This window comes from Marmota flaviventris, chromosome 13 (genome assembly GCF_047511675.1).
Source record: "Marmota flaviventris isolate mMarFla1 chromosome 13, mMarFla1.hap1, whole genome shotgun sequence".
Lineage (NCBI taxonomy): Eukaryota > Metazoa > Chordata > Mammalia > Rodentia > Sciuridae > Marmota > Marmota flaviventris.
The window spans coordinates 56,397,584-56,458,659 of record NC_092510.1 but is presented as its reverse complement, the minus strand read 5'-3'; the positions used below and the strand labels follow the sequence as shown (position 1 = coordinate 56,458,659).

The following is a 61,076-nucleotide window of genomic DNA, read 5'->3' as shown; positions in this document are numbered from 1 at the left end:
TAATTCTATGAAGAAATAAGAATCACCAACTCATGAAAAATAATGTCAACTCATAAGGAGTAGAAAAATATTAGTTTAAAAATACCAGATACACTAAAGTGTATTTACTTTTTAAAACAAGTTTTTTTAAAAAATATTTTTATTAGTTGTTGATGGACCTTTATTTTATTTATTTATGTGGTGCTGAGCATGGAACCCAGTACCTCACACATGATAGGCAAGTGCTCTACCCCTGATCCACAACCACAGCCCTTATAACAGTTTCAACATTTAGACAATCTCAGAATTAATCATGTGGCTTTTTTCTGGAAGCTGATGAAAGAAAATCCAAGCTGACTGTGTAGCAACCAACTGTCCTTTTTTAATAGAAAAAGAACTAACTTCCTTAAACAATACTCCTCTTAAATTTTGATTCATTACCAGAAAGTGTTTAAATCCACTTTTATTTTTATGACTTTATTATTTTACTAATTGTAGAAAAATGTGAAGATTCAGAAAGATTCAAAAGAAAATTAAAATTATTTAGTATTCCTCTCCCAAATACAATAACAAAAGATTATGTATATTTCCTTCTAGTCTTTTTACAGTTACATAGCATTTTTAAAACAAATCTAGAACAGGAAAATGATTTCTTTTTTCCCATTTTGTAATATACATGGACAATTTATTTGGAACATTAAATATTACATGAAAACATGATCGCCAGCTGATTGCTTTACAATCTAATGATAACTGAAACCGTAAATAACCTTCAGTTGTTGGAAATCCAGATTGTTGTGAAAACTTACTATCTTAACAGTAACTATTAAACATCTCTCTTCATACATAGTTTTTTGTATGATTCTCCAATAATTTTTGAAGGAGAAATTCCTAGGACTTTCCAACAAAGTGCATAAGTATTTCTAAGGTTTCTGATGCATTTTGCCAAACTGCCCTCCAAAACGATTGTACCAATTTATAATAAATAACCAGAGTCCCATTTCTTCCCCATATTCCATGTCAATGTAGGAAAGTGAGTATTACCCTCAAATCTTTATTGTTGCAAACTTAATAAGGGAAGTGAGGTGAGAATGCTCTCTTCTTGGTGTTTTCCCAAAATGTAAGATTTCCTGTCCATTTGCTTTTCCTCATTGCTCTCAAACAGTCTCAATTTTTAAGGCAGAGTCTCCAATACGTGCGATGTCTTTCTACCTGCTCTTCTTTTGCAGGCAAGGACACATAAGCTGCATGTCTTTCCCAAGTTTTTGTTTTGTTTTCCCCTCAAGGTAAGCAAAATATCCAAAATAACTGTAAAGTCTTCTTTTCTTCTGAGCAGTAATAAAAAACGATTTTAGTGTCTTGGTAATAAAACAGAAAACTGGGCCATATTCTGAAAGGAAGAAAGTAGAAAGTGATGAGCATTGTAGGCATAGGTGAGTATGCTAATTACCTGAAGTACTTGCTAGAACTGGACTTCAACAACAGCAATAAATCCTCCAGATTTTGGTTTTGTAGATTATTCAGAACAGTGTGTGTGTGTGTGTGTATGGTATTAGGGACCGAATCCATGGCACAGAGCATGCTAGGCAAGCATTCTACTACTGAGCGAGATCCCCAGCCCTTTTTATTTTGAGACGGGGTCTGTCTCATTAAATTACTAAGTTGGCCTTGTACTTGCAATTCTCCTATTTTAACTTCCTGAGTGTTTGGGATTACAGGTATGTTTTGTCACTTCTTTTTCCCCCTAAATGAGGTTAAGAATATTCTGATAGTCACTCATATCCATCCATGTATTAGGATACATTTTATGTTCCAACCTTAGCCTGGATTGTTGTTTATGCATCTTCTAGCTCTTATTCCTATCTCATTTTTAAAAGAAAAAAAAAAAAAATCACCGAAATTTTAATGTGTCTATATTTTCAACAGGATAGAATCATCACAAGAAGTCTTTGTGAACCTTTCTAAACCAGAGCTTGACATACAGGCACATCAATATTGCTGAAATGAATTAAGTGAGCGAGTGAATGAATGATATACATTTCAGTGCTCAGAAGACTGAAAATACTACTTAGTCAAGGAATTGTTTGTATGGTAGTCCTTAGTGTCCCAGAATGAAGGCCACAATAACTCAATTTTGTTAGCAATTCTTCTTTTTTTCTCTTTTACCTCTCTGAAAATCTGATGACACACTCACCTTCTTTAAAAGTGAATAAATGTAACAAAGTCAGAAGCTTAAAACAAAAAGGCTTCTACCACTGAAGCATTTTTTACCTAAGAAATTACTTTCAAATTCAAGAGTCTATGGTGAAGTTGGGGTCCGTTGGGAGACTTCCCTCTCCCCCACAAAATCGTATCTCTATCATAGCTTGAAGGTAAACAAGTCCCTTCAGCAACAAAAATCTGAGTGATATTTCCAGCAAACCAACACGTGATTATCATACAAGCTGAGGATTTGCTGCCCTGCATTATACTTAGTTGAATGTAACATTTTAAAATGAAATAAAAAAAATCAAAATCAAGCCACTTGGTTTCAGTTTAAACCAACATTTGCTATTTCATAGAATATTTTTTGTTTTTCTATTCTCCATAATTAGAATAATAATAAAGGTTGTATCTCAATTATGATAAAACACTTCATGGAGGAAAGGGACTATCATTTATTCTTAAATAACATTTTCAAAGCCAGGTGTAGTGGCATATGCCTGTAACCCCAGTTACAGCAGAAGGATTCCAAGCTCAAGGTCAGCCCAGCAACATGGCTAGACACGGTCTCAAAAAAAATCTCCTAGGTACACAGTATTGAAGTCAACAGATATGAGTCCTAGTAGGGAGGATAATTAATTTTAACACTCATGGCTTGGCCAGTCCTACAAGCTGAGACATCTTAGTAATAGTGGTGTGTTAGAACGTGCTTGTACCAGCTTGCAGGAGCCATTTCCCAACTTCTCAGTGGCTCCACGTTGGCAGCTTCACAGACTGTCCTGGAGTATTTATACAATATAAGTCAACAAACACCACATAGTAGTCTCATCACAGTAAAACTGTAGCTCTCATTTCTGAACTCCTAAGTGGTAATCAAGGTAGGTAGGGCTTCTATAAACCTTTATAGCTCCTCTCAACATGTTATAAGACCAAAGAATACAAGTGTCTCTAGGAGACTTTAAGATACAGCCCTCTTTAACTGGAACAATTCAAGGCATCATGTACTTCTCAGTTTAGCAGTTAGTATAAATTATATTCTGGGAACTAATACCAAAGTTGGAAAGCTACCAATCTGAAACCATTTTCATGTTCATCATTAATGACTGTTAGTCTGATCCCATGCTGCGTCACATATTCCCTGACGCTTGGTATTGCTATGTCAGTTCTAGTTTTGAATGCTTGCCAACATTTTCTATGAATCTACCAAAGAGAAAATAGCTTTGAAAACAAACAAACAAAAAAAGACTTAGTGATGTACTGCAAGACAATGTGAATAATATGGGACACAAGATAATAAACTCTCCCCACCCCAGTTTCCAATGGTCTTGGTCTTGCATTATTAGTCAGAAAATACGATTGTTCAGTTTCATAAGTGATTGGTATGGTAGTAAATGGCATGAAAACTTACTGAAAAAATATTCACGATTGCATAAAATATGTAGGGAAATAGACCCAGGGTGAAATGGAAGTGAGAAGATGATGTCTAAAGTCTCTGGAAGTGTATGCTTGCAAAGATGGCTCAGGACACTTACCTTCAGGTTATGGAGGGTTTCTGACCATTCCATGGATCCTATCTGAGGTATGGCAGTAAGGAGTAAACTTTTGGCTTTGTTGGCATTTTCTTTCAGGGTCTTTAAAACCCGGTCTACTGAAACCTAGAGAAACAACAGCATAGGATGTTAACTGAATTTACAAGTACATTTCTGTTCACAGAATATTTTTCTTGAGTTTGATCCTTACTATGGTGTGTATGTGTGTGTCCCTTCCAAATTCATCTGTTGAAATCTAATCCCCAATGTGAGAGTGCTAGGAGGTGGGCCTCTAAAGGATATTAAGTCATGAAAATAAAGCCCTCATGAATGAGACTAGAGATCACAGAGTACCCTCACCCCTTGTGAGGTTAAGTGAGAATTGAGATGGGTATGAGGAGGCAGGTGCTCACCAGACATCCAACTGGCCAGTTCCTTGACCTTGGACTTCCTAACCTCTAGAACTGTGAAAGAAAAACTTTTGCTCAGAAGCTACCCAGTTTACGAGATTTTCTGTTATAGCAGCTTAGAGACTAACAAGCCTGACTGGTAAAATCTGTTTTACTCCAAATTCAATCCTTTACACCTAAACACTGCATTTATCAAGATGGTTTTAGTCTTAGAGCAGAGGTCTTGGAGAAAAAAAAAGGCGGGGGTGGGGGGGTGGGGGAAGCATTAACAATTTTCAATATGGTATCTGAGAAAATATCTCAGATGTGTAATGGATCAGTATGGTGTGAAAACAAGGTTCTGTTTTCTCCATGTCGATAGTAAAATGAATTCCATTCTTAAAATTGGGGCTACATTGGATAATCAAATGTAAAATAAGTACTGTCTCTTTAGAAAGTTGTTCTAAAACTACTAAAGAAAAAAAAATTATAGAATCAAAGTATCACCACTGTATGACTTGTAATGAATTAATGGTTTGGCTACTAACATCACAAACTATCCAAACAACCCAAAACCTCCCTACTCATCATGGGCTTCAAGAAACAAACAAAAAACCTACTAAAGACACCTGAATCTGATCAAATTCTAGATCTAGCTGTCAATTTTCAGAAAATACAGAGGACAGAGAAACCTGTTACTCTAAGAGGAAGCTTTCAGAAATTCAGACTGTGAGAAACTCAACAGGACAAGAGTCTTGGTTTCCTTAAGAAAACTTACTATACAAAAAAAAAGAAATACTTTATTATGACATTTAACTAGACACTTGAGTTTTGTTGCAATATATTGAGGAATTACTGTTGGAGTATAATAATGATAGTATGATTATGTCAGATAATTCCTGAAATGTTTTTGGATTAAAATTATGAAGGGAAATACAGATGAAATGTGACTGGACATAAGTTGAGAGGATAATGGTTAAAACTGGCTGTTGGGGCTCATGGATGTCCATACTATTGCCTACTTTTGTATTATGACTAAAATTAGATTTAGGGACATGATGATTATACCCTTCTATCTCATGTCCAGATTGCTCCCACGAGCACTGAGGATTGTTTAGGAAAAAAAAAACAAAAAAAAAACCAAACACAAAACAAAACAAGCATGGGCACCACAGCAGAGGGAAATTTCCAGTACTGTGCAACACAAAGCCGCGGGCAACTGGGTATTTGCCAAGAACATGTAAAGGCATGGTTTCAGCTGAGTCATTAAATGCAAATATATGAAGCATCCAAGAGATTTACCTTGTTTTTAAGCATCCCCATATATTTTTCCTGTAAATGATGTATCTATATAGATAGATCTCTTTTTGTTTCTGTTAGGTTCCCTTCTTACTGACCCTCTCCCTGGAAAAATTCAACCCTCTATTAAAGGTCCAGCTAAAACTTCTAAACAACTCCAACCATTCACTTCCATTCACTCCAACCATTCACTCCCTGGCTTCATTCTGCAGAGGAGTTAACAGCTTCAATAACTTGTCTAGTGCCACAGGTAAACGGAACAACTAGAATTGAAGGCAGGTTGAGGCAACTCCAAAACCTTCCTGCCATGCCAGGGTGCACGTCTGGCTTAAAGCACATGACACACTTGGCGGGCTGAGTTGTTGCCACCTTTGTGTGTCTTCTTTGTGGCACTTAACATTATTTGTCTTTATGCCTATCACAGAGATCTCAGGTTCTCTGCTTTTGAATGAATTGGCTCCGATTGACTGCTTTCCAACTCTCTTCTGGGCTGCTAAAGGAAATCACTGCTACTTGTGCAAAGGAGACATGCTGAGCAGAAAGCCATAAGCAGGAAGCAAAACTCTTTTCAGGGAGCCAGCTGCAAGGGCTGGAGTTTCCTATTAATTGAACACATGTTCTCAACATTCAGAAACCAGGTCTCCCTTAGGTTACAAAGCTCCCAACCAGATATTATGGTATGACCTGAAGTCAGGATTTGCATATATGTGTAAAAGATATTCCAGTAATCAGCAATATTGCATTACACTGAGGAGCCAGGATAAGGCGTTCAAGTAAAATCAAGAACCTGTGTTCACCTATCTATGCACCCAAGCACAGTACACATGGACAGGCATGGCAAAAGTAGCTAACCTTTTTTTTCAAATGTGAAACTGGATGGTAAAATAAGCAACTCTCTTGAGATGTGGTAAGGGCCTCTTTGGAGGTATCATCTCCCTTCCTTCAAGTTTGGTAACCCTAGTTTTGTCTCTTTCTCTATTTTATTTTATATTTGGTATTGAAGATGGATTCTAGGGGCCCTTTACCATTGAGCCACATTCCCAGCCCTTTTTATTTTTCATTTTGGGATAGGGCATTACTAAGTTGCTGAGGCTGGCCTTGAACTAGCGATCCTCCAGCCTCAATATCCTGAGTTGCTGGAATTATACGCATGTACTGCTGTGCCTGGCCCTTTTTCTATTTTAAACTGAGATAAATGACAAGACAAATGCTCTCACAGGAATGAGAACAGAGGGCGGAGACTACTAAAAGATCCTTAAGAGGCATACCATTAACACACAATGTCTGAGCTGCAGGGATCCCAATTTGACTAAACTTTTAAAGATCAGAAGGAAAATACAAGCAGTCTAAATATTTGACTATATCAAGAAACTAATAACAGTAGCTAATTTTTTTAAAAATTAAAAAAAATGCCATATTAGAAAACTATTTACTTCAAAAAGAGGGTAGTGGTTGGAGAAACAGAAAGGGACATGCATGACACAAGACTGGCCAGGGTTGGTACCTGTAGAAGTTGAGAGGTGGGTTCCATAGATCTTTATAGTTTCCCACAATAAAAATGTTTGTTTTGGAAGTTTCAAATTCTAGTAGGACCTGCTATCTTCCTTGCTTCAAGCCCTCTGTGGTCTTGCATCCAGAATGCTCACATTGTCTGTGGTCCTGCCACATCTTGCTGCCATCTCCCTCCTCTCCATCATGCCTCTCCTGCCCCCCATCATACTTAAACCAGGATGGTTCTCAGACTTCAAATAAATGGTTTGGTCAACTGGAGAGGGACTCCTGTATCGTTTCAACATTAACCCCTTTCGTACAAAAAAATTACAACCACAACACATCTTTATCCTTCAAGTAAGGCCCAAGTCTTATTGTGATTTTCAGCAGATCTACATGCCTACAATGAATGTACTGTTCATCTTGATTCCTGGACAAAAGATCTCACTCTCTGAAACTAACACATACACAAAATAATTAAGATGTTTTCTCAAAAGCTCTTGGTACCCAGAAACCCATGTTGCACATGCTCAGAAGAGAATTCCACCTACTGCTTCCTCATGCTCCTTCCAGCAATCATAATCTGTTGCCATGGCGATGCCTGCATAGCAAATTCCAGCCTCCTTGGCAAGAACCACCTCTGGAACTGTGGTCATATTGATAACATCTGCCCCCCAGGTGCGGAACATGAAGCTTTCTGCCCGGGAGCTAAACCGAGGTCCCTCGATTGTGACTATTGTCCCCTTTGAGTGGCACCGGAGTCCTAGCTTCTTAGCAGTCTCTATGAGAACCTAGGGGAAAAAAAAAAAACAAACCAAACACAAACTAAAAACATATGAACATATGTATGATTTATAATTTTATTTATTCCCTGATGTTTAACAAGTTATTTATTTAAAATAGATCACAGAATGGGGTCTCCTACACTAGCCCCTTACTCATTCATACAGTCCCCTTGCATAGATAGATCAACACTATAGGAACAGACAAGGAGATCTCTTTATGCACCAGGAATTTGCTTACCTGCTTTATTTTTCACAACTTTAAGAATCTAAGCTGGGCTGTGAATTTGGACTTGAGTTTTACCTATTGACTTCTCAGAGTAAGCTAAGGAGCCTTCTGACATGCACATCTCTTGAAAGAGTTGTGCTGAATTCTGTTTCCAAAGCTCCTGAGGAGTAACTGCTCATGCCCCCCCTTCCCCCCACCCACCCCACCCCAGAAGGTGCAGGCTTTAGTACAATCTTTGTTTTGAGTTAGAAAGTCATTTCTCTGTTGCCTGTTGCTGCTCTAAGGACATATGGTGAACAGAATGGAGCTGTGCTGATTTTTTCCATCCAGGAATAAATTTATCTTGGCATTCCTTTAGAGAGAAGATCATATATGGGTTTTAGAAACATTAAAAATTTTGATCATTTTGTCCAGTGTTTTAATTAATAATGAATGTCTATCTTCAGGGTATTAATTTAATTTTTTCTTAGTCTGTGTCAACATTCCCTTTTAATATAAAAAAAATTAGTTTTCTTCAACTTAGCTGTTAACCCATTAAAGCACTGTTGAAAAGTCACTTAACCTCATGCCTTAGTATTCTCATCTGTAAAATGGGAATAACAATATTGTATAACTCAGAAATATCATGGATTAAATAAGCTAAGGTATATGGTTGCACAGAATTGTCCCAGAACACTGTAAACACTACATAAAGGCTAAACTGGTCTTTCAATGATCACTAATATCAGCAACTTCTACAAGTTTGCCAAATGAATGGCAGATTCCTGCGATAGTGGATATATAAAATGGAGGGATTCAAAAGTCAAAAGACGGCTCTAATCTAGGCTAAATTTTACCTGCACAAGTCTGAACTCTATAAGCAAATTAATCTATTTCCTTACATATAACTCATTATGCCACGGAAAAGGGAAAGAAAATTTTAATAGGAGCTTTGGCAACTCCCAATTTGGAATAATAAGCAGTCAGCAATGAACACTAGATGCTGTACTGTGCTTTTATTTTATGAATGCTGAATATAAATTATGTTTAATCTACCCTTTCTCCCACACAGTACAAGTTATAAATCCAAGGGCCCAAGTCCCTACTTCCCCTCCCCCCAACCCAGTCTTGCCTTCATTAAGTGTCTTTGAAGAATAATGGAGCTGTGTGTCTTGGCTAAACTTCAGTTTCTAGACGTGTTAAGATCACAGCTACTGTGTCCCACTGGCCAGTGACACCTGACACCTAAGTCCTCCTCAATGCTCTGAGAGTTGGTACCATGTCTGTGAGGAGGAAAAGGAGACTTCTGGATTCAGGTTGGTTACAGTGACAGACCCTGGGGGCCTCATTGCTGAACCAATACTTTGTACTCCCAGGAGAACAAGTAATAACACCCCAAGGAAGCGGGGAAAATAAACTACAGGGCCAAACTCAGTTCTGAGGCTAAGATGATTTCATTTTCTTATCTTGAGTAATCAAAATGGAGCTCCATCATCACATCCTCGTAAAGGGACTAGCAATATTAGATCACCAGAAAAAAATGTATTAGAACATTCAGATAAAGATGTATTAGAACATTTGTATCTTCTGAAATGACTACAAGTGATATCATTTTCAGAACAAGTAACATGTGTACATGGTCCAAACCAAAATAATACGTAAAAGGCTGTTAGGTTGGGATAGAATTTCTCTCACCCTGACTTAGGAACCAGGTCACCTGCCCTCCAACGGAAACCCCGGTTACAAGTTTCTGGTAAATTTTCTAAAAATACTCATCTCTTTATACATACAGAGATTTTAACACAAATGGCAATACTTCTAATCTTTTGGGTTGCACCTGACTTTCAAACCGAGGATTTCAAGAAAAGTGACACAACACAGGATCTTTCTGTAAGAGACATTTTTAATTCACTGGAAGTTAAGGCTGAGATTCTCACTTGATGCCATAAATAGTCCCTGTGTGACTGCCACCATATTTCTGAGATTGTACTCTAATGTTAGAGCAGAGGCTGGACAATAATGGACAAACTCAGCTCAAAAGCAGAAGATGCCAATCCGAACATTTTTAGATTATCGATAAAAATTTAATTCATAAAAGCAGTTATTAATCATTAGATGTCCTATAACTGACAGACATGGTTCAAAACACTTTGTATTAGCTCTTTTGCCCCTCACGGTCCTGGGAAATATGTTATCATTGTCTTCTTTTTACATTTCTGAAGCCCAGAGATGTTAAATAATTTGCCCGATAATACACAGCTATCAAGCTAAAGAGCACAGCCTTGATGCTAAGTAATCTGGCTTCAGGCTATATTTTCTTCTTCTTTTAATTATTATTTTTTGGTTCTGGGGATTGAACCCAGCAGCACTTAACCACTAAACTGCTGAGGCTGCCTTTGATCTCACAATCCTCCTGCCTCAGCCTCCCGAGCTGCTGGGATTAGAGGTGGGTGATACTGTACTCAGCTCAGGCTATATACTCTGAACTATCATGCTGTCCTATATTAAATTATTTAAAAAGTATTCTGACAGCAAAATAGAACCTTTTTTTTTTTTTCTTTTGGCAGTACCTGGGGATTGAACCCTGGGCCTTGCACATCGCACATGACAGGCAAGTGTTCTACCACTGAGCTACAACCCCAGCCCACAAAATAGGAGCTTATTAAAAAGGTAGGTTCCAGACAGGCATGGTGGTGCATGCCTACAATGCCAGTGACTTGGGAGGCTAGCCTCAGAGGCAAGACCCTCAATAAAAAGCTTGAAAGAAGAAGGGACACCACCTGCTCAGCTAACTGATATAACTGCAGAAATCACCCCAGGCCCTTATGAACTGCTCTGGTACATCTTCCTGAAAGTCTACGAACCTCTCTTGTTTTGGGGCAGAACGGCTCAGCCAATGGAATATGGCATACTCCTCTGGTACAGGAATGACATCCATCATAGAAGGTCTGGGGCCTCATGGTGGTCCTATAGAAAAATAAAGTGAAAGGTTAAAAAAAAAAAGCCACCTCTAAACCATCATCATCTAGGACAACATCCTACTCTTTCAATCCCGAATCAACAGCCCCAGATGATGATAGCAGTTGCTCATAAGGCAGCTTTAGGAGGGCATCTGGCTCTTCTGGTTCTAGATAGCTCAACAGGAATGAAAATTTGACCACTTACCATAGGCCCAGGAGGCCAGGTAAACACATAAGAAGTCAAAATGAAAATGTTTCATCATCACGGATTACAGATCACAGAGTGAGCCCTGTAAACCCATCATCTAGATTCACCAGATTGCACATTTTGTCAAACTTGCTTCATTTGTTAGGTTTTTCATGGTTATAAATTCTAGGCTTTTACTTAGACCATGTCCAGATGTCCCTGATGGACTTAAAAAATTTTGTTTTGTTGTTGTTGTTTAACTATTGCATCCTTAGTTTCAGGGTACAAACAAGGTCCTTACCTTACATTTTGATTGCCATACCTCCAAATTAAGGGCAATTCCCAGATCAGTGACCCACTGAATAAAGCAGCTATCTATCTTGCCCTACATATGGGAATCTGTCTCTTTGCCACCTCATTTAGCTTGTTCCTATTACCAACTCTAACCAGTTCTTAAGTCTCTTGGTTCAAATTTTTGGTACAACATTTTTGAATCTACAGAAGGGGTTAAAATTCCCCCAAGGGAATTTCTGCAGAAATTTCTTGCAGAAGTTTTTAGAACAAACTACTTTTATTTATTTATTTTTCCATGTTGGGAAATTGAACCCAAGGACTTGTAGTGCTAGGCAGGTACTGTGCCTTTGAGCTATATCCCCAGCCCTTTGAGAGAGAAATTCACTAAATTGCTCAGGCTGGTCTCAAACTTCAGATCCTCTTGCCTCCTTACCCTAATCCTTGGCATGAGTAGCTAGGATTACGAGCATGAGCCACCATGCCTGATTCAGAACAAACTACTTTTTATTTATGTCTATTAATTTTTTTTTCTAAACTTGAAACAGGAAAGATAATCCCTATCTTTCCCACAGAGGGGAGGGACAGGGAGAGATGAAACAAGGGAGAGTCCACAGGGGAAGGTATATAATTTGATGTCTTCTTCCAGGGGCAGGAGTAGGGGACAGTACTGAGAAATCCTTTTATAAGTTCTATTTACACAGCCACATGTCTGTAGACCAAAATTAACCTGTTACTCCTACTTCACCACACTAGCTGGCAACGAAGCCATCTCACTTGGAGATGAGGCCTCAGTGCCCTGGAACAACCCAAATGCTGCCCTTGATCCTCCCAACCTTAGGGGAGAGGCCTAGTTAACCCTAAGTAATGTCAGAAGGGGTGAAGAAAAGGTTCAATGGCTGTTCTAGCTATATCAATAGAAGCTCCTCTCTGTTGGAAAGACTGCCCAACAAATGGTGCAACATCCTTCGCTCAAGCTCCATCTGGTCTGAGTCTTCAATTAGTCTAGTATTAACAACAGTCCCACTTGCAACTGTGATTATGAAAGCAGGGTTTCAAATCCCCCAGTGGCTATACTCCAAAAGACATTCAAGCACTAATGCCCCATCACCTCTGTCTACCCCTCCTCTCTTTGGCCCTTTGCCTTGTTATTTCTCTCTTTGTACTGAACTGCTTTACTTTAAGGCAAAACATGTATTACATTATGCTTTATATCGTATTACATATACATGATACCTGTTTACAGTTTAATTCCTTCTTTTAAGTGGAATATTATATATTTTCCCATTTCAGCAAAGATCCCTGCAGAATTATTGGCTATACACCTTGTTGTAAATAACATCTTTTTTTGATTCTTCATTTTCTGGCCATGAAATATGATGCCTTGTCCACTTTGTAAAGGCCTCAGGAGGGTAAAATTTAACCAAAAGGTCCAAATAACCCATAGCAGATCAGAAGTGAGGTGTGGGCTTGATATAAGACAAATAGAATTTACAACCAGAGCTGAGGAAAGTAGACGACATACCCAAGAGAAATTCTAGAATGAAATGTGTTAGGAGAACTTGTCCCCCCTCTGAGAGTTTTTCCTCCAAGATCGGAGAAATCAGAACTTTTGCAACTAAGCCAGAAGCCAGGCACATCCTATAAGTGGGGACTGTTACCTAAGTAGGCACGTTCAGTTCTGATTTCCAGTTAAAACACCATTCTGGTTCAACCTTGAGTCATTTTCTGAGTGATGTATAAAAACAGAAAATGTAGTTTTATCCCAGAAGTTTAAATTAATCACTGAATATGTATGTCTCAGGCAAACTAATTAGCCTCCTCAAATGAAATCACCATGTTGCCCACACTGGCCTCAAACTCACAATCCTCTACATCAGCCTCCTGAGTAGCTGGGACTACAGGCATGCGTCACCATACCTAACTTCCCAAATTCTCTTCACAAGGTATATGGAACCTTTTTTCACAAGGTATATGGTCTGAAAGTATGCCCCCAGAATTTCTATACTGAAACCCAAACTCCTAAGATGATATTAGAAGGATATGATTAGGTCATGGGGGTAAAGTGCTCATGATCGGTTATATCAGTGCCCTTATAAAAGAGGTAGTAGATGGAATTAAGTTTGGTAAGCAGCTGATCTTAAGATATAAAGACTATTCTGGATTAACCAAGCAGGAATAATGACATCACAAGATGACATTAGAAGGAGGTAGAAGAGCCAACCTCAGAGTGATAGAGATGGGAGAAGAACTCCATCTACCATGGCTGGCTTTAAAGATGTATAGGGACCATGAACCAAGCAGTGCAGGAAATGGATTCTCCCCAAACCTACAGAGAGAAATATGGCTCTGCCACTTTTTTTTTCCCCCTCTTTAAGCCCAGTGAGACCCCCATTAGATTGCAAACCTGTAGACTTGTAAGACAATAACTTTGTGTTGTCAAAGCCACTTATGTAATTTGTTATGACAGCAATAGGAAGTGGATGCAGATGCTTCAGTGGTTTGAGATATGATTAACCCAGTTATGGTTGCTACAATAATAAAGAACTGCTGCTGGGCTGGGGTTGTGGCTCAGAGGTTGAGCGCTTGCCTAGCATGCATGAGGCACTGGTTCGATCCTCAGCACCAAATAAAAATAAAATAAAGGTATTATGTCCACCTATAACTAAGAAATAAAGATTAAAAAAAAAAAAAAAAGAACTGCTGCTAAAGATCTGCTGCTTATTCTTTCTTCAACCAGTAAAACTTTCTAGCAAGGCAAGGAGACTCATTTTACCTTCCCGTAGTAGCATGGGATCCACTGATTAGCTGATTTTGCCATTTACTGTCTGTAGATACACTGCAAAGTTACTTTGATCTCTTTGCATTTCAGTTATATAAGCTTTCTCGTATTTAAATTGGAAATAAAACCATTTACCTCATATGGCCATGTGAGGATTAAATTACATTAACATGATGCAAGGGATCGGCACTCTACCTATTGCTTATGTAGCTACTACTAGTATGCCTGCTTCTGTACATCTCTTCTACCAACCTTAGATAGTGATTTTGAGGAGCCTCCAGTGAAGGATATCCCCCCAAATTGCTTGAGGTTGCCAAGCAAAGACATATGCTAAGAAAATTTAAGGCACAAACAAATGAAAAATTGTCCTTTGAAGAGCGAAGGAAACAAAATTATGTTGTGCACTCGCAAAATACATGAGTTTAAGACAATCAAGGAAGAGACCACTGGGAACACAGGCATGGTGGGAGAAAGACCCAGAGAATGATTGGTAGGCTGTTTCAAGACTCTTGAACAGGTTATGGTCATTTGTTAATATTTTTCTCTTGGGAAACACTCAGTTACAAACAAGTTGAGGGCAAACACCTGTCTCTGAGCAGAAGCAAACACAAACCACATATCTCTGAAATAGTTTCAGAATACAGCCACCCTACAACAAGCCCCAGCATGCAGGAACATGAGTCAATTAATTTCCTGGCAAAGCAAAATGTCTGTGTTCACAAGGAGGGTGGCTTTGGGGAAGTGATTCTATCGGCTTCATTGAAAAGGTATCCAAATAGTAAAACAATAACAAGAGATGAGATAGAGGAAGTTCTGATATGAAGAACAACAGATTAAGAGACGTGAACCTGTTCTATTAACCAGAAGGAATTGAAGTTTTGAATTTGAAGCATTATCATTATGATCTTCCCCTTGCTGCAATCTCCAGAGTGTCCCTAATGCCTTACGGTGCCATAAAAAAAGAAAAAGAAAAAAAAAAAAAAAAAAAGGATGTTTTTATCCCAATGACAAGAGACTGCTCAATTAACACTTTACCTAGTTTTCCTGTCCCATTTTCGGTAATTTTTCATGAGGTCTTGCTAAACAGTACACTGAACAATACTACAGAATAAAACCCCCAACTGTGACCCAGGTGGGAACAGCAATCTCTTTGTTCTTACGTGTGAAAGGCTAACGGATATTAAGGGGGTGCTTCCTTGTAATAATTAGCAGAGGCAGGAACACAATACGGGTTATAAAAACATTTCCTAAAGTTACTATGCAGCTTCATAAGCATCCTTCAAACTGCTCCAGGTCAATGCATGTGGCTTTATCGAGTCCCACGGCTATGCAATCAGTGACTCTGTCTACTCACACAGGAAACAATACACACACGTCCTGGTATATAAATTAGAAAAACACAGGCTTTGGTGCTATTCTTAGGGTTGTAAACTGCAAAGGGTGAAGAAGGCTGGTTGGAAAGGCTTGTACATTATAAAGTTTACTAATGGGACAGAGTACCTTTTAGAAAGGGGCCTAACCCCCTAATCTCCGTTATGTGAGATTAGGCCCCAACTTCCTTAATAATACTCCTGTGGCACAAGAATTAAAATCAAGAATCAATAAATGGTATGGACTCAAACTAAAAAGTTTCTTCTCAGCAAAAGAAACAATCTGTGAGGTGAATAGAAAGCCTACATCTTGGGAGCAAATCTTTACCCCTCACACATCAGATAGAGCACAAATCACTAGGGTATATAAAGAACTCAAACAACTAGACACCAAAAAAAAAAAAAAAAAACAAATAACCCAATCAATAAATGGGCCAAGGACCTAAAGAGACACTTCTCAGAAGATGATGTACAATCAATCAACAAACACATGAAAAAATGTTCATCATCACTAGCAATTAGAGAAATGCAAATCAAAACCACTCTAAGATTTCATCTCACTCTAGTCAGAATGGCAGCTACTATGGATACAAACAACAATAAATGTTGACAAAAATGTGGGAAAAAAGTACACTCATACATTGCTGGTGGAACTGCAAACTGGTGCAGCCAATATGGAAAGCAGTATGGAAATTTCTTAGAAAATTGGGAGTGGAACCACCATTTGACCCAGCAATCCCTCTCTTCAGTCTATACCCAAAGGACTTAAAAACAGCATACTACAGGGACACAGCCACATCAATGTTTATAGCAGCACAATTCACAATAGCTAAACTGTGGAACCAACCTAGATGCCCTTCAATAGATGAATGGATTAAAAAAATGTGGCATATATATGTGTGTGTGTGTGTGTATACACACACATACATACATACAATGGAATATTACTCAGCAATAAAAGAGAATAAAATTATGGCATTTGCAGGTAAATGGATGGAGTTAGAGAAGATAATGCTAAGTGAAGTTAGCCAATTCCAAAAATCCAAATGCCAAATGTTTTCTTTGATATAAGGAAGCCAATTCATTGAGGGATAGGGAGGGGGAGTATGGAAGGAATAGATGAACTCTAAATAGGGCAGAGGGGTGGGAGGGGGCATGGGGTAATTAATGATGGTTGAATGTGATGATCATTATTATCCAAAGTACATGTATGAGACAAATTGGTGTGGGTATACTATGTATACAACCAGAGATGTGAAAATTGAGCTCTATATATGTAATAAGAGTTGTAATGCATTCTACTGTTATACAAAAATTAAAAAAAAAAAAAGAAAGGGGCCCCCAAATCTCCAATAGCAATAGTTATATAAGTTGCTATTTCCAAGTTCTAACAGCATCTGATATGTGACAAGTGCTTAATATATTCTCACTTTGGAATTATCCACAGAAAACTCGAATTCTTGTTCAGAAGACCAGATGTGATCAGATAATAAGTATTAACATCCCTTCCCTTGGTGGGAGGAAAATAAGCAGGGATCCTCAGCTTTCTAAATGTAAATGTCAGGGAAGAAACCTTTTCTACAAAAGCAATAAGAGGTTATAAAGCATATGTCAAAGATCTTCACATCAAAAATGAAAGAAACTATGAACAAGTTATATCAAATTACAGGAATGGATGAGGTCTTCTATGTAAACAGCCTTGAGGACATCATTCCTCCCTGGGCTGTGTGGTTAATTCAGAAATCTGGGTGTGCTGCTGCTGATCACTGCTGCCACAGCCCTGAGGATCAGATCCCAGAGGGCAGCGGATGCCTGGTTTCCAATATTCTTGGTTTCTACTTCCAGGGAGAAGAATGGGAACCAGATTCAAGGGGAGACAAGCTAAGAGAAGGAGGAAAGTCAAGGAAGGAGCTGACTTCCAGGAAGGCAGTGGAGGAGGGCTCAAGGCATGTCAGGTGACAAGATGGCACCTTCCAGAAACTGAATGGACGCAAGGGTGACAGACAGGAGGAGATAGCACTGCCAGTGTTCCCTCTGTATTATTGTAGTCCAGAAGTGTGGCTTGTGGGAGGGAGAGCAGGGCCTGAAGACAACCAAGGGAGAAAATTCAATCCTAAATTACAAAATCTGAAGTCTCTCTGGGGCCTTGCCCCCAGGCAGCCAGATGGATCTAACAAGGAATAAAAAAGGTGCAAACATGGGGATGAGGGGGAGCTAAGCTAACAGTTTTTGGATATAAAGCTGAGTTCAAATCCCACAGGGTCCACTTTTGAGCCAATGATAATATTTCTGGGTCTAAGTCTCCTCAACTATAAACGAGGGAAATGATCGCTGCACACAAACAAATGGGATAAACTGATGGTGGCACCTTGCAGGAACTCAATCTGTGGCAGTTCAGTGTTTTTTTTAGCAGTACACACTTATGGTCAGGAATCAGTAACAAACTAGGTTCTGGAGCAAAACATAAGAATGGATTTCACACAGGGGAGTAGCTGACCCCACTTCTGGGATAGCTATAGTGAGAAGATGACAAAGAAGAGCAGGGATGCGAGTAAATGGTGCTAAAGGGCCGAACGGAAGCTGCCGAGTGGCAGAAAGAGGCTCCATGTGTAATCCTTTACCTTGAACCTCCATTTCCAATCATCGGAACCTACTGGAAAGTCTGACAGACTTTTCCTGGGAGCACACCCCCACCGGGGTCAGGGTTCCACACAGTGATGTCATGGGGAAGCCCGAGGTGGGGCTGGTCTCTGGGAGGGGTTAAATGAACGGGTATAAATGATCCTTCAGCACTATTTACAGAGGGACTTTCCTAATGAGTCAGAATGCATCACACAAGCACACCCCGACCCCTCCTAATTTATGCAGGAAAATAAGTTGCAGATAATAATCTACAGGACACCAGAACTCTTAGGAGTCAATCCAACACCCTCATTTACCAAATGAGGATGCTGGGTGACAAAGCAATTTTGCAGCAGAGCCAGAGGAAAGAATTTGGATGTCCTCCCTCCCCATCTGCAGAACTTAACCAGGGGCCAAGGCCAACATGTTAATTGTACTTGAAAGAAACCACTTGGCACTAGGAATCACACTCTGCTTTCTTTAACCCTTTTTGGCTGTATTTTTTCTCATTGTTAAAAATAAAGTTCTTATTTGCCTTTCTCACAAAACATTCCTCATAAAGACTACTAATAAAAAGAAATCTCATTTTATTTCTTACTGGTATGTTCACAAATTTCACCTTCAGATATTTTTGAGAGCAACAGAAGCAGAACCCAATAGTCTAATTTTTCTTAAAGTTTAATACAATGTGGGCATTTTCCCAGTTTACAAGTCTAGCTGTTGCTTTCTACACTTGCATAATAAATATGGTGAACTGAAGTCCCATAATAATGAAGACTGATGGCTCAGAGAAACAAGGTCATGTATAGAAAATTTCTGGAAGTCACTGCTTCTAGGTCTTGTATTGCATGGACAATTAGCTCTTTGGGATGAAAAAAAAGATCTCATCACCAGTTCTCCCCTATGGACAAAAGAATCTGCAGCCGTATCCAACAATAACTTGAGTTAGAAAGCAGAGACCCTTGAGGAACACGGGAAGAGAAAAAAAATGTTTCATGCTTTAAGGAAAGCAGTCAGTGGAACAGTCTTGCTTTGCTCCAATAGCAAAAATTTCAGGAGAAATCACTCCTATCCAACACTTTTTAATGCACTGTAAAGGTCAAGCTTTAAGTGGGGTGTGTATGGGAAGGCTGCAAGGCTGATAAACAAAAACAAAACAAAGGCCAGGCCAATGAACCATTATGCTTGTAAACTTCTCCACATCTCATCCCGGAACCTGGTGTGGTGCCAAGCCACAGGCAGGAAGGAGCCATGTTAAGTATCAGGCTAATGAACTGACCATTACCTATCCTGCTGGATTCAAAAGGAAGAAGCTGTTATCTTACACTCAAAGAAGCTGCATCATGAAAGCCCTTTTAGAAAGAACTGTACTACTGTAACAGGAAGTGACTATAGAATGAATTAGCAAGTAATGACGAGTTGGTTCCACAACTATTCCTGTACAGTGAGGGGCAGATATGTGGAAGACCCAAAGATGCCAGGAAGAAAGCACACATAAATCCTAAGGAGTAACTATCTGCAAGTCCAACTGGAGCCCTGAAAGTAGCCAACTTCAGGATGCCCTTTATTCTCGCAAAGCCAGGGTCTAAGGAGTAGAATCTACCTTTTTATTTCCAGTACTGGAATGAACCTGGGGTGCCTCACCACTGAGCTACATCTCCAGACCATTTCCTTTTTCTTTTTGGTACTGGGGATTGAACCCAGGGACACTTTACTACTGAGACAAACCCCCAGCCCATTTTATTTTTTATTTTGAGGCAGGATATCACTAAGTAGCTTAGGTCCTCACTAAGGTGCTGAGGCTGAACTTGAATTTGTGATCCTACTGCCTTAACATCCCAAGTCGCTGAGATTACAGAGGTGTAACACTCCTAACTGTGGAATTTGCTGGGAGTCCCTCATGAGCTTTATATTCCCACTTATAAAACATGGCACTCTGATTACCCATAGGTGATGGGATTGAAAGCCAGATATAACTGTACATATAAGGGTATGCACCACAGGAGGGAAACCCAAAATTATAACCATCAGGAAGTTAGAACAAGTCCCAATCCTAACCATGTCCTATTCTCAGTGGCCAAATGACTCGTAGCTCTGACAATGGGGACTTTCTACAAGGTAGGAGAAACAGATTAGTTGCACCCAAGATAGCAGGAGGTGCAGGGCACCACGAAACCTACTGTGGACAAGACTCCTATGGATTCTCAGTAGGAATTGCTATTTTTAATTTTTAGTTTGTGAAAAACATCTCATACAGAGACCAGGACGGAAGGCAAGGGAAGAGTCAGGAAAACTGTACACTACAAAGGTGAAAATGAAAACCACAATGCATTCTTTTTGACATTTAAGTTCTAGACCACTTTTTTTTTTTTTTTTTGTTTCCCACAGCCGCCCTACTCACAAATAGAAAATGGTTATTCTCCCTTTGAATTCAGAAGGCATTTCCTTGCATATTTGACAAGGACCTGAGGACTGAGTGCACATGCTCAAACACCATTGGACTCACTGCCCTCCCACCTGGTATGTTGTCCTGCTTTTTCCAGGACAGTCTCAGCCAGGACTCCCTTTGCTCAGACTCAAGACTCTTGACATTTGATTTGCTGGGATGTAGCATAAAAAAAAAAAAAAAAAAAAAAAAAAAAAAGGACTTTTAGAAAAGAATGATCCTACTGTTTCACAAGAGCTTCCAGCCTTGTCAGACTCCTTAAAGGGTTTATTTTATCATCACAGCAATAATCTCCTATTTCTTAAAAACTCAAATAACCTCTAAGGTATGCATGGCATGGCTGATGCACAGCCCATGCTGGGGACTGACAGATGAGAAAGGATGTGCTTTAGTTATTCCATCTATAAAATAAAAAGTCTTATTGCTTGATTCCAATTCTTTGTTACAAAGTTATATTAGAAGGATTAAAATCAATCTTTTACTTTTAGACAAAAACAATTTTGAAGATCATTGCAGGATGAGGATTTTTTTTTCTGAGATGATATGCTGGCAAAATTATAGCAATAGGTCAAAGTGTATGTCTCTAGATCAGCCCCTGGAAACGATCCATGGGCAGTGCTGGGAAGCCTGAGAGATAAGTTCAACCCTTAATTCTGTAGAGGACTGACCTGTAGGTAGGTAACTGGTCTGATTGAAGCACAACAGAGCCAAGATGAGATCTTGAATTGAGGACTCCTGCCCCCCACCCTGTAGCCCTAAGATCCTTGGGGCAGATATGCAGAATGTTACAGTTTTGTCAAACAAATTGAAGCTCTGGGAACCTTAGGGCAAAAACAGCACAGCATCCAGCTCACAATGATAGCACCAAGAGAGAAGTTGAACATTTGCCTCAAAACACACACACAATCCACTTTATTAAGAAATGTGTTTTCATTACCCACAAGGCAATTAGTTCTGGTTCTCCTATGAGAAGTTCAAATACATACATGCCCATGGCTGGTCAAATGAAAGCCACGTGGCTCAATCAGGGGGTACTATCATTTTAGAAAATGCTGGCCAACAATAATAAGATACAAGCTCACAATGTAACTTTGAAATTTCTAGTGGCCACACTAAAAAAGTAAAAGAGAAACAGGTAAAATTAGCTAAAAAAATTTTTCTGGTGGGGGGGGGGCGCAGGGGCAGGTAGCAGGGATTGAACTCAAGAGCACTCGGCCACTGAGCCACATCATCCCCAGCCCTATTTTGTATTTTATTTAGAGACAAGGTCTCACTAAGTTGCTTAGCACCTCACTTTTGCTGAGGCTGGCTTTGAACTCGCAAACCTCCTGTCTCAGCCTCCTAAGCCGCTGGGATTATAGGCATGCACCATAAATCTAAATCTTATCTAACCTAATTTATCTAAAAATTTAATCACTGCAATATATGATCAATATAAAAGTTGAGATTGCATCACATTTGGGGCATATTCCAAAGGAAATAAATTCAGAATATAGAAGAAATATTGCACATCCAAGTTAATAGCAGCACTATTTATAATGCCCAAGATATGGAATTATTCAAGTTGTCTATCAATGCATGAATGAATAAAAAATAGTATTCCATTGTATGGATGTACATACACAAGTACTCTATGATTTTACTGATGTGTAGAATTTAAAAATACCCAACTCAGAAGTAGAGAGTAAAACACTGTTCATCAGAGGTTGGAAAAATACTGGTTAAAGGACACTAAATTTCACTTAAGCAAGAAGAAAAAGTTTTTGAGATGTATTGTACAGCATGGTGATTATATTAATAGAAACGAATTATGAATTTCAATACTACTAAAGGAAAAATCAAATGTTTTCACTACCAAAATGGATATGTGAGATGTAAACTAGCTTAATCAATCATATTAATCATTGTGCAAAGTATACATATACCCAAATCTCAAACTGTATCCCATCAATGTATATAATTACTATTTGTCAAGTAAAATTAAAACTCTCACAAGAAAAAGCTTCAGATGCATCTATGTCCTGCTCTTCCTTTCTCCATGTAGTTCCTATACATCATCTTCTGAGCTGGGAGTGACCAGCTACAAGAGCATTTTAGATGACTGCTCACCTGTCAATAAACTGATCGATGACAACGATGTCACCGGGCTGAATCTCCTCCCTCAAGGAGCCGCAAGCCGTTGTCACTATGACATGTGTACAGCCCTCCTCCTTCAGAGCCCAGATGTTCGCCTGGTAGTTGACTTTTGAAGGCATGATGGTGTGATGCCTCCCATGTCTAAGGGAAAGAGTATAAAGATGGTAGACAAGTGATCAGGGCATCTTAATACTGCTAGAAAAGCATACTAATTCAACGGCAGTGTTTACTAGTGTTTTCTACCAAAGCATTTTTATTGGCAGAGGAGGAATGAGAAGAGATCGGTCAATAATCATTCTACAACAAACATAGACTAGCTCATCTTAAAATGCAGACCAGCTTTATGTTCCATATATTAATTTTCCTACAAGGGCAGGTAACAACTTGCTTAGAATCCACATTCCAGGAAGACATACTGCATCTGTCACATGGGGCATGAATGCCCCAGAGCAAGGCATGAGGTTTCATGTGCACCACTGTTTTCTAACTGAAATGGAAGCCCAAGCAGTTGGATCTTTCTATTCCTTTCTGCCTGATCCTCCAAAAAGCTAATGAAAACTTGTAAGGCACGAGAGTTCCCAGTTGTTTGGAGTGACAGTAACAGGTTTTGTCCAGTAACTGCTTACCTGACTGACAACCACTGGATGGTCTGAACTGTGACCCACCAGAATTCATGTTGAAGACCCAACCTCCACTCCTAACTCAGAATGTGACTGTTTTTGGAGACAGTTCTTTATGAAGTAATTATGTTAAAATGAGGTCATTAGGGTGAGTCCTGATCTAATATGACTGGTACCCTTTCAAGAAGGGGAAATTTGGACATAGATATGTAGAGAGGGAAGTGGATATGAGGACACTGAGACAAGCCAAGCCAAGACAAGCCAAGAGACAGGTCAGGAACATAACCTTCCCTCACAGCCCTCAGAAGGAGAGCTCTGCCAACACCTCAGTCTCAGAATTCCAGCCTCCAAAGCTGTGAGAAAACTAATTTTGTTATGCAAGGCAGCCATTCTATAGCACTGTTATGATAGTCTGAGTAAACCAATATAATCACAAATGCTTACTATCATACTTCAAATAAAACCCAGCACTTTACCATGGATTTCTACCTCGTGGGCCCCAGCTTAATGACACAACAAGGTCTCATAGCTCTGCTGCATCCACGCTCACTTCTACTTAGGTCTCAAAACTCTTTAGGCCTAAACTCAAAGATCGCCACCTCTGAGTTTCCCTCTATGACCATCACATCTACATCACATCAGTTCCTCAAACCCATTTTTCTTCATAGTGCCTCTCAGCACCTTAAACTTATCTTCTTTTAGTGTCAGCTTTTTCAACTGGAATCAGCCTGGAGGGTGATGCTATGTCTACTTTCTTCCCTGGCACTTAGAAAGGGATACATAACAAGTAAATGGTTTGATCTGTTAGACAAAAACATGTATTTGGTTAAAATTCTTTGATCACTTGAAATACACAACAGTGTGTGTGTGTGTGTGTGTGCGCGCGTGCGCATGCATACACCCCCTCTACCTGGAGGGACTCCAGTGAGCAGCTGGTAAAGGGAATTCAATTTCTGAAATTATTTCTAAAAATTCACCTGTATCACAAAGCATACTTATAAGCCATATTTCATAAACAAAACTTAAAATTATCTTGGGCTATTTGAGTAACCAAGACATGTCATGCTCTATCACAGAAAGGCAGTGCCCAAAATCAAGTTTCCTTTCATGTGATCATGCAGAAGGACTATCACACAAAACTTACAAAACTTAGTTTGTTTGATGATGATTAGAAATTTAGGCTTCGTTTTTGTTTTGCCTACATATTTGCTTATATTTTTTGGTGAGAACACACACTTAAATTCTATTTTACATAAGTATAAGGTTGAATTTCTATGTGTTTAACATTAATAGACATAGACATATCTAGAAAAAAAGAGTAGAAATAAATATATCCAAATATTAAGGAAAAAGTTGGGGCTTTTGAGTAAAATTTTGGGTTTGAAGCTCTGCCACTTACTAGCCCTGTGACCTTATCAGTCACTCTACTCTCAGTTCAGTTTCTTTTCACCTGTAAAATGGATAATGAAATACCTACGCTAGAGGATTATTATTAAATACCTCTTGTAATTATCATATTTATACTTAAAAAGTATCTTTAATGTCTTTCCTGATGAACAACAGAAGTATTAAAAGCATCAAAATAGCTGCAGACACATGTAGCACACTGGGGCTTCTATCCTGAGTTCACAGATGACCTATCAGAAGATGGGGACCATTGATACCCAGAAAGTACATATATCTTTCTGAAAGTGTTCTCTAAAACTCTTGATTAGCTACTTCAAAAGAAATTTTTAAAACCAAAAGCAATTCAGAACCAATGCATTAAAGGGTCAATCATTTCACAGTCTGACAGTTTAGTTCAGGAACATTAAAGCCTCAGCATTGGGCTACCTTACCAACGGTCTCCCCATAGACCTTGGAAAAAATTAATCAATTCTCTAGCAATCTCTAGCCAAGACTTGGGTTGTCAATACAAAAGCTATTTTTTTTTCTTTAATTTAAAAAGCAAGCCAGTAGGGCTGGGGATGTGGCTCAAGCGGTAGCACACTAGCCTGGCATGAGTGGAGCAGGGAATACACCTTATATGACCCAAGCAGAGGACCCTGTGAAACTGTGCCAGACTTCAGACCACAGAATCTAGGAAATAGTGTGCTGCTGAATCCGTGGTAATCTGGAACATGGCCATGGAAAACTAGGCAATGGAAAACTAAATGTGTAGTCTAATGTCTAACTATGTGATAAAAATAATGTTGCCTTCTTTACACCAGGGAGCGGCACCAGCCTCAACCAGGGAACAAGGTCTAGACACTACAGTCAATTCACTTGATAGGCCCCAAGCCCCTTTCCACAAACATGAAACAACTACTATATAAGAAGTCACTAATGGAACACTGTTCTTTATGTTAATTAGGAAAAAAAAAATTTCTTCTTGCAGTTAGAACTGAAAACAGAGCTTCAATTTTATTCACCTGATTTTCTTTTCTAACCTCCTGGGATGGAGTGGAACATGAGCTCTTTGATATCCTACATATGCAAAGCTTACTTCAATTAATTAATTAACTAATTAATTAAAGGTGGCTAAGATGTTCTGACTCCAACACATAAAAGCTCATGCCTTCATCATTATTCTTTCCAGAATTTAAGCTGAATTTCAATTTAGTGATAATATTCAAAAAGCTTAAAATACTTACCTTGCAAGGAGGACACAATCAACATTTTTTATCTTCCCCAAAATTAAGGCATCAGATGGCTGTGTGCAATGAAAAACAGTTACACCTCAGTGATTTTTAAGACACATAAGCAAACAATTTAAAAAGCTGCCACTGAAAATTGTTAACCTATAATAGATTCATGAAACTTGCAGTCTGAAAATATAGCTTAGAAAAGAGTCTAGATTTGATTAACGTAATCAAAGAACTTTAACTGAGTGCAAACTCAGGTTCTGAAGGTTGCTGGGGGCCTATATAGGTATCACTTAGTAAGGTCATTTGTATCAAGCACTCAGTGGACTCTGATAGCAGACTCAACAAACTTAGATGTGTCAAGGGTATACGGCAGGCTCAAGAATAGGTGTGAGTGAAAGGCAGAGAGGTAATGAGACCACAGCACGAAGGACTCAGCAATAGTGCTGTCTGCTTATGTTAACCAGGTCTCAGATGGCCATGGGGATGATGCAGGGAAAGTCCCCGTTCACTGAGGGGTTGCCAAAGCATGAGGTTAGGAGGAAGGCCAAGATGACATAGGGCCTGGAAGTCATGAGGTCAATCCAAAAACTGAGCTAAAAAGGAGGATTTAGTTAGAAAGGACAGATGCAGAGATCTTCAGAGGATCAGAGGAACTAGTGTTTGGAAGTAGCAATAGGGAGTAAGTAGAAAGCAGACACCCCACCCTGGCCTAGGCCGGTGACACAGGAGCCTGGGGAAAAAGCAGTGTGTCCTGGAAAATGAAGAGCACATCACTCCCAGTGCTATGAATACCCACACTGTGTGATCTCCAAGACAATCCTCCTCTGGCTCTGGGCTCATTCAAAAAAAAAAAAAAATAATAATAATAATAATAAATAAATAAATAAAAAATGCTACTTTGTAATAGTACTTCATCCTATTAGTCATCAGCCTGTACCCTGAATTAGTGTGCTGTGACATATAGTCACTGAATTAGAAGCTTATTTGAATGCAGACTTGAAAAGCAGAGTTGTTATGTCTAAAATGAGTGTCTGCCTTCTAGCAACATGAATTGAGAAGTTACTTGTGTGTATTCAAAAGCTGTGTTTTCAAAACAGGGAGCTCTGAAGCATCCTTGCTCTGGGGGGATGAAACCCAATGACAAGACCCCAAGCCAAGACTTGGGTTGTCAATACAAAAGCAATTTTTTTCTTTTGATTTAAAAAGCAAGCCAGTAAGAAGTGTATAAAACTAACATATCTCGATTAAATAGATATTAACCTTGCCAAATGGAGTATCCACGTATTTTTCAGTTCTTCCTTCTAAAATTTCTGGATCATCCAGGCCTGTTCCACCAATTATTCCAATCTAAGGGAAGAAAAAAGATCATCACACTAGGTCTTTTTTTTTCATTCGAAACACTGAAAAACATTCAGAAACATTTGAAGGTCTTCTATTGTTTAGAAATAACAAAAATGTAATTTTTTTAAATTATATCACATTTATTTCTGACTGAATTACAAATAAATAGAGAGGTACTTTTAGATATCTAATTAAGTAACTGACATCATTAGGAAAATTTCTCTGGGCTAACATCTGAAAGGAAAAAGTATGTAAACAGCCAGAAACCAGACATGAAACCAATAGAAAGATCATAGTGACCGGAACTATTTTTACCCCCAACGAAAGGTTTAACTCTATTGAACAAAGTAGCTTCTGGAACAAAAATTCAAAGTTTAGAATTACTTGAATATCTAAAGTAAGCAATTTTCAGATCAGGTTATATAAGTTGATTTATATCAATTTGGAGGAAAATGGCTCTTTCTCTGGCCCTCAATTTCCTGGTGGGGGAGTCAACAAATTGAAAATAAATAAATATGTAAAATAGGGGCATTTAGTGAGACCTTGCTGAAAACTCTGTTGGCTTAGTACATTTCCTTAAGTGGCTAAGTCAGTTGATGGAGCCACCTTGTGGTACATTACTGAAATCACAGGTTTTATTGTTTCATACTAACTAAAAAACATAAAACTAATAAACATTAGTTTTAAATCAAATCAAAAGCAGTACTCCCTTTAGTCAATACATTAAAATCATCTAGTTGAACAGAATTTTTTTTAAAAAAAGAAATCACACTGCTTTTTGCAAATGGGAACCTTTCTTTGGTCTGGCCTCTGTATTTTATCCTTCATTTTATGTATCCTCTTAAGCACCACGAGTCATAAAGAGGTTAATAAACTGTCCAGCCAATGTCCTCATCTTGGTCACAGAAATAAATTGCTGACTCTAAAAATTACTCTCAGCCTACTCTTTGGAGATTCAGGTACTCAAAGAAACTTTTGCATTTTTTACTTATGACCACTTTGACTTGATTGTTTTTAGATATTCCCTGGGCTGTGGCCCAGGTGATTTAACAGTGGATTCTGGATTTAACAGTGGACCCTCAGGCATGTACATACAAAACAAATCTAATTTGGTTTTGGAACCACCGTTCAGTTTTCATGCTAGTCCAGCATGGAAGCAGTGATTACAAAATGCTAGTGGGGAATGGTGATGCACATCTATGGTTCAGGAGACTGAGGCAGGAAGACCGCAAGTTCAAAGCCAGCCTCAGCTTGAGTGAGACCCTGTCTTGGGGGAAAAATTGGAGAGGGGGCTGGCTTTGTGGCTCAGTGGTTGAGTACCTCTGGGTTAAATCCCCAGTACCAAAAACAACAACAAAAAATAAAACAAACAAACAAAGAACACTAGGCAGTCCTGAAATTCTGAATTCCAAACTTCAGTTTATACCATCTGGGCTGCATGATGGCCCTGCACTAGGTAACTGGCAACTCAGTCCTCAGCAAAGCATATACAGTATTTGACTAGAAAGCAAGTGGCCAGTGCTTGCCAGAAGGGCAGGATGGAGTCTCTGGCAATGAAAAGATCTGCAGGCAAGCCTACCCAGCCATCCAACTAGTTCCAGTTGTTTATGGAAACCCTCCTTGCAAGGGATAAAGCAACAAGTGTAGTGACTGAGTTCTGTATTGCCATTGAAGGTAACTGGACCTCCAAGATGGAGGCTGGCAGTGAGAAAATGTGGTCAATGTCGCCACCTTCTGGTCCTATGGCAAAGTACAGTTGAGATAAAGTCTCCAAGCACTAATGGCCCAATTCTATTTACACCCTGGTAAGCCTCTAAATTCAACAATCAATTCAGTACTTGCTTTGATAATGAAATGACTGTTTTGAGTATTTACATGCCAGATGTATTGTGTAAAGTGTTTCAGAGGCCGAATCTGTTATTTAATCATTACATCTATCCTATGAGATAGGCCCTATACTATTATACCCATTTTACAAATAAGGAAAGACAAGCACAAAAATAAAGAAATTTGTATAAGAGCAATTCATAGGGAGCAAACCTGGGATAGAGACCCAGGTGTCTAAAGCTTAATCATCATGATATGCTATGTCTTAATATCCCTTGTAGTCTTTCCTGATATCATGCTCTATTTAAAAAATTTTGTTGTTTCCATGTTATGAAGAAACATGCTCAGCAGGGTCAAGAACTTTCTTGACCAAGGTCACAGAGCAAGCATAGAAATAGTACCATTGGATATCTGAGTGACCACCTTAAAGGAGAAGAGGACTGATCACGGATAACTTCATCCATCCTCAGGAAACAATAAGACCCGTGGGCTGGATCATCAGTTAATTCTAGCCTGTCCATAAAATGGGCTTAAGGCCTGAGATGGAATTTCTGGGCCAATTCATCATTACACAAAATAAGGGACTAAAATGGGAACTCCCTGGTCAATCAAGGTCACTAAAAGATTTTGTCAGTTCCTTCCCCATTTTCCCACTGACAGACCACTGAGACAGTCTTCTCAAAAAGAGAAAAACAGGTTTCACTTCTTCTCTGACAGGATGGAAGCATCCTGTCCAAGTGGTGGCTTACCTGGCCAGAATGGTTAGATCCAGCAAGGATGAAAGGGTGCCTCCAAATCCCTACCCTATGCATTTTCCTTGGTACCTGGCTCCAGGAGACTTCACCTACCCAGTCTGGTCTCAGGACCTATCACCTTGAGATCTGAACACCCTGCCTCAAGAACCCAGTGCTCTATGAGGGCATTCTTAAAACATTACATCTCTCAGTAGCTGAGATCATCCCATGCCAAGGTGATGGACTGCTTTTGAGTGCTTCAACTCTCAAGGAGGTTAAGAGTCAGAGCTAAAGCTGGCACAGTCTTTGAGTATTTCAGTCCGTCACCTCTGGTTGCTGCTTACAAGTTCAGTAAGCTCAGCAGATAGAAGCCCTCATTATTTGGCCAACTTGGCTTTGAAGTCTTTGAGGACTTTGCAAAATCCCAGATGTCCTATATGGGAAAAGAGCAGCCAAATGACTCAGGCTGCCTATTTAAAACCTGCAATATGGTTCAAATGTCCTTTGTGAGGAATGATTATGTGCTGAACTGTGCTCCACTCCCCCAGATTCGTGATGAAGTTCTAACCAGCAGTACTTCAGAATATGACTGTATTTGGAAATGGGGTCTTCAATGAGGTTAAGAAAGGTTAAATGAGGTCAATGGATGGGCCCCAATCCAATAAATTGGGAGTCCTAAGAAAAGTGATTCAGACACTTATATAGAAGAAAGACTGTGAAAACATGTGGAAAACACGGCTAGGTATAAGCCAAGAAAAGGGAAACTGACCCTGATCACACCCTGATCTTGGACTCCACAACTGTAAGGTAATATGCTTCCATTTCTTAAGCCACCTGTTAGTGTGCTTTATTACAGCAGCCCTGGTGAACTACTACAGGGATGTTACATTCCAGTCAGAGAAGTCTGATGCCCACAGTTCAGAACACTCATGGCTTTGATCATCCTCTCCTTGCAATGCCAAGATACGAGTCCAGTGAGGAATCACTCTCTGGAAGACACTTCACTCCTGAAATGGTCAAGTAATTTTTGAGGGTTTTCCTCAAAGCTCATTGTGTTCTTTAGAGCTCTCCTTCACAGGATCTACCTGGCTTTCTCCTGAGTCAGCAGAGAGAATACTTAAATCCCCTGGGGAACTTTCAATGCCAAAGCTCAGGTCCCAGACTGCAGAGATTCTGATTAATGGGAGACACAGAATTTGTTTTACTTAAAGCTCTTCAAGTGGTTCTAACGTGCATCCACAACTAAGCATGCTGCTTTAGGGCTTAAACCACAAATTTATAAAATGTGGCCTAGCGAGTATGGTAGGCTGAATAATGGTCCCTATATTCATCCGTTTTTTTGTAGCTGTGATGGTATACATGTGAAAATAATTTAAGAGGAAAAGTTTATTACAGCTCATGGTTTTAATCCACAGTCACTTGGCTCTGTCTCTTTTGAGTCTGTGGTGAGGCAGAATATCATGGCTGGGAGCACCTGGTGGAGAAGATGGTGGAAGAAATCTGTTCACCTCATGGCTACCAGGAAGCCAAAAGGAGAGTGAAGGTCTTGGGTCCCAAAATCCCCTTCAATGACCTAATTTCCTTCTACTAGGCCCACCTCCTACAGGTTCTACCACCTTCCAATAATACCACAGGCTGGTGCCCAAGTCTTTAAAATATGGGTCTTTGGGGAACATTTAAGATCCAGATCTTAATATAAATAAATCCTATTTATATTCAAATTCTCAGAATCTATGCATGTTAAATGATTAAATTAAGAACCATGAGATGGGGAGATTATCTTGGATTATTTGAATGGGACCTAAATGTAATCAGGAAAAAGAGCCTCATAAAAGTTAGGCTGAGTCAAATGATGGTGGCGGGATCACAGGAGCAGAGGGAGAGAAAAGGGGATGTGATTCTGGTGCTCTTAAGCCAAGCCAGGCTGATGTCTTCAGAAGCTGGGAAAAGCCAGCAACTGGACTGTCCTTTAGATCCTCCAAGAAGAGCCAACAAATGCTTGATTTTAGCCTCGTTAGACTCATTTTGGATTTCCGGCATCCATAGGAAAGCAACACAGAATAAGACTTGCCATAAGAGTCTATTAGAATGCAGTTGTCCACCCTTTCCAAAGCTCCAGGGTCAGTGGGCATTTAACATCCTGGGTTTGTTAAAGTCCTATATTTCTGGTTCAGCAGGATTGGGGCAGGGCCCAAGAATTTGCATTTGTAACATCACCAAGTAAGGCAGATGCTTAGGAAGATTTGAGAACCACTGGTTTAGATGCCTCTGAGGTGCAGACTAGAATACGGGGATTACAATCACAGTTAAGGATCCAGGGTCCACTGCATGCAAATATTTATGCTATGTTTCTTCATCTTCCTTATCTATGAGGGTCAGATTTCTACTTAATCTATAGAAGTATCATGAGAGTCAAATGAAACACCACATTAGCATCAGTTACTGTTTCAGTACACCTTATTAGCCCTGGCAACACACAAAATCAATCTAAACTTCCTCAAAGCAAAAAATTCCTGTATCTGTTTTTCTCTGCTGGTCAGTACACAAACCTGGCTGCTCCCATCTCTCCTCACCAGGTGGAATGCAGCACACAGGTCTTCAACCCAGTATCAAGTGGCTCTCCTGGGGGTGTCTGGAAACATGGGACATTTGTGGCTGTCACAGGGATTGCAGGGAGTGCTGCTGGCATTTGAGCAGGGGTGTGTTAAGGATGTGCTCTATGTCCTTCAATGTCCAGGGATGTCTGATAAAACAACTGTCCTGCCCAAAATGCCAGTGTCCCTAGGCAAAAAAAATGAAGGCTTGTTGGTAATTTTATTTTCACCAGAGGCTTGTGTGCTGAACCCCAGTTTTGGAGCACCATACAGGGACTTTTAGTCTGAAGTCCTCCACTGGCCACACTTGAGAAAGCCCAAAGTAGTTTTAAAGGCTTATTCTTCACTGACTTGCTGTCTTCTTTCATGTCATTGTGTTTTTGGCTTACTCCCTGCCTATAATGGGACATATCTGTTGGGAACAGTGAATAAATCATTGCTTCGAATTATTGAGACACTCATGCTGGGAATCTTTTGGTATGACTGCATGAATGGTGTGACTCTACATTGTGTACAACCAGAGAAATGAAAAGTTGTGCTTCATTTGTGGAAAGAAAGAAAGAAGGAAGGAAGGAAGGAAGGAAGGAAGGAAGGAAGGAAGGAAGGAAAGAAAGAAAAGAAAATAGTGCCAAGAGAAAAAGTTGTGCTCCATTTGTGTAAAAAAAGAAAGAAAGAAAAAAAAAAAACAGTGCCAAGAGAAACGCCCATTTCCAGGTGACTCAGCACTGTTGATAGGGAGAATTCCGTGCCTATCATGGAATGTACTAGTTCAAAAGCCTTGAATTCAAATCCCAGCTGCCCGGAGGTAGAAGATGTGGGTGCAAACTGATAAGTCCCAACTAAGCTGTTTTGCTCACAAACTTAATCCCTTTGATGTTTATACCTATATAATAAACACAGAGACTCTTGCTCTTTGTTAAGCCAGACTCCACCAGAGCTGGTGAACCCACCATATCCTGCTTCCACTTATAATTGAGTCCTTGTCTTTATTTTTATAATTTCAAATTTTCCTAATCTGACCCACACCTGTGTTTGGAGAACTGTTCACTCGCTGTGCAGGTCACTGTGAAACATATCCCCTCCCTGTCACAGCAAAAAAGATTAACACATTATTTTTTAATCTCCCAGAGTGAAAGTTGGGCAGTTGCAGAGGAGTCACAGCCCACTAAGATCCCTTAGAACACCCTCTCCCTGAATGAATGGCAAAGACCTGTTTGGCCTTTTGCCTGGTCAGTTATCATCTGTTGTGGCTGAAGCTGGAGGACAATGTCTCCCTGAGGTCCCCCTGGATAATGCCAGGTGTTAATCCCATGGCTGCCTCTGTTCTTGACTGCCCACCTGTTATCCTCACCCACTGCATGAACCATAACCAACTACAGTGAACCATTAGACTATCCAATTACTTTTCTTCTCAGAGGCGTCCTCCCTCCCTCAACCCAACATCACTCTGCACCCACTTTATTCCTATAGCAAAGGCCCCTTGGCCTCTTATGTCCCAGCCTGCTAACCACCAGTAGTACATCAGATGAAGGAATCCTATATTTACCTTCCTTGCTTCAAAGAGTCACTTATGGTTCCTTCCCATCTTCTGTTTGAAAACGATCGCCAGCATTACCATCATTTGGGTTCCCCAGGTGGGAAACAGAAATCCTCCTGTTCCTCTGCTGCAGTCCCATATCTTGCCAACCTCTGTTCTACGACTTCTGTGGTCACCACCCCCGACTTGGGCACTAGTGCGGCAGCATCTGGCCTGATCTAGCTCTTTCCCTATACAGGCTACTCAATACACAGCAGCCAAGTAATCACTTAAAAATGTAAATCAGATCCTACCTCTCTGCTCAGAACCTTTTAATGGTTCCCAGAACATTTAGAATCAAATCCAAATCATGGTATGTATGGAAGGCTAAATAAGCTGCACCAAGCCATTATCTCAACATGCACCAGCACCGAGATTTCTATTCTAGGACTCCATCTCACTTCTGCCTCAGACCTTGGTTTTAGCTGTCTTGACCCCTATCTTTGCTCAGGTCTTCACATGATTATCCTCATTTTGTCTAGCCACTTATATTTAATCTGCTTAAGCTGCAATAACAAAATACTAGACTGGGTGGCTTATAAGCAACAGATATCTATTTCTCACAGTCTGTAAGCCAGAAATCCAAGATGAAGGCAGATTCAGTGCCTGGAGAGAACCTGTTCTGGTTCATAGGTGAGGCCTTGCATGGTAGAAGGGGATAAGGTAACTCTCTGGAGCCTCTTTCAAAAGAGCACTATTCATTGGGTATGGTGGTACACACCTGTTATAACAGCTGCTTAGGGAGGTTGAGGCAGGAGGATTGCAAGTTCAAAGCCAGCCTCACAAACTTAGCAAGACCTTGTCTCAGAATACAATATAAAACAGGCTGGGGATGTGACTTAGAAGTTAAGTGCCCCTGGGTTCAATCCCTGGTTATCCCCACCTCCAAAGCACTATTCACAGGCATGATGGCTCTACCTTAACACTAATCACTCCCCCAAAGCCCACCTCCTAGTACCATCACACTGGCAATTAGGTTTCAACATATAAAATTGGGGGAAACCACTACACAGCTTAGAATCTGCTTTCCTAGAGGTCTTTTTTGACCCCATCACTCTGTTTCACTCTCATGTTGGCTGGCCTTCTACCTCCACTACCAGATAAGCTTGAAGAAAAGCGGGACACTGTCTTACTCAAAGATGTACCCCCACTGCCTGGCATATATTCAGTACATACTTTTGCATAAAATTCTGCCAGGAGACAGCTAGATTTGAACAATATACAAGTATCACATTTCCAACCTCAATCTGATGTTTTTAACCTTTAGATGATCTGATGATCTAACAGACCCTCTTAAACCAAGGTGACTGAATTTAAGCTGCAATCCTTGGTAATAGTTGTATTTTACAAAGGGATGGACTAGGGCTGGCATTAACGGAGTATGTAGAACTGGGCTTAATGTGTTAAATGTTACTGTGCTTAAATCCAACACCTCTCAAAGTAGTGTGACTAGCGCTTCTCTGACAGCCAAGGACCCTAAGGGTAAGATTCTGAGGAAGAAGTGTTAGGACCTTCTGGGATATGGGCTGGGCTTCTGGCCTTCATAGTTCTTTCCTCCCCTCTCTGCCTTGAGTTAAGCTGCAACACCCTCATCCCTACACCTCCAATCAAACTGCTATTTAAATGACCAGATGAAATGATGGCAGTAAGTCAGGCCACATGTCAGCTGCCAGTGATGTCAATGAGGGCTCAGACACACAACTGTGCTTCCACATCAGACTTGGAGAGTGTGTTCAGTGGGTTCAGGGAGAATTTGTGCATGCACTTCCAATTCCCCTTTCTAAGGCTGGATGCCCTTCTGAAGACTCACAATAAAACAAGGCATAGAATTATTTCAGAAATGCCTCACATCCACTTGGTGGAATGCCAGGCTCTGGGCCCAATTCTACCATTATCTAGGCCCTGCTGTGTAATTCTGGACACCTTAGTTGATCTTTGACACCTGCAAAAGAGTTAGTGTGGCCATAGAAGGAAAAGTGCTGCTACTATTACACCACAATGGAGAGAATGTTAGAGTCTGTAAACAAGTCAAAAATAACACCTGGCATTTTGCCAGGGGAATGTTAGAGTTCGTAAACAAGTCTGGATGGTGCCTGGCAAAATGCCAGAGGGAGTGGTTTGAGAAGTAACAAAAGCAAGCCATTAAGTGTGGAGATTTCTTATTGGTTCAGTGCTGTATCGAGTTTATGCTAATTAGATAAGCTATGTGGAATGTATAAATACTGCTCCTGTCCTGCAATAAACGGCTTCCACTCCTGCTGTATCAACGTACACAAGTTATTCGTCACCCCCTGATTATTCTGCGGCAGCCGGACTGCGGCAGATGGTGGCCCGTTACGGGGAGCCCCGGGACACTCAGGGGTAAGTGACGAAAAAAAAAAAAAGCTGCCCGTCCATAGATAGGACGGGAGCAAATCTGCTCGTCCCTAGGCAGATAGGGCGAGAGGAAAAATGGTCATTTCAAAAAAATGGAAAAGATTGATACAGTATGTTTGTGTCTTGTTTTGTCTCAGTGTATTGTATTGTTTTTGTGCTGAAAATATGGAAGGGGTGAAAAGTAAATTACTAAGGGAAGGAAGCACCCCAGTGGAACCAAGAGCAGTTAGGGCATGTGTTGATAAGAGCCCAGGAACTCTAGTCAGAAAGAAAAAGAAAGTTCAGAAGAAGAAAGATTATCAGGAAAAAAGTTGCAGCAAAAGGCTATTACTGAATACTTTTCATTACCGGAGGGTGCGTGAATCAGTGCTGCGGCTGCCACGTGTGCGAGCTGGTCACAGCACAGCAAGGATTTTCCAAGAGGCGGTGGCGACTGGCCCTTCCCCGCCTCCTGGCCCGGGAGCTGGCTCTTCCACTGCCGCGAGCCCAAATCTAGACCTGACCTGGAGGCACAGTCTCGCAGGCTCTTGCTCCCTGTGCCCAGTAGCAGTTTGAGTCCGGGACACTCCCCAGGGCCATCTGGGGCTGCCCAGGCACTACAGCCAGCAGAAGACGCTACTGGTGTCCCTGATGTTTGGTCATTTTCAATGCCAATAACTAAACTACAATGGTTCTCCCACACCTGGAAGCTAATGAATAATAGCACTATTAATGCTTATTTCAAATGCAAAAAAACCTTGAGATAATGTACTAAATTGTTCAGAAGGTTGTTTTCTTAGTAGAATACTACAGGATTTTCTTTAGCCATCCGGAGTTCCTGCCTTCGTCCCAGTGCCAGTGAAGACGAAGGTGGAAGAATTTCCAGTGTTGCTGAGAACCGGACGAGACTTCGGCTGAGAAATGGACGAGACTTCGGATCAAGCTAGCTGCCTGCAGAACTTACCTGGACTGTGATTTAAGCTAGCTGCCTTAAGAACTTACCTGGACTGTGATTTACCTGAACTGTGAGTTAATCTGTTGAGACACTGCTTTATCTGGACTGAGACAACAAACTGTAATCTATAACAAATTGTAACACGGTATCTTTGCTAACAGTGTCATTGCTGGTATAATTTTTCCAAGGGCTTCTTGCATGGAGCCATCAATTGGCTTGGTATTGTGACATTTTGTATCCTCCCTTTCTGTTTGTAGCAGGTTATTTATGGTGTTTCTGTAAAAACCACTATGGTTGTTATTTAAATTAAACAAAAGGGGGAAATGTTAGAGTCTGTAAACAAGTCAAAAATAACACCTGGCATTTTGCCAGGGGAATGTTAGAGTTCGTAAACAAGTCTGGATGGTGCCTGGCAAAATGCCAGAGGGAGTGGTTTGAGAAGTAACAAAAGCAAGCCATTAAGTGTGGAGATTTCTTATTGGTTCAGTGCTGTATCGAGTTTATGCTAATTAGATAAGCTATGTGGAATGTATAAATACTGCTCCTGTCCTGCAATAAACGGCTTCCACTCCTGCTGTATCAAGCTACAGAAGTTATTCGTCACCCCCCTGATTATTCTGCTGCAGCCGGACTGCGGCAAGAGAATATGGTTCTTACCAGCTGTTTTGCTCTGGACATGGGTACCTTCATGTTTTCTACACAGAATGCTGCCTTAGCAATCAAGGGGGATGTGATGCTGGCAACATGGATTGTCAGTGATGAAGCTGTCACTTACCCTAGTTCCCTACTGGGGTAATCCAATAAATATATATATTTTTTTAACTCGATGGAGAAACCTCACCTAAGCAAAACACTGGCTTGCAGCAACCTGGTCTGTAAGATGCAGAAATGCTGCAAATGTCTTGTGGGTAGGGGGTCCCAGGAAGGAGATACTGTTCTCTTTCCCTACTGAAGCAAAACAGAAACAATACACAAGGACAGTTTTACTCCTATTACTGTCTTGTTAGCCTGGATGCTGTCCATATAATCTGCTTATTTAAACAGTGTACACTTTGACTCTCCCATGTTCTAGCTTCACAAAGAGAAATCAGCAGGCAGGCCTAGCACCATTTGTACCTCTTAATTTGATGTCCAGCAGCTTGCCAAGAACAAAAATATACATCATTCAATATTTACACCAGGGCTTAAATCACATTGCCCATTCTGCACTTAAATGCACTGCATTATTTTACAGGAAAACCGGCAAGGAGAATGCTAACCGGCAAGGAGAATGCTAACCGGATTAAAGTGAAGCTGTTTTAAGTAAGATCCCTCTTTTTGTTGGTGCTTTAAATTCCTGTAGGAGAAAACTGTGGCCTAATGATACCAAACATAGTTTAATTGTTGGAGAAAGGGTAATTCAAAATTAATTTAAGCTCTCCCACTTATACACATTACTATTTAATAAGTTTAAACCATGTGCAAAACATAATACCAACACACTAATTTCTGCAGTGAAACCTGCACTACATAGATAGTTACTTTAGGAAACTTACATACTTTGCACGTGAGTTTCTGCCTTCTTCCCTCTTACTGGCCTGGGAAACCTCTCAAAGTGTGCCGTCTATAAAACGCACAAAAAGTTACACATATAATTTTGACTACAACACCCTCACCCACTCCTCTCCTTGTGTTTCATGAACACCGCAAAGGCCTAATATACCAACCCCTCTGGCTGAATACCAACTGATCCCAGAGAAGTGCTTTTTCCCAGGAGAGCTGCACACAAGTGCAGGGAACCAAGAAATGCTTGGAGAAGAAAGCGGACCTTGTGCATCATGGGCAAGAAATTTCTAAAAGTGAACCAAGTTAACCGTGTTCTTGGCCAATAATAAAAGTCTAGAAAAGGTCTTAAGTTTTATCATAGAATTTTCTTTGTGTACTGTAATTATAACTCTCCACCAAAGAGGAAAGAAGTGTTTAAAGCCCCAAGGAAGCTTATTGCAACTCTCAAAAATCACGCCTTTTTCTGGCCAGAGCGTCCTACCGCGCTTTGATCCCACGTGCCCAGACCTCCGAGGATCTGGGGCCCAAAGAATCTAAGCTCTTAACTTTCCAGATTGCAAACGAAGCAGTTTCAAGTCAGAGGCCTCCAAAGCAAGAGCGGCCCTAGGGAAAAGACGCCTTTAGTGTACTTAAAGAAAAGTCTCAGAACTCTACAGCATTGCGCTAGGGGAAAACTTCACCAAGGAGAAGGTTAAGTTTGTAAGAAAAGCCGAAAGCTTGCAAAAGAGCAGGGACGCAGCTCTCCCACGTGGGCCGAGGACAGTGAGCGGAGTCAAGAAAGCGGAAGCGCGAATCCCTCAAGGCATGTGGCGACAGTCGCAGCAGCTGCAGGCGCCTGGCCACATGGGGGAAACGGCCAGCTCCAGCCAGCACACCTCATGAGAAGGGAGTGGTGCCTGAGAAGGGCAGCAGCGCAGGCGAAACCTAAGGCCACCCACTGCCCCTCTAAAAATGACTTGCCACCGCCCTGCAGGGTGCGGTGCAGACAAGCCCCAAGGTTGGGGAGGGGAATGCAGCTAAGCCCGAAGGTTGGAGGCGAGAAGGTGTGCACCCCTGCCAGAGGGCCGCGCCCCAGCCCGTCCCCGCCGCGGCACCGCTGCACTGGCAGAGCGCACAGACTAGAGGTGCGGTTCCCTGGAGCGGAGCGAGAGGCTACCGGGCAAGGCGGACCAAAGCCGCCGGGCAGGCTGATCTCACCTTCACCGCAGTGGTAGCAGCGCCCGAGGCCATGTCTGTGCTGAGAAGAGGCTGCGATGGGCGAACGTGCCGGGCCCAGACGCGGCTGCGGGGCCAAACACACAGCGCGGGAGTGAGCACTGCGGAGTCCGGGGGTGGGCCTTGACTCCTCCTCTTCCTCCCTGGGACAGCTGGATTGGCTGCGCCCGTGGGCTCTCCCCCGCCACCCCCCTCCTCAAATCAAGGTTCCCGCGTCCCGCCCCTTTTGCAGACCTTTCCGGTTTTCCGGTTTTCTTTTCTTTATCTCCCGCTGTAACGGGTTCCTGATAGTGGTAGTAACGGAAAGCCTGATGGGAAACTTCTATTGTTCCAGACTCTCTGCTTTGTACTTTAATTAGCTCCTTAACTTTCACCAGAACCCTATAAGAAGAGCAGTACTCCCAGGTCGGCCCAGTACAGATGCCTTTACGGCCCGGCAGCGTTCCAGAAGTTCTCGCGGGAGGGAGAATCCTCCGGAGGAGGGGACTAGCTTGCTGAGATTGCCTCCCGCGCTGATGTGGGGCTGGGACGGGCCGGGGGCGTGGTCTGCTCTTATTGCCGTGTTAATCCAGCCCTTCAATTTCTGGGGGATTGACCCACACCTCAGGGATGACCAAAGATTGAGTAACATGCCATTGATTTACAAATTATGATTTATTCATCTTAATGTGAAGGGAGGCTTTCAAGGGCTCCGACTGGCTCCCAGCCTGGCTCAACCATGCAAAGGCCATTTTTAACCCTATCTATGCTGAAGCCGCATCCAATACACCTAGATTCAGAATTTGGACAGCCGTTGCCTTCATTCAACACTGGCAGGACGCCACTCCCAACATCCTCACCTCCCCAACCCCCGCTGGTGAGACTTCCATTGGGATTATCTCTCACTTTCTAAGCTCCTATCCCTTCCCTCCTAGGGTATATATATATATATATATATATATATATATATATATATATATATATATATACACATATATATATATATATATAAATAAATATAACTTCTCCTAAGCAAAACACTGGCTGGCAGCGATCTTAAGAGTGGTCTCTGAAATGCAGAAATGCTGCATATGTCTCGTGGGTAGGGGGTCCGAGAGAGGAGATACTGTTCTCTTTCCCTACTGCAGCAAAACATAGAACCAATAGAAAAGGACAGTTTTACTCAAAATATCACTGTCTTGTTAGCCTGGATGCTGTCCATATAATCTGCTTATTTAAATAGTATTATACACGTTGACTCTTCCATTATTTGCTTTAGCTCTAAGTTTTCTCACAATATTAAGTTTTCTTCTGCTACAATTATCTATTTCTTTTAGGTCATAAAATGAAATAGCAAAAGAAGTACAAGTAGATAAGGTGAAGAGAAAGTAGTTTTCTGGGGGCCTTTTTGAGTGTTGGAAGCCCACACTCAGGGAGAGATCATTGCAGGGCACACAGAGTGTAATGGGTTTTATGGCTGTTTCTTCAGTAGGGGATCTTGACCAGCATGTATGCTTTGACGTGACCAGTAAGGCCAGTTTCTGCTCTAAATCCCCTGCTGAAAGTTAGACACTATAAACAAGTTACACCTTGTAAGTATGAAAACATCCCTCAACAGAGAAGGAACTAAAAGCCTGGACGGGATTTGCCTGGACTTCTGGACTTTTCTGCTGTAACTTGCAGTTCAGGCTCAAGTATTTGCTTTTGAACACGTGATGTTTGCTAAGATAAAACTCCCTAGTCTGGTCTGGTTCTCTGGGTGATAAAATTTGCAAGCCATTTCTGAGAAGAAATTAGCATTTCTAGACAAAGCTTAAGCACTTTTCTGTCTTAAGAAATCAGTTACCCATCCACCAGCTGATTATTAGGCACTATTTTGTTCTTTATGTATGAGGACACATAAGTTAAGAAAAAAATTAGCCCACCTCCCAAGGGGATCCCAGCAGTTTTCATCAGTGTGACTTAGGAGAACAAAGCATGCAAATACTAGAAAGCACAAGACTGGTCAACTATTGGTGATTTGAAACTACAGCAACAACTACAGAATTCTTTAAATAAAATAATTCATTTTTAGAAGAGTATGTTAAATTTTCAGAAGGTTAAACATAACAATATTCAAATATACAGTCTGCCTGTGTCAGATCTATCTAATTCATGAATAAAAGAAACAGCAAAATGACAAAGCTGATTATTCAAAGTAATAGCAAACTGAAACAGTGCACAGAAAAGAGAATACTGGAATAAGACTGAAAAGTCAGAAACAAAATTGGGTTTGTACTTTACAAGTCAATAAAACTATCTTATGGAGTTCTTCCCTAGATATCCTTTGCATCTCTAACTGAGGAGGGGAACTGACATAAATTTCCTACAGGGTAATACCTCATATCACAGACTTAGAATGCTTACCAGTAAGAAACTGTAAAATAAGTTACATTCCTTAAGAAAGGGGTTGGCAAATCTTGCCTACCAAGAAGCAAACATTGAGAAGTTCAAAAGCATAGGGAGTACCTAATAAAATGAACATGGCTGTAATCTAGTGCAAGTTTATGGATGCTAAAATTGAATTTCACATATGACAAAATATTATTTTTCTGATTTTTTTCCTCCAACCTTGGAGAATTAGAAAAAAACTACTTTTAGCTTGAAGCTACATATGAAAACTGATGGAGCACTGGGTTTGGCTTTTGGTTTCAGGCCCTTGTTTGCCACTGAGGGTGTGTTTGTTTGATTTTTTAACAGTATTTTGTGTTGCTCAGGCTGGACTTAAACTTGTGTTTCTCCTGCCTCAACCTCCTGAGTTGCTGGGATTACAGGTGTGCATCACTCACCTGGATACAGAAAGCATCTGAACCAGATGGTCGATGGGCATGCTTTTTGGAGAGTCTTTGGTGTGGCAATTTGAAAATTGCCCTAATTTTTGCCCTAATCTCAAGAGTTGGATCTTTATTTATTTTTCATTAATAAGCCTAGAATAAAAAGAGGGCAAAATTTCAGATATTTATATTATGGCTTGGGTATAAGGTGTCCCCCTAAAACTCCTGTGTTAATACAAAAATGATTAGATTATGATACCTGTAACCTAATCAGTCTAATCTAGATTGAATGGACTGAATGAGTGCTAACTGTAGACAAGTGGGTTGTGGCTGGAGGAGGTGGGTCCCTGGGAGCATGTCAGAGATTTAGCCAAGAAGGACTACACCTCTGAAACTTTGAGCCAAAGTAAACTTTTCCTCTTCTAATTGTGCTTGTCAGGTGTTTTGGTTGCAGCGATGCAAAGCTGACTCAAACAATCAGTGATCTCTTTTTGATTGGTATGGGGAATCTTCAGTAAGACAAGAGAAGTCTCAAAGATCTATCTGTGAAAATCATATCTTGCCCTACTGTTTGATTCTTGTCCCATAACTTTGTCTTTCTTAACCTGTAAACTTACATTCCTGAACATATTTCTAAAGAAGTCCCCAGGCCACCTCATAACAACTCTGTTTAGGAAGCTGTACAAATATTTCAGTGGCTTTCCCTTTTAAAAAATAATTTTTTACACAGGCATCTCCAACCTCCAGCTGCCAGTCAACAAGCTACTGAGATGGTGTGACCTATGGTGTCTATATCAAGTCTTGAGCAATGGTCCTTCAGTATCCCATTAAGATGTATAGAGAGTGTACAGAATATGGTATATGGAGAAAAGCTACAATAACTTACATTTTTAAACATGAATAACTTATATACTATTTTTGAAGACTTCTCTAAACTATTCCAGGATTAACACATAGTCATAAAATGTGTGAAATGTGACACCTCGCTAACCACTTTTTAGCTTTCCCACTGAATCACTGGATCCCTACTAGAGATCACTTAGATTGCACTTAATTTGGATTTATTGATGTAAAATCTTGCCTACCCTCTACTTGCTATAGAATAATGCTGTACATTAAGAACATGTTTTGGTTGCCAGATGATATCTATCCTCAAATCCCAGAATTCTTACATCTTTTAAAGTAGGTTTTAATATTTCTATTTTAGGGTAAGCAAAGGGCAAGATAAGGCCCTAAATCTTACATCTTCCTCCATAAAGAATGGTATGTTCAATCTTCAGTAAAGAGACATGATTCCTACTCTCTGTGCTCTGTATAAAGAGGGATATTATGAAACAACGTGGCCAGGGTGAAGTTAGAGACTGAAAGTGCTGAGCAGTGCACCTTTTCCAGGTTCTGGGGTTCAAGGTGATAGAAGAGTAGCCAGTTCTAGAGGTAATGGCAAGATATAAGAAGGGAACAGCTATATTAAGCAGATAATCAGAATAGGGGGGAAGGTTCCTGTGTATTACCCACCTCCATACAGTCTTGTGGGACCGTGGCTGGTAGGGCTTGGGATGAGGGGAAGACCATAACCCGGGATCTGATTTCTGAGGTTGAAAGTTGGAGGTCGGAGGTTGGTAAATCAAAGCTACAAGGCTATCGGAGAAGGGTAGGGCCAGATGACAGAGACCCCACAACAGCATTAGTTGTTATAGAGATCATGGAAGCAAACCCACCTGGAATTGACAGGGAGAGATCAGGGGAATGCCACTCTTTATCACAGTCCCGTGTTAAAGTGAATGGAAGAATATCAACCTCTCCGAGAGAGATGGAGAGGGAGATGATAGACTAGATTCCACTAAAGGGCAGAAGATGAAAAAGGTGACCCAGAATGAGGATAGGGTTGCAGAGGAGCTTGTTACTAGTCAAACACTTTGTGATGAATTTCTGAAGAACAGTTCCTTGTAAATTGGAGTGGGAAGAGGAAAGAGTGTAGGGAAAATGGAAGGGAAGCATCTTATTTTCCTTGATGTACTTGTTTATTTTAATTGACAAATAATAATTTTACATATTTATGGAGAAAATGTGATACTATGATATAATATATTATTAATGTTCATTATATATGTATGTTCATTGTATAATGATTAAATGAAGCTAATAGCAATATCTATCACCTCACATCTTGTCAGTTTCTTTTAATGCTAACACCATACTGTTTTGATTACTATAGATTTGTAGTATATTTTAAAGTCAGGTAATGTGATGCTCCAAGCTTTGTTCTTGCTTAAGATTTTTTTTTTTTTTTGGCTATTCAAGGTATTTTATGATTCTATATAAATTTTAGGAATATTTTTCTGCTTCTGTGAAGAATGACATTAGTATTTTGTAAGGGATTACAATGAGTTTGTAGAATGTCTTGTGTAGTATAGACATTTTAACAACTCTTCAAATCTGTGAATTTAAAACATCTGTCCATTTTTAAAAAATCCTCTTCAATTTCTTTCATCAATGTTTTAGACTTTTCAGTGTATAGATATAGCAAGTCCTTGGTTAAATATACTCTAAAGAAACCTTTGGATGCTATTGTAAATTGTATTGCTTTCTTTATTTTTCAGATAGCTTATTATTGTATAGAAATATTACTGATTTTTGTATCCTGCAACAATACTAAAATTTTAAATTAGTTCTAATAGTTTTTTGGTGGTATCATCAGGGTTTTAAAAATGGTCTAAAACAAAGTTATCAGATATACATCAACAGATTCCCTTCTTCCTTTCCTATTTGATTGCCTTTTATTTCTTTCTCTTGCTTGATTGCTTTGGCTAGGACTTTCTGTAGTATATTGAATAGAAAAGGTGAGAGTGGACATTCCTGTCTTGCTCCTGATCTTAGAGAAAAAGATTTGAACTTTTAACACTTGTGTATGATGTTAGCTGAAGTCTTGTCATATATGGCCTTTAATGTTTTGAGAAATTTTCCTTCTATATATAATTTATTGAGAGTTTTTATCTTGAAAGAATGTCATATTTTGTCAAGTGCTTTTTCTGCATCTCTTGAGATGACCCTGTTTTTTCTTTTGTTTTGTTAGTATGGTGAGTCACATATTAGCAAACCAAATTCAACATCACATTGAAAATATCATTCACCATGATCAAGTGGAATATAGTTCTGGGATGCAAGAATGGTTTAACATACACAAATCAATAAGTCACCAAATTAAGAGAAAAGGTAAATATTTTGGGAGAAGGGGTACTGGGATTGAACCCAGAGGGACTTCACCATTGAGTTACACACACACACACACACACACACACACACACGGACATTTTTTTTTTTTTAATTTTGAGACAGGGTCTTGCTAAGTTGCTGAGGCTTGCCTAGACCTTGCAATCTTTCTGCCTCAGCTCCCAAGTAGCTGGGATTACAAGTGTGCACCACTGGGCCTGGTCAGAAGAGGTAAATCTTAATCAAATAAATAGCTTGGAAAAAATCAGGGAGAACATCATGATGGTTTCTCAAGGGCAGTTCCTCGTAAAGGGAAGTGGAAAAAAGGACAGAAAGAGGCATATACCTGGTTGTTCTACTGCCCACGCACCTTCTTCCCCTCCCTAACTTCACCTGTCCTTCCCTGTCTGCCCCCTCCCTCCCCTTTCTCTCCCTTTCTTTCCCCTTCTCACCATCTCTCTGCTGCCCACTTTCTCTCTTTTCTTGAAGTGGTTATTAAAGCCAGACATCATAGATTTGTTATAACTAAAATGATGAACTCTAGAGACACTTTAAAACAGATTTTCATATAATTTAATGTTGAAAATTCTTCATTTTTCTTTCCTTATCACATTGATCACAATTTTGCATCCCATTCATTTCTTTTTTTTAAATATATTTTTTAGTTGTAGTTGGATACAAGACCATTTATTTATTTATTTATTTATTTATTTATTTATTTTTATGTGGTGCTGAGGAAGGAACCCAGTGCCTCGCATGTGCTAGGTGAGTGCTCTACTACTGAGCCATAACCCCAGCCCCATTCCAGTGATTTCTAATAGAACGTGGTTCATAGGTTCACAACATAATTTATATTCATTTATTGAGGTATCCTTGAACAAGCACATTAATTAATTTTTTTTTTTTAGCTTTAGCAAAATAGGCACAGGAGTGAAGTTGGATAGGTGGAAGAACTTCTAATGTTCTATACCACTGTAGGGTAATTATAGATGACAAAAATTAATTGAATTTTTCAAAATACCTAGTAGAGAGAAGTTTGAGTGTTTCGACACAAAGAAATGATAAATGCCTGATGTGATAGCTATGCCAATTACTCTAATATGATTCCTACACATTGTATTCATGTATTGAAATATCACATTGCACCTCATAAATATGTGCAATTGTGCAATTACTATATGTCAATTAAAAGTAAAGTAAAAAGATATATATGTAAAGAGCCAATGAAAGTTCAGAAATGCCAAGGAATCTGAACAGCAGGGGGCACCAAAAGGTTGCTTTTTTTTTTTTCAAACCTGCTGGTGGATGTGTTCTAATTATTGAGTCATATTGGCTTTTGTGAGAAAGAAAATAAATAAAAAGAGAAAAGGGGGTGGAAAGTATATAATTTGAAGGTGAGTTCTAAAGTGGGTAAGTGTATTCGTTTTAATTTACTTTAGCTGTTTCTAAAATGATGTTTGTGGTTTTTTGTGGTTCATTCCTGAAGGACCCCAAACTATTCATATGGAACCAGTGGCCCGTAGATGGCAGCACTTCTTGAGTCAGAAATACAGGACCAGATTTTTTTTGGGAAAAAAACAGGGATAGTAGATGAAATCTTTATTTTAAAATTAAAACAAACAAACAAACAAGCAAAACCAACAAAAAAAGCAAAAACAACACTAAACATAGGACTAAACCTTCTGTGTATCAAATCTAAATGAGTGAAAGGTAAAATTTTAACCAGAGGTACATAGTTTATTTTGAAGTAAGATGGTAACTAAAATGTTTTCAGATGTCAAGTTTAAACTTTACAAAAAAAAAAAAAAAAAAAAAAAAGAGTGAGCTGAAATTGATGAAAATCATTTGGATTTTTCTGTGTACTTTTAGAATGCTTCTTTACTGGATTTTTCAATGATCAATTAATTTGCAGATTTTAACAAAGAGAAAAACAATCCCTCTCAGACACAATACTTTTAGATTACTGATTAATAGCAATAAATGATTTCCTCATTTTCCTTGGTTACGTTATTTAAGTGTCAATAGAGTACCTCCAAGTCTTTAATATATTATCTGGCCTTCACATTTTCTAAACATTGAGCTACTTTAGTTGGATATTTGTAATCAGATAAAAAGAGGAACAATGTCTGTAGACGAATACTTGTAGTGCAAAGGAAAATGCAGACCCACTGGTTTCTAAGAGTGACAGCCCTTGACCCGAAACTTCAAACACGCCTGTGAAACTTCCATCTGGGTGAAGGAGCAGAGGCCAGTCTAGCACTTAGTTTCTTTTTAGATTTTTCTATTCCTTAGTCATGCAGATAAGTAATAACTGCTTGAATGGGAATAAAAAGCATTCCGTTGCTTTTCGATGTATAACAAAAAGTTCCCCTGTCTCTGACTGTTTGATTTCCCACATGAAGCCCAACTTGGATTTCACTACAATAACAAAGAGCACTAGAAAAAACAAAAGGGCATATTTGCTTAAATTGCTGTTTGCACCAAAAGAAACTGCCTAATGGGGTTATCACTAGGTCAGCCTGCACTCTTCTTTTTTACCAAGGCTGAATTGAGGGCAGATGAATTCAGGAAGTCTGCTCGGTTTAGAGTCTTTGAACAGCACAATATTTATAAAATTCCTTCATGACAAAACCTTTTATTTGATTAGCAACTGAAAGATACATAAGAAAGGGATTGAAATACAGAAGCATGGTCAGCTAGTAGAGGAAAACTTTGGATTTAATTTTATTTCCAAAGAACAACACTGCTTCATATGGGAGAAAATATGGTATAGAGGCATGTCCAAAACCAGGACTGTGGATTCTTGACTATCTGTGCTGAATCTTGTGACACTATGAGTTTCAGTTTATCAGTAAAATTACGATAATTACATAGGTTTGGTGTGAGAGTTTACGTTAATTCTTGTGAAGCCCTTGGAACGTGGCATACACTGTATTTGATGGTGGTGGTATACCAGGTACTGCATTAATACTGAGATTGATAGGATACTGTCTTGGCTTTGGGGGAACCTTAGGCCCTTTAGAAGGAGTCAGGTAAACAAATAAGAGCATATTGTAAGCATAATAGGGAGGTTATGTAGAGTTTGGAGATGGTGGGGGTACAAGGGATAATATGGTGAGTTTGGCCCTGGAAGAGGTGAAGGATGCCTTGAAGAAAGGACCTTGAACTGAATCATGTAGTGCAACTCTGTATTCACAGATAAGAAAGAGGGGCAAGGAGGGCTTTTGAATATGTGACTGAAGAAAGAGCAGGGGAACATGAATCTAAAGCACCAAAGTGAGAACTGGAATTATCAGAATATGATTAGAGTACTGAGTATGTGTTCAAGGGGCAGAATGAGAAATGAAGCCCTACAGATGAACAGGTCAGAGTCCAGCATTGCACACAAGAGCCCCTGGGAAAAACTGAGGAATTGGGTAAATTTTCTGTGGCTCACTGAGTGTGTATGTATGTATGAATGTATTTGGTGGTACCAAGAATCGAACACAAGACCTGTATAAGCTAGGCATTCTACCAAGCTACATCCCTAGCCTTTTTTTTTTTTTTTAAGTTTTATTTCAAGACTGAATCTTATGAATTTGCCCAGGCTGGCCTTGAACTTGTGATCTTTCTGCCTCAGCTGCCTGGATAACAGGGATTACATGTGTGTTCCCCTATACCTAATATTTTCAACATTTAAAATCTATGATCTTTCATATGGAAAGATCTGACTTTCAGGCTTTATAGAAAATTTGGAGTGTCTGATGCAATCATTCTCTGATTGACGCACAATCATTAAGACATGACATGTGTACTCTCCCATCTGTCCCAGACCTCTTATCAGCCTCACCTCCAATACCACAAGCCCTGGGGTCTCTGATTTTTGTGTGGCACTTTAAGGAGCTCTGATTTTATTCCATGGGGGCAAACAGATCATTGAAGAGGTTTAAGCAGGAGACTTTGCTGTGGTTTGATTTGTATTTCTGTGTGGAAGAAAGATGGAAGGGCAAGATGCTAAATTGTTTTCAGCTTCCATAAAAGTTTTATCATAAGTAGCAGCCAAACACATATAATTGAATAGCATTACCTTTTATTGCTAGATTTGATTAGAAAATAAAATCAATTCTTTGAAAACTGCAACCTTTAATCTTGTTATGGAGCAATGATCAATCTTCCAGTCAACTGAATTATTTTTAGAGATAAGCAAGAGGTCTAGAATTTTAAGAGGAAAACTCATTCTAGTTTGGCAGCTCCTTTAAGAATTAACCATTGGTTCCCTTGGATTGATAATAAAAATAAAATCAGATCTTATCACATCTGGAAAGGGCCAAAGGGAATGCCTGCATTTCAATAGGGGAGGGAGCTGTTTCATAATAATAGTTACTGAAAGGCAGCAAATTATTTCCTACAGAATGTGTTTTATTATCTAAAAATCTGCTCTTTAACAGTAGAGAAAACCTTGCATTTTCAGATAGACTATGGCTCTCTGGGGAAAAGTCAGACAACTTGGATTGATGGATACAGATAAATCCAGGCTTTCCTGGTATGTGGTTCAGGTCCCTGTGACGTTAGTAGAGGCAGAGCAGAAGCAGCTTTATTAAGATCAAAGGCAGAATGATGCAAATGTCATGAAGCATCTTACATCCACTTCCCTTTGGCCCTGGGACTGAGGAGATGGGGAAGATGAGAAGGGGATGAGCTAATTCTATACTTATTCTGTGACATTCTGTAAAAACACTGGTGAGTTCCTAGCAGGAGAGTTTGCTAGGTATATTAGACAGTGTTCTTCAGAAGAATTGAACCATTAGGGTGTGTGGTGTCTGTGTGTGTATATGTTCTCTCTACATATAACATTAAATATGTCCTATATAAATATATATAATACATGTCTTTAATAGTACCAATAGAATGTGTGTATATATAATATAACATACATATATAGATGCACATGTGTACATATTTATGTATATATGTATATCTAGATGGCTGTGGGGGACAAATATAAAATTTGTGGGGCAGGCTGGTAGTCTAGAGACCCAAGCAGGAATCAGTGGTGCAGTCTTGAATCCAAAAGCAGTCTGGAGGCAGAATTTCTTCTTCCTTGGAGGATCTCGTTCTTTTTTCTTAAGCCTTCAACTGACTGTGTGAAGTTCATCCACGTTATGAATAGGCTTTATTTGAAGTCTCCTGAGTTAACATTAAGGTAAAAATACCTTCACAATGGCATCTAGACTGGTGTTTCATGGAAAAACTGGGCAGCATAGCCTAGCCAAGATGGTATATGAAATTAACCTTCATGCTGGAGCATAGGCTGGTCTGCATGGTATAGGTGGGAGAGAGGAGGAAGACACTGCTATTGAGCTATGCCTATCTCTGAAAAACCAAATTTAAACTTGAGAGTTATCATTAGTATTCACTGAACACACATGGAGCTGTGTATGAAATTCTTTACCAGTTCTTTGCTTTAAGTGGGTCTATTACTGTTGTTAATACTTAATTAAAGGAGGGGCACAGATACAAACAGACACCCTGGGAGGTAGCTCAGTTTGGTGAAGGGTACTGGGTTTGGAGAGAAGAGTACTAGTTTCAGATGTGTGACTTTGGGCAAGTTTTCATCCTTCAACATACTCATTCATGGTTGAGTCTATTTTACTAAAACCTACCAACTCTCTGAGCTTTATTACATACATCTGTCAAATCAGCATAATTTGAAAGGATTTAATGGAATAAATATGTAACATTTTCTGATACATTACAAGTTACCAACAACTAGTTTTTGCCCTCTTTCCAAATCACATTACAGAGTAAAGTGGGGTATGAGAAACTGACGAGAAAGGGAGGATAGGGCATATGGGGCCAGCTGCACACCCAGCCAGCAGTTTGTTTCCCAGACGGGAGGGGGGAGATCTGTGGTGCTGGTGAGACACCATGCTGACCCATGATTTGGTAAAAAAAAATGCTGTACTTGAAATCTAGAATTATTTTAGAATGACTATAAAATTATAGAGTGATTTTCACCCTTTTTAATCTCTTATGCCATATGCTCCATTTATTGTTTTGAATTTTAAACAATGTTTTTAAGTTCAAAAATTCAGTACTTACAAAATCCCAGATGGTCTAAGAGTATATTACAGTGAAATAATCACCAGATTCTTATATCAGACAAATAGAAATGAATGAAACTGAATATATACTTTGTATAACTTCTCTGATCTTCATTGTTCTGAAACAGAAAAGTCAAAGATGCTCAAATTCCTGTTTTGGTCTCTTAGTTCACTTGCTGAAAGTGATACTGTAAGTTGCCAGTTGGTTCCCACACTAATTTGAGGGTTGAGCTGATAATACTTTAATGTCACTGCATTCTCTGGCATGGTTGTGTTAGATAGAATATCTTTATTAGACCCATAGATGTCTAGTGAAAAGAAAGAGAATGTTATGATTTGTTGATGACTACTAACATTAAATAAACCCACAGCAGGTTTTCTGGCCTGTTCAGGGAGTGGGCAATAGAGAGTTATTTTACTTCTTGAAAGGTAAATTTATTGTTCTACCCATTGAGTTTGTTGAAATGGGTCATTATGTTTTTTAACTTGACAATAAGTTGCTAGTAAATGATACTTGTGCATACTATGGCTAAAAATTATTGGTAGTAAGTAGGTAACAGTAGGAGATATGATACTGGAAACTGTAACTTAGTTGGAGATTCAGGCAAGTGAACCAAACTAGTCATACCTACAAGCAGATTTTTCACTCATCCTTAGGTGATGACCCTGAAGAAGACCAGGTTAGAATGGGATGATGGAACCATATAATATACCTATGGTTAGTTCAGCTGTTCAGAACTGTAGGTGCAGATTATAGAGAAATGCATGACCAATTAAACCAGCAAACCACTCTCACTGGAGCTGTGCCAATCTGGGGGCCATTTCTAAACCCAGCCCCTAAGAATCCAATTCAAGAAAGTCAAGGTTGTATAAACACCTAGCTAGCATACATGGTAACTAAAGACTTCACAAGAGATATCAGAAAGACCAGAAAGAGATAGAATAAAAGAAGGCTTCTTGGCACATATTTCTGTTACTGCCTTGAGCATAGGACCAGTCCTCTGCTGTGCTCATTGAATGGGTAAGTTGAAACCTATCTCCTTCCACAACAAAACAGAAAGACAAAATCTACAAAACTATAAAAGCAATTCCGGAGGAGAATAAGGAAGCCACACAAAGATCAGGAAGGAAGAGTAATAAGAGTTGAAAGAAAAGCAAGATATTTTATTTAAGGATTCAACAAACCCTTTTCCCTGAAACATCTGCTATATGTAGCTGTATGACATGTAGCTAATCATGTCTTATATACTCTGATTTAATTGTCAAAGCAGTACGAAACTGATACACATATTATACTCATTGTATAGAGGAGGAAACAGGTTTAGTGATGAGCAGCATGTTCAAGGTCAGATAGATGGCTGAGGTCAGAATCAGGTTTGCTTCAAGCCTGTTTGAGTCCAAAAGACACAGTCCTACCTATACCATGCTTTCTCTGAAGCCTGGGATGATTCAGGTTGTTTGGGTCAGTCCAAATTTAAATCTATTTTTCTGGGTGTTTTACTTATTAAATCCTTCTTTTAAATTTTTTTCTAATTAGTTATACATGACAGTAGAATGCATTTTAACACATCATATATAAATTAATAAAACCTCTCATTCTTCTGGTTGTACATGATGTAGAATCACACCAGTAGTCATATATGCACATAGGGTAATAATGCTCAATTCATTCTACTATCCTTTCCCCCCCATACTTTCTCCCCTTCCTTCACTCTCCTCTGCCAAATCCAAAGTACCTCTATTCTTTACTAGTCCTGTTCCCTCATTCTGAATTAGCATTCATGTATCAGAGAAAGCATTAGGCCTTTGGTTTTGGGGTTTGGCTTCTTTTTGCTTAGCATGATATTCTCCAGCTCCATCCATTTGCCTACAAATGCCATAATTTCATTCTTCTTTAAGGCTAAATAATATTCCATTGTGTATATATACCACAATTTCTTTATCCATTCATCTATTGAAGGGCACCTAGATTGGTTCCATAGTTTGGCTATTGTGAATTGAGCTGCTGTAAATATTGATGTGGCTGTGTCACTGTAGTATGCTGATTTTAAGTCCTTTGGGTATAAACCAAGGAGTGTGATAGCTGGGTCAAATTGTGGTTCCATTACACGTTTTCTGAGGAATCTGCATACTGCTTTCCATGTTGGTTGCACCAATTTGTAGTCTCATCAGCAATGTATAAATGTACCTTTCCCCCCACATCCTTGCCAACACTTATTGTTTGTATTCTTCATAGCTGCCATTCTGACTAGAGTGAGATGAAATTTTAGAGTAGTTTTGATTTGCATTTCTCTAATTGCTAGAGATGTTGAATAATTTTTCTTATATTTGTTGACCATTTGTATTTCTTCTTCTGTGAGTGTCTGTTCAATTCCTTAGCCCATTTATTGATTGGGTTATAAATAATGCTTTTTGCTTTCAAAGTTGTCCAAGATTGGATAATAAGTTAAATTGCACCCTGGCTATAGAGTGCACTCTAATGAATGACAGATTTTGACCTTCAAGGCACTTACAAATCTACAATAGGAAATCAGCCTGCAAACAAATAATTGTAATTCAAAGCAGACTGGCAGGAGAAAGTCCTTGAGGGGCAGAGTGGGGAATTTACATACTAGAGGAAGCAATTGATTCCATTCTGTGGGAGATGTAAACTTGTTTTTTAAAAGAAGAAAATGAGATTGTGGTTTTTCCCCCAAATTTTCTGTGATAATAACTTGGAAATCATTTCTTAAAAAGAGATCCTATAACTGGACAGGACTGGCTAGAAATGAGTATATCTAATCTTCCACCTTATGTTGAGATTAAAACCTAACAGAACCCCGTACCTTTAGAGAAGTAAATCATCATTCCTTTGCCAGGCAGCAGATACCTCCCAGTCATTTCTCTTTATGGTCATTTTAAGAAAAAACAAAATACTGATGGAAAAAAATACATTTTAAGCTCATAAAACTGAGGTTCATGACATTTAAAAAAAAACTTTCTTCTAATTGTTAGAAATTTCATGCTGAATCATATTTTTCTTTAAAATGTCTTTTGTCTCAATGAAAACTTTTCTTATGCCTTTTTCAAGTAGAATCACTTAAAAAAACAAGTTTAAGACAGTGTAGTTTTTATATAGTAAAGTTTTTGTATAGTAAAGTATAGAACTGGCAGGTGTACATTTTATATATTATCAAGTAATATATAATGTATTGTATATTACACATAAAATTTCTCACTCAATCTAGCAATACCTCTTACATGTTGAATTTATTCTAATTTACATATAGGTAATTTTCCCTCAGCATACCATTAAAAATAGTTAGTGCACTTTTTTTACTTGGTAGGGAAAAAAAAATTCCTTTAGGAGAATTCAAAATGTGTTACAGAGTAGGATTTTTTTAAATTTTAACTTCCATATAATATTTATTTTTATGTGATATGGTATTATCATTCAATACAAGTGTACAATATGTAATGATCAAATCAGGGTAATTAGCATTTTCATCTCCTCAAATATTGTCATTTTAATGTGTTGTAAACCTCCAAGTCATAGTTTTTAATTATTGCCCTTCTCCTTATATCAACAGAAAAAGAAAGCAGGACTGATAGTTGAAATGAGTTCTGCAGAGCTGATAAACTGAGCAAAGCTTACCCCAGACTGGTGCTGTCTTTATCCTGTCCTGGAGCACACTGTCTAACTGGTCAGTCATGAAGAAGGCATTTCTGAGCCTCAGGGCTAAGGAACTTTGCTTGGTCATGGATAGGCAGGTTAAATGAATTACTTTTCTACCTGCTGAACAAACTCCCTGAACATCTTGTATGCTATTCAGAACACAGATAAAGAATCTAAGACAAAAAGCACCAGCCAAGTCCAAACACTTTCAACTACTCCCAGACAATAAAAACTGTTTCTAATTTACAGATAAATCAATGGAGTTGTCTTAAGTGAAAACTAGAATGTATATTTATTGTTTTCTTATTTAGTCTCAGGTGTCTTTCATTATTAATGAAGACTTTTAGGAAAAATCCCTGAAGCACATAAATCTTACTATACTGAAAAAATTTTTGAAAAGGATGCTGATTCTTAGGAGTGAGCTGGAAGGGAGGACTGGTTTGAAATGATGAATCAGTACCTGGGGTCTCCTGGAAATGCCACCTCAATCCTGGTCTCATGCTGTGCAAGAAAAACTAGTGGATTATTTCTCTAGGAGGAATCTGAGCTGAATATATGTGCAGGATGGTACTCTGGTTTGTTTTTGAGCAACAGCAAGAGTATGTTTTGTGGTAAAAATGCTCAGGGTAGAATTTCTTACAAGCTTTTGTTCATGAAGGGAAAAAAAAAAAAAACAACTGTTGTAACACATTTTATTTTTTTTCTAACCTGAGTGTCTGTGATCAAGGAAAACACCATTTTCTGTTTTTTGGTTGTAGTTCTTCCTAGTGTGGGAATGTTGGCTTACAGTGGAGTGCAGTATATTCACCAGGTAAATGAGAAAACACCGTCAGCATCCTGATCCCAGCATGCACAGTACAGCTGATGGTTCAGCTCTCCCTGGCTGGAGGTATAGCCGCCTGGTTCTTTATGAATGACGCCAGGAGTGGAGTGCTAATTCTTGTGTTCCCAGGTGCTTGTTTAACTAAAAAATCCTCCAAGAGAAACCACCATGGAATTTGGCAACCACTACGGATATGTTTTCCACACCTTTAGCTTTTTCTGGAAAAAAGCTAATTCATTTTAGAATAATTTAAGCAATATCACAATCATAATATAGAACAGCTTGAAAAAGAAAAAGAGCCTGTAGTTCTATCACCATGAGGTCAGATTATCTAGGTTTGATTCTGTGCTATTTGGCAGCTGAATGACCTTGAAAAAACTTAGTAAGCCTCTGTGTGCTTTAATTTTCTTACTTACAAAACAGAGTTAATTATTATTACCTACTTAATAAACTTGTTTGAGGATTACATTAGCTTAAATATACAAAGCTCTTAGAGTGATGTCTGGCACATAGTAAGAATTTAGTAAATTTTAGTTGCTACTATTATCACATTTTAAATAATTAAAAATGTAGTCCCTTTTAATCTTAGTCCAAATTGCTTATATTTTTATGGGTGTAATCTCAGTACTCATACAATTTTTATTTTTTGTACTGGAAATCTAACGCAGGGGAAATTTATCACTGAACTACATCCTCAACTCTTTTTCTTTTTTATTTTGAGACAAGGCCTTGCTAAATTGCTGAGGTTGTCCTTGAATTTGCAACCCTCCTGTCTCAGTCTCCAGAGCTCCTGGGATTACAGGCATATGCCATATTACCCGGCAGTACTCACAGAATTTTAAACTTGTTTTCTCATTTATTGGCATAAATATCTTTTCCATGTGTCTATATAGACTTCATAAGTGTCACCTGTAATAATGCCATGAAGTTACTGTGTCCTCATGATTACAGCAGCCCAAGTGCCAGGCATCTTCCACGGTACTAGGTTGTACACACTCCATTTGCTGTAATTCCTACTATTTGTCCCAATTATTATTTAATACTAATAAATAATATCACAATGAACACCTTGGAACATTTTGAATTTACTGTATTTATTTATTTTTGCTTAGGAAAAAATTGCTAAGGATAAAATGTGAACTTTAAAAAAAAAGACATTTCAATATAACTTTTCACAGTGGCTGCCCCAAGCTACGATATCACAAGCAATGTGACTATTTTGCAGCACTTCTTCACTAGCATTTGTATTATCATTTTAATAGGTAAAAACTAATACTTGAATTTTTGTTATTTTGTGTTTATTTATAATTTATGTTTCTTCTTGCATGAAGCTGTTGTTCATGTCATCTGACCCTGAACCCTTGAGATTATTTTCCCATCCACTTAAAAAATATTAACTTGCTTTCATATTTGCTGAACATTGTTTTTCCTTCAATTTAGTTTTGTGATTTACATATTTGTGATTTAGTACATTTTTGTACATTTTTATATTTTCATTTGAGTCATTTAAAAATCACATCTGGGTTGCATACATAATAAGATTATTTTGTTCTATTTTTCTTCTTTTTTCCTCTTATATATAAATTCTTAACTTAGGAGTTTATTTTGATATGATTTATAAAAAAAGGTTGCTTAAAATAATGTGGTTTCAAACCATTATACATTAAAGATCTGTTGTTCAGCTTTTGAAATAATAATTACAAATACAGGATAAAGGCAATGGAATTCTATTTCATATACAATAAACTGAGAGCAGATGGCATATTTTCTGAGAAGAGAGTCTTTGCTTTCTTCTTTGCATTAGATTACCCCAATTCCAAACAACAATCTCCAAGAAAGGGAAAGTCTTGCATCCCAAATAGAGCAAAAAGTTTAGAATTAAAGACAATTGTCATTGTCTCTTTTGGTTAGATGATGTATTTATATTTTCACAAGATTAATCTTGGGCATACATGCTGTTCATGCTTTTAAATTGAGTGTTGCTTAATGTGCTTAGTGTTAGCTAGAAATATTGATTTCTTAATGTAACACTTATACACATGTATTATTGTATCAGTTCCTGGCAGAAACTATTTTAATTTAATTCTTTTCATCAGTAAAAAAAAAAAAAAAGCACTGTTTGGTTATAAATGTGCATATACTTAGTAACCTTTCCAACCTGGTTATATTACAATCCAAAAAATTCTCCTCACCTGGTTACTTTACTATAGCACAACAAAACTGTTTCACTTTTAAAGTTAATTCCAGTCCATCAAACATTTATCAAATACTTGGCTCTAACCCAGGGACTGTGCTGGATGCTGTGGGTAAAAAGAAAAGGATTCTACAAGGGCAACTTAAAACCTGGTCTTAGAAAGACAGGTAAACAGATGATTTGGTGAGTCCTGATCCAGATTATTTAACTGCTCATGTCCAAGATGTTTAAGGGAAGCTCAGCTCATTAACAGTGACAGGAGGGTTATATACCACCTTCCTCTTCATATTACCCCCACCTAACTGAAAAGGGCTTTAGAGCCAGACAGACTCCCTTGCCACCACCTGCATACCCAATTTAGCCAAGGGCTTCATCACCACATGCTACACAGCACCCTATCCCAAGAAGGAAGCTGTAATTGGATTGGGTTTCTATCTTTCCTTAAGAGGCAGGGGGACCAATCATCATGTCTCATACTCTCATTGGTCTCAGTCACTAATGGAAGCCAAGCCTTCCAGTCATCGAGGGAGTCATGTATATCTCCCTCTATCTGACCCAGTCTCCCATTTCTTCCCAAACTGCAGTCCCTTCCAGTATGGTTGTTGGAACTCAGGGCTTGAACTGCAAAATCTCTTTTACCTTTGAATTTCTCTCTAAATAATACCTTCATCTACATGCTCTAAGCCATGGCTCACCCACCCCATCCTGGATCACGTTTTTTTTTTTCATCAGCCCTCTAGTGGTGGCTGTTCTTGTTCCCACACTCCACATTTCCAGGTCCTGGAGGTGTGAACGGGAATACTATGGCTTCTGTTTCAGAATCTCAGTCCCTTGAGATTATGTTGGAATGCCATCAGCCCCATCCTCCCTGTGATTCCTCCTCATGATGGAAGATTTTTAGGTCGAGGCTCATGGCGTTCCCTCTACCACTGTTCCTGCCATCATATTTGGTGACTTTGACATTGATGTAGATCATTGGTTCTCAAATTTGGCTGTACATTTGAATCACTTGGGAACTTTTTTTTTTTTTTTAATTGCCTGTGCTTAGCCTTCTCACCAAACCTTAAAGGTACCGATTTACTTAGTCAAGGTAGGATTTAGACACTAAGGCCTTATTTATTTATTTTTTAAAATTTATGGTCTTGATGTGCAAGGAGTGTTAAGAACCACTTAGAAGATCAGTTCTACAGTGTAGCTTCTCAGTGTCTTGACTTCCTGTCTCCAACCTCTCTTCCTCCCTGCCCCTACCATCATCAGGTTCACCCACTTAAGTAGTCATACCCTAGATCTTATCATACCAGGAACCTCTAATGTCTTGTTTCCCATCACTCCACTTTCTGATGTACTCAGCATCTCTTATTGACTCCTCCCTCAAGTTCAAAAACATCACAAAATCCACGGATCCATCTCTTATCTTCTCCTTAACAAACTTCTCTCCTCCTGTCTTTTCTCCTTACTCAGTTTAGATTCATGCATTCTCAACTCTTTTGCCCTTGGCTCTCTCCATTGTATTTCCCTGGCAAATCCAAACCCAATCAGCTCAATCAGATGGAAGAAAACCACATTCACTTTACATATGTGGCCATAAATGCCTAGTGGGACCTCAGGACTACAGGGAAGTTTTGCTAAAATTCCTTGGCCAGTTCTCCAACCAGGTGACTCTTTTGTATCTCCTCTCTTCTTAAACCTTGAGTACTTTCTCCAAGTCCTCTCTTTCAGCTGATAATTTTGATTTTCACTTCAATAAGAAAATAGAAGCAAGCAGAAAGAACTTTTTTTCTCGTTATCAAGTCTACCAACCTTCTTGCTCCATACCCATAGTCACAAAGGATGAGCAGCTCCTGCTCCTTCCTAAGGACTCCCCTGCAGGCTGGGAGTCCCTTTTCACCTGTGCAAGTCCTCTCCTCCTGCAGTTACCCTCCCCTGCACATTGACTCTTCTCTTGTCCTACAGATCATGCCCATCAGTGCATGAATAATACAAAATCGAACCTTTCTTAGACTTCCTGCTGCACTCTCTAGCTTCAGCTGCATTTCTTGACTCCCCTTCATAGCAAGACTTTTTAAGAGTTTTCTGTTGCTTTCTCAAGTCTCATCTCTTTAATCCACTTTGATTGAGATTTTCTCCTAAAATTGCTGTGTCAAAGTCACCAGCAACCTCCCTATTGCTAAACACAGTGGTCAAGTTTCAATCTTCATTTTGTGCTGCCTCTCAGCAGATATGACACAATCATCAGTCACCCGGAATCACTTGCTTC

At 39.3% G+C, this 61,076-nt stretch overlaps 1 protein-coding gene and 1 long non-coding RNA gene across 2 annotated transcripts; one reads left to right on the top strand and one right to left on the bottom strand.

Moving 5' to 3' along the window:
• Positions 1-424: 424 nt before the first annotated feature.
• Mtap (methylthioadenosine phosphorylase) lies at positions 425-40,178 on the bottom strand. The gene is made up of 8 exons (XM_027931134.2): positions 40,045-40,178; positions 27,181-27,267; positions 25,927-25,985; positions 22,647-22,814; positions 10,744-10,846; positions 7,441-7,680; positions 3,714-3,836; positions 425-1,369 (listed from the first exon to the last, which is right to left on the bottom strand). The coding sequence occupies exons 1-8, from the start codon at positions 40,075-40,077 to the stop codon at positions 1,331-1,333; spliced, it is 852 nt and encodes a 283-aa protein (XP_027786935.1). The 5' UTR covers positions 40,078-40,178; the 3' UTR covers positions 425-1,330.
• Positions 36,807-39,145, top strand: LOC139701523 (uncharacterized). The gene is made up of 3 exons (XR_011704045.1): positions 36,807-37,372; positions 38,537-38,604; positions 38,994-39,145. It is a non-coding gene; the product is annotated as an uncharacterized lncRNA (long non-coding RNA).
• Positions 40,179-61,076: the final 20,898 nt, after the last annotated feature.

Excerpts from the sequence above, each read along its gene's own strand:
- Mtap (XM_027931134.2), bottom strand. The coding sequence starts at position 40,077 with ATGGCCTCGGGCGCTGCTACCACTGCGGTGAAG. Across the intron at positions 10,847-22,646 it reads ATCGATCAGTTTATTGACAG|GACCACCATGAGGCCCCAGA; the intron begins GTGAGCAGTCAT and ends ATTTTTCTATAG. Across the intron at positions 3,837-7,440 it reads GGAAGGAGCATGAGGAAGCA|GTTTCAGTAGACCGGGTTTT; the intron begins GTAGGTGGAATT and ends TTGTTTCTCTAG.